Here is a 72,089-nt window from a genome sequence, read left to right on the forward strand (position 1 = left end):
TGTAAATTCAATGTAATTTAATATTATATAAAAATATATAATGATCATATTACATTAATTCTACATAAATATAAATTTGTTCTTAAATTAATATTTAAATTTAATCATAAATTGATATAAAGTTAAGAATACAACCATAATCAGTAATATTAGATTAATCAATTTTCAAACACATTAATAGAAGAAAATTTTGGTTTTCAATGCAATATTTTAAAACTATAATTGATATAAAGTTAAGAATACAACCGTAATAAGTAATATTAGATCAATCGATTTTCAAGCACATTATTAGAAGAAGATTTTGCATTTTGTATTAATCGTTAACGATAAATAAAAAAGCAGATAACATCTCCAAAAAAACAACATGATGATATAAAAATTTTATATTTTTTATATACTTAAAATTGATAAATAATATTTTTTGTGAATGTCTTAAACTTTAATTATATGTTTGATTGATACTTCATGATTCATTGAGTCCCACAAATCATGATTGTTGTTGTTCATAATAAATAGAGTCATAATTCAAAATGCAAAATTCTTGGAAAACGAAAAGGTTTCCATTTATTGTTTATATTTTTTGACATTTATATGGCATAAGTGTTGATTGATAAAGTTTATTCAATAAGTTACATTAAAATTTAAGAAGATTTTTGAAACCTGTATAAAGCTTTCTTCAAAAGGTAGATAGATTTTTAAAATATTTTCCATTTAAAATTTTAATACAATAAATTCATATATAACATTGCAATGAGAAACACAAAAAGTTGTTGGTTTCTAATATTTAATGTTATTTAATGACGAAGACATTCATCTTTGAGAAGTTGTAAAAATATATCTTGGAAGTAGGGTTGGAAGAATGTGAAAAGTTCTTTGAGAGGTTGAAAAAATATACCTTGAAAGTAGTGTTGGAAAAATTGGAAAATTGTTTTAATTCTTCTTAATATCTTTATTTTTTTGGAAGATGAAAAGTAGATTTTGAAAAGTACATTGTCAATAAAAAATATATCTTTATTTTTTCAATTGATATTCGAATCACTTTTCGTCGGAAAGGATTCTAAAAGTTTGTGCATGCCCATAGGAAATAGGAGTTGGTATCACTTCACACATTCATAATCTCCTTTTTCTTCTTATAGCCCAAACAAGTATGAGTTTGCGGTGGCTATCGCCTGTTTGTGAAAATGCTTGGGAGAACCATTGGAGCACAATGGCCATGAATTTGCAAAGAAGAACGGGATATGGTGATGCTTATTACAAAATGTATGAAGTGAACTTTTCGTGCCTGAATATTGAGGGATATGCCACTCTTTATTAAGAGCTTTCTATTTGAGTTAACTTGCCCTGTTGGTATTGTAAATACGTTATCATGGCATAACCTGTGAGTTTAAGGCTCTTTTGTTCTCATCACAATTTTTTCCTTCTCTGTTTTTAGGAACAAATAATGAGCTATGTTCATTACTGACAGATATTTTGGTTTCCACTTCTTACTTGAACATATGTGGATATTTTCTTTTATTCCAAGATTACTATTTATGAAGTGCACATCAGCTTGCACCTTAAAAGAGTACACTATTGATGATGGAACTGTGACATAGGGTGTAGGTGTGCATGCTGGCCAGCAAAAGTTTGGCAGGTTATGACTGGTGTAGGTGTGGTGGTGGTGTTGGTGCTGACGACTTGTGAGTTGACACGCGATATCCCATGAGGAGAATAAATCAAATAAAATACAGAAATGTTCATTATCTCGGTATAGTAACAGAGGTTGTTACATCATTAATGGAAAGATTCTTGGAACTGTTTGATGTAGAGAGTTCCACTAAGGTAATTCTTCCAATCGAAAGGGGAGGGTGCTTGGGTTTTGGAAGGATCATTCCCTCACTTGCCAACATCACAACAACATCAGACATGCTTGATCTATCTTTTGCATCTTCTTGAACACACAACAAACCAATCTGTATGCATCTCTCAACTTCACTCCCTACGAAGGAATTTTCCATCGTTGGATCCATCATTTCCAAACATTTTCCTTCACACCATATTCTCCAAGCCTGCAAGTATTGTTAATATTGTGAAGCATTAACTAGAATTCTTGAACAGTTTCTTGGCCATATATAACTGAGGAGACTTACATACAACAGAAGAGTCTGACCATGCTCTGACAGATAGAATCCACTATTCTTTCTCCCACAAATGATTTCTAGGACGAGAACTCCGAAACTGAAAACATCAGATTTCACTGAAAACAATCCTTCCATAGCATACTCGGGAGCCATGTATCCACTAATGCAAATAAATAGAGCTTTATTATTTTTCATGTTGAGGTGTATGAAAACAAAGAATTTCTTTTTTCTAAATTACATGCTTAATAATTCCTCCATAAACCTTATTGTTTAAGAATGTTTAGTATGAGTAAAACTCACTAAGTGCCTATTACTCGTTTTGTATTTGCCTGGTTCTGTCCTTTTTCAAATGCTCTTGCCAATCCAAAATCTGATATTTTGGGATTCATTTCAGGGTCTAATAGAACATTGCTAGCTTTGAGATCTCTGTGAATTACTTTCAGTCGAGAGTCCTCATGAAGGTATAAAACACCTCTTGCTATTCCATTTATAATGCTTAATCTTAATTTCCAATCAAAATGCTTTTTTCTCTCATCATCTGACAACAACAAAAACAGAGAAGAAATTGAGCAACAAGACAGCATTTGAAGATCTATGACATGATTATTCATTGCATGATATAACTTGAATTTAGTTTCAGGTTATGAAAGGAGAAGACAACGCTTCTATGGGTATTATTATCCTGTCTTGCTGTTCCTATTCTTAAAATCAAGAGTACCCCATATACATAAAGTACTTTAAAGCACCATAGACAAAATGTAAAGAAACAATTGCAGAGCAAGCATTTGTACTTTTAATTGAAGCGTCGAAGCTGTGTAAGAACATACCAAAGAGGTGAAAGTCGAGGCTTTTATTAGGCAAATATTCATAAACCAGTATCTTTTCATTTTCCTCCAAGCAACATGCAAGAAGTCTCACAAGGTTGCGATGTTGCAGCTTAGCTATAAGCATTACTTCATTATCGAACTCCTCTGAGCCTTGACCAGAAAATTGTGACAACCTTTTAACTGCAATTTGTCTTCCATCAGGCAGAACTCCCTGACACACATAGTGATCAATCAATAAAAGCATTTTGAAAGATGCTAAAAATAAAGAATGCAAATCCAAAATTCCAAATCACTTTAACCTTGTACACTGGGCCAAATCCACCTTCGCCCAGTTTTGATACTTCAGAGAAGTTAGCAGTACTTTGTAGAATTGTGATTAATGGGATAGTAGGAAGGTCTGGATTCAGTGTGTCCTCAGTTTGAATATTGTGATATGATGATAGACGAATGGCACGAGGTATCAGCCCATCTACATAGTCAAATTTTCGTGTTCTTGTATGAACTAAATAACCATATTTGAGTATGGGATGACAAATAAGCCATAAAAAAAATAGTCATGTATTGTTCAAGGAAATTACCTTTTCTAGTTCTACACCACCACCAATATACACTCAAACATAGTACAGTTATCGACCCCGTCACACTGAAGCTAATAATCAAGATTTTTGACCTGTTATTGCCTCCATGTTTAGCTGTAACAGTATTAAAGAAGAATAACTAATTTTCCATATAAATCAACGTCAATAAATAAACAAACATGTCTTACCTGTGTCACAGAAAGTCACTACTATCCCAATTTACAATACAACAAATGAAAAACGTGTTACTGTAAGATCAATGAATCACCTAATTTCGGATTAGGCTCAGCAACTGAAGATGTTTGGTAGAACATATGATCATCATACTTTATTGCACAACTTCCAGTCCAAATCACCCATCCTAATTTCTGTTCACAACATTTGGCAATTTTGGCTAATATAGTCTCCAAACACTGTCTGCACCCTTCATTTGTGAGATCTCTAGAACATTGCACCAAGCCATATCTTCTCTCAGTGGAACTCAAATTAAAGACATCCATATAAAACAACTGGTTAGTTTCCTTTGTTGCTTTTCTGATCAAACCTCTCACAAAATCATCACCTTCCTGAATATCTTCAATGTTTGATATATTTTTCTCTCCAAGAGCATGCCATGATATGTTTGTTAAAACAGTCCCATAAAAGCTCTCATTGGAGTATCTTAGAACGCAAAAGTCATACCAAACCATAGCAGAGACCCTGTTGGGGCAGCGCTGAGGGGCTTCTTTGGCAGCAGTAGAGACACAGAACTGACAAAAGTATCCAACAACATCACCACGACAATCATAGAGGCCATACACAGGACTCTTGTTTCCTATGCTTTTGTAGTTATAACCTTTGCTTGTGGCTGCGTCTGAAGATGCCCATCTCAGCATTTCCTCAAGATTTGTTTGGTATACACTGTTGAGAGGTTGCTGGGTTGTGTTTTGGCAGTTACTTCCCACAAAAATGGGTGTTTGTGCCTTCGTAACTTGTGGTCTGAAACTCAGCAATAAGAAGAAACCATAGCATATTGATCTCAGGTGTAGTTTTTTTCCCAACATAACTATGCAGTTACCTTATTTACTTGCTCCGAAAATGATTATACCAAACATCAAAACATTATACCAAGTAATGAATTTGGTTATACTTGTATATTCTGATCAAATAGTGTACTATTTCCATCGTAAGTCAACATATACCTCTGTAAGTCCTATCTTCAATTATGTGAAAATTTTCTCTGAAGGAACACCGTTTTAAATGTTTTTCAAACGGTTAACTATTTGTAATATGGTTTACTTTTCTTGGTCAAAATTTGAATTTTGACCTTCACGTTGTAAGAATATGTCAAAACTATAAAATCAACGTCAGAATTGGGTTTCCTTACCAAATTCTGGATTATTTTTTTAAATTTTTAAATTTTGAAAAAACCGAAAATTATGAAATGTTTTGAAATTAAAATTAAAATAATAAAAATAATAAAAATAATAAAAATAAATAATGTTTTACAGCATTAATATTTGAAATTATTTTTGAATAATTTTAATTAATTGTTAAATTTAGTAAATATTCATATTTTGTTAAAAAATATTAAATTACTTATACTTAAAAATTAAAATATTAATTTAAACTAAGGATTTGAGTGTATTTATAATTAAATGTATATTTTAGTCATTAAAAAAATTAAAATTATAATAATAAAAATAAATAGTGTAACCATAGCAAATGGACTGTTGTCCACTTTTATTATATCTCATATATCACAACCTTTATCACTTGACATTTCACCTTTTTGTCTAATTGTATTGTACTTTATTTATATAAATTTTTAAGATATTCACTGTTTGAGATTTTTCATGTTGTAAATAAACATCTTTATAACACGAAAAATAATCAATAAAGGTGATGAACTTAACTTTATTGAAGGAATTTACATCAAACGAATCACATATATCGGTGTATACAATTTCAAGTGTTGGTATCGTGCAGCGGAATGTTTTAGCGTTTGGACAAAAATCAAGAGGGGGTGAATTGGGTTCTTAATAAAAATTGTGCTTTTAATATTTTCCCTTCTAATATCAAAGATCAATTAAAATTTTTCCTTTATTTTCTAATAAACACAATAAAATAAAGAGAGTAGAGAAGAGAAAATTGCACAAAGTATTTATACTGGCTCGGATCAAAAGACCCTACGTCCAGTTGTTAATCTTTCAAAAACGAGATTAACTAAATCACTAAAATAAACCAAACTTACAATCAATGATAAGAAAGATTAGGGTTTAGAAAACACCTCTCTTGAATCACACAAGAGATGAAGACACCTCCCTTGAAATCCACAAGGGATGAAAACACCTTCCTTGAATCACACAAGGAATGAACACCTCTTTTGAATCCCACAAAGGATGATCGGCTTCTCCTAGCAACAGCAGCAACACTCAATCACTCAAGATCCCACTTGATGAAAGTTATCGCTCTACCCACACTAGGTTTTTCAAAGTCTTCCCACAGAGAGTTCTCAAGTACTCAGACTTCTCTAACTTCTGTATTTTAATAATGAAAGTCCACCACTCTATTTATAGAAGCCTATTTAGAAATTAGGTTAAGAATATGAAAAGTTAAGTCGCAACTGCCATAGATAATCGATTATCATAAGTGATAATCGATTACCACAAAAACTTTTATGAAAATATTTTTCTTGTTGTGATAATCTATTATCAGTCAGGATAATCTATTATCAGCAAGTGATAATCGATTATCAGCAGTGATAATCGATTATTCCAGAGGCTTTTCTCAAAAATCAGTTTTAATTGAGATAATCGATTATCACTAAGAATAATCGATTATTCCAGTGAGTTTTGCAAATAAATAAAATTCTCTTAGTGCTCTACTACATGGGTTTTGCCTTTTGACTCTTGACATACTAATTTAACTATTTCAAATAACATACACATATTACAAAACCTAAATAACTAAACCCATAAGTCTTCAATGTATCTCTTGAATCGAAGCATTCTTTTAAGTCTTCAACATTGTTCCATGCATCATCATCAAGTCTTCCATACTTCTTCATAAGTCATCATCATCATCAAAACTCCTTATTGGAGGAAGATGTTCATCTTCTTCTTTTTGTCAACATCAAGAAGTTGAGTGTTTCTTGTGGCTCCTTTCTTTGTGTGTTTTATTGGTTTGCGTTTATTAATCTTTGCATTCTTTCTTTGAAAATGTGTCCCAAATGCTTATGCCATAAGTAAGAAGGTCGTTCATCCACTAAACTATATTTAGTTCCAACATTGTGATCCAAGGTCATAAAAGTTTCGGTATATAAATTATCTAAATTCATTTGGTATAAACCATCATAAAGTGTATCTATTCAATCATACAAGTACGCTTAAACAAACTGAAACAATTTTAAGAAAGAGTACAAAGAAACATCAACATTAGACAAAGAAATTAAATCTCTAGTGATACTAGGTACATAAAAAGTATCCATGAGGAACTTCAGTTAAGTTTGATTTAAAACATACATAGGTGTTGCCCACTTTTCTTATCGAACCAAGCACTATGCTTTATGCAATCATTCTAGAAATGTCCTGATTTCTAGTAGAAATGACATTTACAATTTTTTTTTCTAGATTTTGGTGGATGATTCATCAATCTTTAACAATCCTTTACCTTTCCATCCTTCTTAAAAACTTTCTTTCCAGCTCCTTGATTCCTCACACAATGAATGGAGTGACTTCCTAAGTTCTTGAGTCTAGTCTCCTCTTGAATTAGCATATTGTGCAATTCACGCACATTCCATTTGTCTTTCATAGTGTTCTAGTTCATATGGAACGAATCATACTCAAACGGTAACAAGTTCAAAATGAACTGCACGAGAAAACTTTCATCCACTGTCATTCCCAAAGACTTGAGTCTTGTTGTGATGTTTGTCATCTCGATCAAATGTTTGTACATAGTACATGAATCATCAAACTTCATGGTGGTCAAGGTACTCATTAATGTCACAACAAGGAACTTGTCAACCGTTTAGGAGTGCTCTTCCAAAAATTTCATAATTTTTTTCGCATTATCAGTTTTGGAAATAGTAGACTTAATGTTGCTTGCTATGCTCATTCACATAAACCCTAGCGAGGGAAATTCAACCCATTGAAGATTGGAACATACATAACGAGCAAATGTAAAGATATTGAAATAGAGACTTCCATTAACACATGCCTAATATTAATGTTGAGTCACAAAAACTAAACATAAATACAGATTAAGATATAAATAATCATTCTATGCATACTAATATTTTCCTTTGGACGGTACATTAGTACAAAAACATAATGATGTTAATTATTTTATAACATTAATGATAATTGAAATATGCATACACTAGAATCATTTACTATCTTTGAGTATATAAATAAAACTAATGACACATACAAAATTATGTATAATCGTGTTCATTAATTATAAAAACAAAACAATTAATCAACCTTATGATGATACAAAAATGTTTTATAATAATGAATTTCAAATAACTCATAAATCAATTATACATAATTTAACACCCATAACATGAGTAATTGAAATAAAAAAAACTAATAATTTAATATCAAATAATTTTAAAATTTTAAAATTTATCATTTTTGATTTAATATATATATATATATATATATATATATATATATATATTATTGCTACTAATCATATATAACATTTTTTCTCATTAATTTTAAATTTTAATTTAACAATAGAGAGAAATTAAAAACACACCATCCGTATAATAAAATGAACATTAATTTATATTGAAAATATAATCAATAACATCCATTATAGTAATTGCATCCCATTACTGCTATTGGTACGCGAACTGTACCATTCGATTATTTTATATGCCGTGACACTCAATTCTCCAAAAACCATGACACAAGTCCTTTTGAATTCTCCAATTGAATCCATTAGCGTAAGGAAAACGTCTTTCCAATTCCAAGACTTTCAATTTTTAATGATTTTCATTCAGGTGACAATTTTTAATGATTTAACAATTGAAATCTTCTAATTAATTCCTATTGAAATTGAACCACACAGTACAATCATAATAAACCCCTCACACATACATAGGGTCATTCATTAATCTTCACTATCAATAAATCAATGATGATAGGCACCGGAGGAAGAACGTAAGCATTTGTTTATGATTTCAATTTGAAGAAATCAATTACAGGCGAAGAATAAAAAAACCTATATTTCATAATTTAGGGTTTTGATTTGAAAAATATTATCATAGAAAAAAATTATATATCTAACAACATATATTCCGTTACCGCAGTTTTCTCACTTTCCGAATCCATTCATACTTTTTATCTATTTTGTTTGAAATTATTTATAAATTTATAAAAAATTGGTACCACTCTTTTTGTAAAATATTTATATAAAATATTTTTTACAATAAATTTTGTAAAAAATGTTTATAAATTTTATAATTTTATAAAAAATAATTATTCACGATAAATAATTGTCAAATAAGATTTTTAAAAGAAAAAAGTTTTCTTTTTAAATTTTCAATCTCATATAATGTGAGAATTGTCGGTGATAACTAACTTCCATAAAGTTAGTTTCTGTTTTAATTTTATTTTTGTTATAACTTTCTATAATAATTAACACGTCTTTATATTTTATTAAATTACGTTACTATTGAATTTCTCGTTTTGTTTTTTATTAATAAAATATAATATATTTCATTTTCATACAATTTCTTTCTTGAAAACAAAAAATAAAAAATAAAAAACAATGTAACGTTTTGTAGGTAATCACTGCCTAACATTTTACTATACGAAAGATGTTTCTATCATGTTTATTTCATCTTAATTTAGAAAAACTACTATCATTGTAATATTTAGGAGTTTTTTTAAAATTATTATTCTGTTGAAAAGAGAAAAGGTTGATTTACTAAAAATAAATAATTACGCATAGCTACTTCATAAACGAAAAGGAGAATGAAACATCAATTTTGAACTTTCCAGCATTTCACGTACAAAGGAAAATATATTTTAGTGCTTCTTTTATAGAAAATCATTTATCAAAATAATAATAAATTTTTACTTTTTCATATTTACAATTATATCAAAAAAGACTTATTAAATAATTATTATTTTAGAAAAATAAATGTCAATGTATCAAATCCAGCAACAACAAAGTCCAAAAAGTAAAAGTAATATCATCTGTGACTTATTAACACCACAATGACCATAACAAAACTTTGCCAACACGCCATCAAAATACAAAAGAACTCCAAAGAATATGCAACTTAATTAAAACCCAAGATTTCTAATTACTGTAACACCCACCAAAACAATGACATTTTCTTTATGTACAAAAAATTACAATAAGTTGACACTAAATTTAATATTTTAAAAACAAAAAAAAAAATTGTCCTGAAGTATGAAATTTTCTCCATTAATCGATCAAATATTTCCAATGAAAAGTTATATATTTTAATGAATAGAGACATCTTTTCGTTAGTAGTTATACCTGTTTATGAAGATTATAGAGTACTTATGTAATTTTTTGTGAAGGAATGATTTCTTTTACCCTATAAATATGAAAATTATTTCATTTCATTCTATTTAATTGAGAATTCTCTTTGAGAGAAAGAGAAACAAATAATTGAGGGAGTTTTTGTAAACAAAAAGAAAAGTTCTATTTTGACCATAATTGATGAGTAGGGAAAGATAATTTTAGTTTTGCTTCTGCAGGTACCTACTTTACATTCATAAATAAGGAGAAGAACTCCAAAGCTGAAAATATCAGATTTGACATTTATAAATAAAATTAACAAATATCATCTTTAAAACTATTATAATTCTTAAATTATTTTTTAGATCTTTATACAAAGACGTGACTTACTAAAAATAAATAATCACGCATACTTACGTGATAAATCAAAAGGCGAATGAAATACCAATGTTCAACTTTCAACCATTTCACATAGCAAAATTTAATACCTTTTTTAAAGAAAATCGTTTATTAAAATAATAGTAAATATTTTTTTTAATTTTTTTAAAGTTATTAGTGTATAAAAAAATAATTATTAAATAATTAGTATTTTAAAAGGTAAATGTCAATGTATCAAATCCAGCAAACAACAAAGTCCAAAAAAAGTAAAATTATTATCTTTGACTTATTATCACCACAATGACCATAACAAAGCTTTGCTAACACGGCATGAAAATAAAGAGAACTTTAAAGAATATGCAACTTATGAATTAAAACTCCAGAAGATCTTTAATAACTGTAACATAACATCAACTAAAACAAGAACCTTTTCTTTGTGTACACATTATTACAATGGGTTGATAATAATAAATTTAATATTTTAAAAAAACAATAAATTTATCAATAAGTACAATCAATCACATATTTCCCAAGAAAAGTTATATATTTGACATATTTTCGTAAATATTATGTCTGTTTATGAAGAATATAGAGTATTTATGTATTTGTTTATGAACGAAGGCTTTTTTACCCTATAAATATGAAAATTATTTCCTTATATTCTATTTAATTTGAAAATTCTCTTTGAGAGTAAGAAAAACAAATAATTGGGAGAGTTTTTGTAAAGAAAAAGAGAAGTTATATTTCGACCATAATGATGAGAACGGAAAGGGGCTTTTCCCTGCACCCAAACCTGCTTTTGCGTAGGCCTTTGCACCCCCAAAGAATCTTGTTGACCTAAACTATTTCATGAGTAAGGGTGGATAAAAAATCCAATTTTTATGATCTAATCCATTTTTTCTATGATCCAATCCATTTAATATCCATTCTATTAAAAATTCAATCCATTTAAAATGTATTTTATTGGATCTGGATATCAATCTAATTTACATTTTATATATTTTATGGATTGGATAGACATTCTCGAAATCTAGATTTTCAAAATGGATAACCCAAAATGTCCAATCCAAATTTTCACTTTATATTTTTTATTAGGTTAGGCTAAAGGTTGAGACAGACTAGCCCAAATTTAGTCGTATTTGATTGAGTTGGCGTGACCCTGTACAAAATTTGGCCGAATTAGGCCTAATTCTGTCAAGTCGGTCCCGATCGAGATTTGACCCAGTTGGTCCTAGACAAAATTTGGAAGTATTCGGCCAAATCTGTCAAATTCTTTAGTGTTAGCCCTATGGACACAAATTTGGATCTACATCCATTATTTGGATCCAAAATGGATATGGATTAGATTTTCGATAGGGCTGACACCATAGAATTTGGCAGATTTTTTATCGAGGCCAAATTTCAGTATGGGATGAACTTGGATGACTTTCGAACGAATTTCGGTCGGGGACGACGTGACCAAATTTGGGCTAAGGTCGACTCGACAAAATTTCAGTCGAGATAGACTTGACTGGATTCGACTGAATTTCGGCCAGGACCGATTTTGCCTAATACGACCAAATTTTGGCCAGAGCCGACTTGGCCAAATATGGCCACATTTGGGTCAGGTCCTGATCACTCAAATTTCGGTCAGGGTTGACTCCACTAAATTCGTCACCCGAGACCGACTTAACTGAACATGGCCAATTTTCGATAACAGTCGACTAAGTTGAATATAGTCAAATTTTGTTCAGGACTTACTCGACCGAATACAGCTAAATTTGGGCTAGTGCCGACTAGACCAAGTTTTGGTCATGACCAACTTGACTGAATTTGTCCAAATTTAGGTCAGGACCTACTCGCCTAAATATGACCAAATTTCGGTCGCGATCGACTCTACCGAATACGACCAAATTTAGGTCAGGACCAACTCGGTCAAATTTTGGTCGAGGCCAACACGACCGAATTTTGAGCGGAGCCGACTTGACTGAATTCGGCCGAATTTCGATCGTGGCCGACTCAGTTGAATACGGCCAAATTTCGACCGTGACTGACTCATTTGAATACGGCCAAATTTCACCCTAGGCCATCTCAGCCAAATACGACCAAATTTGGGTCAGGGCCGACTCGGCCAAATCTTAATCGGGACCAACTCGATTGAATTCGACCAAATTATGACTGGAGCCAACTAGGCTAAATACAACCAAGTTTTGGTCGTGGTTGTCTCGGCCGAATACGGTCAAATTTTGTCTAGGTCGACTCAGGCCAATGCAGTCAAATTTGGGTCGGGATGAACTCAACCAAATACTTCCAAATTTAATCCAAGACCAGTTGGGCCAAATTTCGATCAAGACCGACTTGACAGAATTCAGCCAAATTTTGTATAGGATCACGCCAATTCAATCAAATACGACTAAATTTGGACTAGTCGGTCTCAACTTTTAGCCTAACCTAACCAAAAATATAAACTTAAAATTTGAGACTTGAGATGTGAGACGTGAAACATGAGACGTGGGACGTGAGACGTGAGACGTGTGATGTGGGACGTGAGATGACGTGGGACGTGGGACGTGGGACGTGGGACGTGAGAAGTAAGACGTGAGATGTGAGACGTGGGACGTGAGACATGACATGTGGAACGTGAGACGACGTGGATCGTGAGACGTAAGACGTGACACGAGAGACATGAGATGTGAGATGTGAGAAGGGGGAAATGGGACGAGCTACGTGAGAAGTGAAACGAGAGATGTGAGACAAGAGACGTGAGATGTGAGACGTGGAACGTGAAACGTGAGACGTGGGACGTGAAATGTGGGACGTAGGACGTGGGACGTGAAACGTGAAACGACGGGAGACATGGACCGTGGGACGTGAAACGACGTGAGACGTGAAACGTGACACGTAGAACGTGGAACGTTGAACTCATTTTAAATTTTACTTTTTTATTTAATTTATTTCTTAATTAATTATATAAAAGAAAAATTATAAAACAAATTAAATTAAAAATACTTTAACTGTAAATTAAAAAATTATTCAATGTATTATAACTATTTTTAATTTATTTAAAGTATATGTTTTTTAAATTTTAAATGGTTTTTTATTATTTATTATTTTTTGTTTTATTTTATTGTTTTCATATTTTTTAATATATATCTAAAAATAAAATTATATATATAATTTAATTTATAAATAACTTTTTGAAAAATAAATGTAATCATAAAAGTAAATTAAACTAAATGATAAAAAACATGAAAATTTATGAAACAGATTTTGGAATCCGTTTCATACTTTTCTGAAACGGATTACGAATTCCGTTTCGGGAAAAAAGTTTAAAATTTGTGAAATGAAATTCGTGATCCGTTTCAGAAAATTATGAAATGGATCCCAAAAGCCGTTTCATAAAAAAAACATGGAAACTTCTGAAACGGATTTCAAGAATTTCGTTTTATACTTTTCTGAAACGAATCATGAATTTCGTTTCTGAAAAAAAATAAAAAAATACCAAACGGATTTTGAAATTCATTTCGCTTTTTTCTTGAAACGGATCACGAAATCCGTTTCACAGAATAAAAAGGAAAAAAAAATACAATGAGAGAATGAAGGGACCACCGTGACTGAACACGAACCTTGGACCAGGGACCACCTTCAAGGAGAGAATGAAGCACAGAAAAGAGAATTAAAATGAAGGAACCACTGAGAAATGAAAGGGACCACACTCAGAAAGCACAAAGGACTTGAGAAGAAACGGAGAGGAAAAAGAAGCTGGGGGTGCAGCTCAGACAAAATACGTTGCCGCAGTAAATGATATTTACTGCTCTTCCACCCGTTTTCACTTACCGGCAACTACAAATTAATTAGGGGTAAAATGGTAAATTTGGAGGGTACTGAAGAAGACTTGGAGGTGCAAGGAGAAGGCGCCGAACGGAAAAGTAGTCATATGGGATTTTTTTTTTGGAGACTAAAGAAGTTTTCTGTTGCGTTAAACATGAAGCTACAAATTTTAAGATAGTACATTGTATTTATTACACATTCAATACTATATGAACATTTTCGTTCTTTTCAGATAAAATAAAACTTTGAGTATCTCATTCATTCTATGTAAAAATCAGTCCTCTAACCTTGTTTTATAATAGAAAAAGAACAAGAACAACAAAATAATAAAAAAAAAAAGATAAATATCTAATTTAATTTTTAAATATATTGTTGGAAATCTAAGTGTGCGTCTAAATAGGCGTGACAACATGAGCTTGGTCTGGTGGGCCGATCCGTCAGAAAAACGCAGGGCGGACCAATATAATGAATCTGCTGGCCCGCAAAAACCAACAGGCCGCACCCTGGGCGGGCCGGCTGACCAGCATAAATAAAAAATTTGCATGTGTGTATCAGTTACTTTTAGTCTGAACTTCTGCATGAACGTTCCAAATTCTTATATTATTGGAAAAGTCAAGTATTATTTATTTTTATTATTTTAATTTTAATTTTCAAAACATTTCAGAATTTGGTAAGGAAACCGAATTTATACGTTGATTTTTTTCTTTTGTTTTTGACATATTCTTAACACGTGAAGGTTAAAATTCAAATTTTGACTTGGAATAGTAAATCATATTAAAAATAGTAAACCAGTTTGAAAAAAATTGAAAAGGGTGTTCCTTCGGAGAAATTTCCACATAATTGAAGATAGATAGGACTTTGAGAGATAACTATGTTGACTTAAGATGGAAATAATATACTGTTTGATCAGGATATACATGTATAATCAAATGGATCACTCGGTACTATAATGTTTTTGATTTTTCGTATAATCATTTTCTGAGCAACTGCAGAGTTATGTCGGGAAAAAAACCACACCTGAGATCAATATGCTATGGTTTCTTCTTATTGCTGAGTTTCAGACCACAAGTTACGAAGGCACAAACACCCATTTTTGTGGGAAGTAACTGTCAAAACACAACACAACAACCTCTCAGCAGTGTATACCAAACAAATCTTGAGGAAATGCTCAGATGGGCATCTTCAGACGCAGCCACAAGCAAAGGTTATAACCACAAAAACATAGACAACAACAGTCCTGTGTATGGCCTCTATGATTGTCGTGGTGATGTTGTCGGATACTTTTGTCAATTCTGTGTCTCTACTGCTGCCCAGGAAGCACCTCAGCGCTGCCCCAACAGGGTCTCTGCTATGGTTTGGTATGAATTCTGCATTCTAAGGTACTCCGACGAGAACTTTTATGGGACAGTTTTCACAAACCCAACATGGCATTCTCTTGGAGAGAAAAATGTATCCAAAACTGAACATATTCAGAAAGGTTATGATTTTGTGAGAAGTTTGATCAGAAAAGCAACTAAAGAGACTAACCAGTTGTTTTATATGGATTCCTTTAATTTGAGTTCCACTGAGAGAAGGTATGGCTCGGTGCAATGCACTAGAGATCTCACAAATGAAGGGTGCAGACAGTGTCTGGAGACCATATTAGCCCAAGTTGCCGAATGTTGTGAACAGAAATTAGGATGGGCGATTTGGACTGAAAGTTGTGCCATAAAGTATGATGATCATATGTTCTATCAAACATCTTCGGTTGCTGAGCCTAATCCGAAATTAGGTGATTCATTGATCTTACAGTAACAGGTTTTTCATTTGTTGTATTGTAAATTGGGATAGTAGTGACTTTCTGTGACACAGGTAATACTTGTTTGTTTATTTATTGAAGTTGATTTCTTTGGAAAAATAATTATTCTTCTTTTATACTGTTACAGCTAAACAAGGGGGCAATAACAGGTCAAAAATCTTGATTATTAGCTTCAGTGTGACGGGGTCGATAACTGTACTGTGTTTGAGTGTATATTGGTGGTGGTGTAGAACTAGAAAAGGTAAGTTTCCTTGAACAATACATGACAATTTTTTTTATGGCTTATTTGTCATCCCATTCTCAAATATGGTTATTTAGTTCATACAAGAACACGGAAATTTGACTATGTAGATGGGTTGATACCTCGTGCCATTCGTCTATCATCATATCACAATATTCAAACTGAGGACAAACTGAATCCAGACCTTCCTACTATCCCATTAATCACAATTCTACAAAGTACTGCTAACTTCTCTGAAGTATCAAAACTGGGCGAAGGTGGATTTGGCCCAGTGTACAAGGTTTTAGTGATTTGGAATTTTGGATTTGCATTCTTTATTTTTATCATCTTTCAATGTGCTTTTATTGATTGATCGCTATGTATGTCAGGGAATTCTGCCTGATGGAAGACAAATTGCAGTTAAAAGGTTGTCACAATTTTCTGGTCAAGGCTCAGAGGAGTTCGATAATGAAGTAATGCTTATAGCTAAGCTGCAACATCGCAACCTTGTGAGACTTCTTGCATGTTGCTTGGAGGAAAATGAAAAGATACTAATTTATGAGTATTTGCCTAATAAAAGCCTCGACTTTCACCTCTTTGGTATGTTCTTACACAGCTTCGACGCTTCAATTAGAAGTACAAATGCTTGCTCTGCAATTGTTTCTTTACATTTTGTCTATGGTGTTTTAAAGTACTTTATGCATATGGGGTACTCTTGATTTTAAGAATAGGAACAGCAAGACAGGATAATAATACCCATAGAAGCGTTCTCTTCTCCTTTCATAACCTGAAACTAAATTCAAGTTATGTCATGCAATGAATAATCATGTCATAGATCTTCAAATGCTGTCTTGTTGCTCAATTTCTTCTCTGTTTTTGTGTTGTCAGATGACGAGAGAAAAAAGCATTTTGATTGGAAATTAAGATTAAGTATTATCAATGGAATAGCAAGAGGTGTTTTATACCTTCATGAGGACTCTCGACTGAAAGTAATTCACAGAGATCTCAAAGCTAGCAATGTTCTATTAGACCCTGAAATGAATCCCAAAATATCAGATTTTGGATTGGCAAGAGCATTTGAAAAAGGACAGAACCAGGCAAATACAAAACGAGTAATAGGCACTTAGTGAGTTCTACTCATACTAAACATTCTTAAACAATAAGGTTTATGCAGGAATTATTAAGCATGTAATTTAGAAAAAAGAAATTCTTTGTTTTCATACACCTTAACATGACAGATAATAAAGCTGTATTTATTTGCATTAGTGGATACATGGCTCCCGAGTATGCTATGGAAGGATTGTTTTCAGTGAAATCTGATGTTTTCAGCTTCGGAGTTCTCGTCCTAGAAATCATTTGTGGGAGAAAGAATAGCGGATTCTATCTGTCAGAGCATGGTCAGACTCTTCTGTTGTATGTAAGTCTCCTCATGTTATATATGGCGAAGAACTATTCAAGAATTCTAGTTGATGCTTGACAATATTAACAATACTTGCAGGCTTGGAGAATATGGTGTGAAGGAAAATGTTTGGAAATGATGGATCCAACGCTGGAAAATTCCTTCGTAGGCAGTGAAGTTGAGAGATGCATACAGATTGGCTTGTTGTGTGTTCAAGAAGATGCAAAAGATAGATCAAGCATGTCTGATGTTGTTGTGATGTTGGCAAGTGAGGGAATGGTCCTTCCAAAACCCAAGCACCCTCCGTTTTCGATAGGAAGAATTACCTTAGTGGAATTATCTACATCAAACAGTTCCAAGAATCTTTCCATTAATGATGTAACAACCTCTGTTACTATACCGAGGTAATGAACAATTTTGTATTTGATTTCATTAATTCTCCTCATGGGACATTGCGTGTCACCTCACAAATCTTCAGCATCGATACACCACCACCGGACCAGTCATAACCTGCCAAACTTTTGCCAGCCAGCATGCACATCTACACCCTAGTCACTGTTCCATTATCAATAACGTACTCTTTTAAGGTTCAACCTGATGTACACTTTATAAACAGCAATCTTGGAGAAAAATAAAAAAACAAATATACATGTATGCTCAAGTAGGAAGTGGAAACCAAAATATCTGTCAGTAATGAACATAGCTCAATATTTGCTCCTAAAAACAGGAAAGGAAAAATTTGCGATGAGAACAAAATAGCCTCAAACTCACAGGATATGCCATGATAACGGATTAACAAGAAAATATTTACAATACCAACAGGTCAACTTAACTCGAATATGAAGCTCTTAATAAAGAGTGGCGTATCCCCCAATTTTCAGGCACGAAAAACTCACTTCATCGATTTTGTAATAAGCATCACCATATCCTGTTTTTCTTTGCAAACCCATGGGCATTGTGCTCCACTCCATGGCTCTCCCAAGCATTTTCACAAACAGGCGACAGCCACCACCAACTCATACTTGTTTGGGTTATAAGAAAAAAAGTAGATTATGAATATGTGAAGTTGTTTTAATAAAAAAATAGACTCCTATTTCCTATGGGCATGCACAAACTTTTAGATTCCTTCCGGAAGAAACGTGATACCAATATCATTTGAAAAGTGAGCCAAAAAATTGAAAAAATCAACTAGCATTGAGAGAACCAATATGTAGAAAAACAAAGGAATTTGAAAGGCGGTGATTCAATTGCAAGGAGAGACAGATAGAATATGAATCAATGTTCAGTTCGGAGGAGTTATCTAATCACTACTTCTCAAGAATTGCCACAAATCATTGAAAGCTTATTTTGTCACATAATAGTTCGCCAGTAGAAAGTTGTATAAACTGAAATCAGTAACAAAGAGAATTAAAAGGATCTTGTACATGGTATAGTAACATAGTTAAAAGAACATTACTGAACCATATATAAGGATAAACACGCTCACCAAGCATATATTGAGAGCATTTATTGGAACACGCATTGAACCTACTGAACACATACAAATTATCAGAATTTTGAGAAGAGATGTACATCACGCACCAGTTGATGTGACTGCGCGTCGTATTGTTCAAAGAATAAAAGTGTCCTACCACGAAAATATCCCATAGTATTCATATATATACATATATATATATATATATATATATATATATATATATATATATAATAAAAGATGCTGAATGATTGTAGAATATTCTTATTTGTCGAAGTGTTATATGTCTAAATAAATATCTACATGAATAAATCTCAGTCATTGATAACAATGATCCGTGTGATACTTCTTACATTTATATTTCTGATAAATACAACTTTAGTATGTCACTTTTGAGGAGAGACAAATCCTTTTCGTAATTATACATTACCTTGGTAAAGTAATAGAGATTGTTACATTAGTATTAAGAAGATTCTTGGATCTTTTTGATTTTGGTTCATCCCCTAAGAACTTTCTTCCAACAGAAAATGCTGGGTGCTTGGGTTTTGGAAGGTTTAATTTGTCAATCCCTAGCATTACAACAACATCTGACATGGTTGGTCTGTATGTTGCATTTTCTTGAACACACAACAACGCAATGTGTATGCACTTCTCAACTTCACTGGCTTTGAAGGATTTTTCCAGCATTGGGTCCATCAATTCCAAACATTTTCCTTCACACCATATTCTCCAAGCCTGCAATTATTTGTAGTTAATTTGAGAATGATACTGTTATACTTCTGCTAGCAAGTATTGATGATAGGGATTACTCACGTATAAAAGAAGAGTCTCATCATGTTCCGACAGATAGAATCCATTGTTTTTTCTTCCACAAATGGTTTCTAGAACTAGAACTCCAAAGCTGAAAACATCAGATTTCACTGAAAACAATCCTTGCATAGCGTACTCAGGAGCCATGTATCCACTGATGCAAGTCAATAAAGCTTTGTTAATTTCTCTTGTTTCAAGTTTATAACAAGGAATTTCATCTTTTTTTCAATAATTAAACTCTGAAATAAGCATTCACAAGTCCTACTTTTAAGTTATGTTTGGTATAAGTAGAACTCACTAAGTGCCCATTATTCGCTTTGTATTTGCTTGGTTCTGTCCAATTTCAAATGCCTTTGCCAATCCAAAGTCTGATATTTTGGGATTCATGTCATGGTCTAATAGAACATTGCTAGTTTTGAGATCTCTATGAATTACTCTGAGTCGAGAGTCCTCATGAAGGTATAGAAGACCTCTTGCTATTCCATTGATAATGCTTAATCTTACTTTCCAGTCAAGTTGTTTTCTTTTCTCATCATCTGTCAACTCAAGAAGACAGAAGGGATTTAAACAACACTAGCCATTTAGCAAAACAGCAAATGCTAAATATTTTCCTTAACACGGAAAAAAAAAATACCAAAGGATATTATAGCATTTCCCACTGTTCCCTCTGAAAGAACCCAACAATTTAAAACCCGTAGTAACACCACCTGACATATTAACTGATACCAATTTTTGTGAAAAGCAATCTGAAAACATACCAAACAGGTGAAAGTAGAGACTTGAGTTTGGCATATACTCGTATACAAGTATCTTTTCTTTTTCCTCCAAGCAGCATCCATAGAGTCTTACAAGGTTGCGATGTTGCAATTTAGCTATGAACATTACTTCATTGTTGAACTCCTCTGAACCTTGACCAGAAAATTCTGACAGCCTTTTCACTGCTATTTGTCTTCCATCTGGTAGAATTCCCTGATAAAAGTTTGGGATAAAAAAATCATAGAAATAGATGGAAGCAATAAAGAATATATTTCACAAATTCAAATAATGAAAACCTTGTAAACAGAGCCAAATCCACCTTCCCCCAATTTAGCTGCTTCTGAAAAGGTATCAGTGCTACGTAGAATTGTGATTAATGGGATTATAGGCAGGTCAGTATTCAACATTTCCTCGGTTTGAATTTTATGAAATGATGATCGCCGAATTCCATCTACAAAGACAAGTGTCTGAGTCTCTTATTTTGAACAAATAGCCATATTTTGAGTAGGAGAAATAAGCTATAACACAAATTATGGCATGTGTAATTGCAGGAAATTATCTTTTCTACCTCTTCTTCTGTACAAGAATAAATATACACCCAAACATAGTAGGGTTGTTGACCCCATCACATAGAAGCTGATGATCAAGATTTTTGACCTCTTGTTACCTCCATGTTTATCTGCAACAAAATAAAAAAACCTATTTTTTAAACAAAACAAAAAAAAATTCCAAAAGTACTGTTATCATATTCAGATTCACCTGTTTCCGGATTTGACACAGGAATTGAAGAAGTTTGGTCGTTAGGAATGTAGAACATATAGTCATCATACTTTATCATACAAGTTCCAGACCAAATGAACCATCCTAACTTTTGTGTGCAAAATTTGGGAACCTCTGCTAACATTGCCTCCAAACACTCTCTGCATCCATCATTTGTGAGATCTTTAGTGCATTGCACCAAGCCATACCTTGATTGAGTGAAACTCAAGTTGAAGCCATCCACGTAGTACAACATGCTGGTTTCCATTGTTGCTTTTCTGATTAAGCTTCTCATAAAATCCTCAGCTTTCTTAGTCTCTTCCTTGTTTGAAATGTTTTTGTTTCCAACAGCATGCCATGTCGGGTGTGTAAGAACTTTTCCAAAGAAGTTTTCATTTGAGTACCTCAGAATGCAGAAATCATACCACACCATAGCAGACACTCTATTGGGGCAGTGCTGAGGAATTTCTAGGGCAGCATTAGAGACACAGAATTGACAAAAGTATCCAACCACGTCACGACGGCAATCGTAGAGGCCATACACAGTGTTGTTGTTTCCTATGGTGGTGTAGTTATACCCTTTGCTTGTGGCTGCATCTGAGATCATCAATGAGAGGATTCTCTCAACATTGGTTTTGTATGCAGTGGTGAGAGGTTGTTGGGTGGTGTTTTCACAGTAACTTCCCTGGTAAATGAGCGAACTGAAACTCAAAGATAACAAGAAACCAAAGCATATTGATCTCACGCTTAGTTGTGTTCCCAACATGGTGCATCCATATATGAAGTTTCTTCTGTTATTCTATCAGAAGATTAACTAAAACCTTTGCATTTTTATATTACATGTTTTATAATCTAACGAAAATGTCATTGTCTTATGTGAACATGATCTCAAATTCTAAAGTTATAGAACTATCTTAGTTGAATTGCAATTATGTCCTTAATACATGTTATTATTAAATAATGGGTTAAATATGCTTTTCTCCCTTAATTTTCGTTGAAAATTAAAATTACCTCATCTCTGAAACTTTGAACCAATTTTGTTGTTATTTTAAAAATGCGCGGATTTAGTCATTTTAATAAGATTTTGTTAAGTTTATTTGACGTTTCAATTGCGTTTCTCACAACTAACATTAAAGTGAAAATGTGTCAAAAAGTGTAAATAACTCGAATATTATTATGAAACGCGTTTGTAAACAAATAAATCTCACCAAATCTGATTAAAAGGATTGAATCCACACATGTCTAAAGTTTGAAGGCTAAATTTTACAAAATTTTGAAACTAAACTAATTTTAATTTTCACTAAAACTTAAACTATCAAAAATATATTTAACCATTTAATAATTTATATCACTTGTTACATTATCATGCAACGCAAAACATATAAGATTTTATGATAAACAAAATATTGAGGGGCTAAAAATATTAAAAACATTTCAACAACATAAACCAAAATAAATATTTTATCTAGAAACTTAAATAAAAATAGTTAATTTACTCTACAGAAAAAAAAAGACAATTACCTACAGTAAAAATGCAGAAGTGATAGGGTTTAGAAGGAAGAAAAAAAAAGTAAGAGAGAAAAAAAAAATATATCCCGTTTTTCTTTGCAATCCATGGCTCTCCCAAGCATTTTCACAAACAGGCGACACGCCACCACCAACTCATACTTGTTTGGACTCTAAGAAGAAAAAAGAGATTATGAATGCGTGAAGTTGTTTTATTCAAAAAATGAGACTCCTATTTCATATGGGCATGCACAAAAAAGGATGTAACACATGGATGTTGCAAATCTGTGATGAATAAAACAAAACCCAGTGGTCCTATACAGCCATGACGTGATAACGTGCCCACCGAATCATGAAAACATGAAAAGAGAGAACTCAACAATCACGCTTGTGGGACTCAAGTGTAAATGTAGATTAGAAATGGGAGACTCTTGTGAATAGAAGGAGATTACTGGAATAAAAATATCCTAATATCTCTACTATAAAATGGATCCTGTGTTTGGTTTAGGGTTAGTTATGTTCAAATGGTCTTTTATTTTTTATTTTTTATTTTTGTTCTTTTCTGCCACATGTCTCGATGGAAGTAACTTGCGTTTTTATCCTTAATTTACATTTTGGTATTAATTTTTTTTCTATAATTATTGGATCATTTAATTTTTAATTATTTGATTATTTAATATATTTTATATTAATTTCATAAAATAATACTATTTAAATAAATTAATTATTTTATATCTATTATAATATAAGAAAATAATATAAAAGAAATATACTATGGAAATTTTGTATTCATGTTTATTTTGTTGACAATTGTTTCAATTATTAGTTTTTTAGTTATTTGATATTTTTATTTTGCTTTTCAAAGTTTTGATTGTCACATGTTTCTAGAGAAGTAATTGACATTTTTGTTCATAATTTATAAATAATTTTTATAAGATTAAATTACGTATTTAATCTTTATATTCCTTCAGTTTTTCATTCAGTTCTAATAATTTTTTTTTTTCGATCAGGTCCTAATATTTTTAAATTTTGTTTAATTTAGTTTTTTTTTTCTATCTCTGTTAATTAAGAATGACGACTCTCACATATGTTACTTCATACTTTTTTAAAATTTTTTGAAAATACTGTCAAAATCTAAAAACAATCATTCATAAAAATAAATTGATAAAATAATTATTTTAATTTAAAAACTTCTATTTAAAAGATAAAATTGAAAAACAAATGTTAAACAAAAATAATTCACCTTTATGTATACACTCAATTAAGTAGTTTACTCTAAGATTTAATTTTTTAAGTATAAGTAATTTAATATTTTTTAACGAAATATGAATATTTACTAAATTTAACAGTTAATTTAAATTATTCAAAAATAAATTTAAAAAAGATTATTAATGCCGTAAAATATTATTTGTTTTATTATTTTAAACATTCCATAATTTTCGGTTTTTTTAAAATTTGTGGAGTATACCAAACAAATCTTGATGAAATGCTCAGATGGGCATCTTCAGATGCAGCCACAAGCAAAGATTATAAGTACAAAAGCATAGGCAGCAAGAGTCCTGTGTATGGCCTCTATGATCGTCGTGGTGATGTTGTTGGATACTTTTGCCAATTCTGTGTCTCTACTACTATGGTTTGTATGAATTATGTATTCTAAGATACTCCCATATGTTGTCCAGATACGGAAACGGGTACGGATACGACACTGACACGGATACAAAAAGATACGACTAAATTAGAAAAATATAGGACACAACATGTATAGATATGTTAAGTTTGAAACTATCAACTAATACATTGTCAACTAACACAAAAATGAAGCTAATCTATCTATCTAATATCTAATATGCAAAAAATAGTGATAATATAAGATTTGTTTCATATTTTAATTGTCAAAATCTTATGAAAGATAAAAAAGTATCTTTCAAATTGGGCATAGTGTGTCCTACAAGTATCGTACGTGTCGGTGTCCGATACGTAACGGACACGGGACACACCATTTATGAGGCGTGTCGGAGTATCATAATGAGAGCTTTTATGGGACTATTTTAACAAACATATCATCTTATAGTCTTGGAGGCATAAATATATCTAACATGGAAGATATTCAGAGAGGAGATGATTTTGTGAGAGGATTGATCAGAAAAGCAACAAAGGAAACTAACAAGTTGTTTTATATGGATGTCTTTTGTTTGAGTTCCACTGAGAGAAGATATGGCTTGATACAATGCTCTAGAGATCTCACAAATGAAGGGTGCAGACAGTGTTTGGAAACCGCATTAGCCCAAGTTGACAAATATCGGGAACACAAAATTGACAAAAGTATCCAACCACGTCACCACGGCAATTGTAGAGGCCATAAGAACTCTGATGGTGGTATTGTTAATTATATGGTGTTGAGAAAGATGATGTTCCCTTATCTAAAAATCCTACCGCGGCTCAAATGAAAGCGCATAAAGAAAAGAAAACAAGAAAGGCAAAGGCAAAATCATGCTTGTTTGCAGGTGTTTCACAAATGATTATGACCAGAATCATGATTTTAAAGTCTCCCAAAGAAATATGGGAATACTTGAAAGCAGAATATGAAGGGAACGAGAAGATTCGAGGCATGAAAGTTTTGAATTTGATAAGGGAGTTCGAGATGCAAAGAATGAAAGAATCAGAGACAATTAAAGAATACTCAAACAAATTGTTGGGTATTGCCAACAAGATAAAATTGTTGGGAAAGGAGTTTTCATATTCCAGACTCGTTGAGAAAATTCTGGTGACGGTGCCGAAAAGATATGAGGCATCTATTGATTTCTTAGAAAACATGAAAGATTTGTCTACACATATTGATTCTGGTGACGGTGACTAGGGGTGGCAATGCGGGCCGGCCCGCCCCATTTAGGCCCGTCCCGCATAAGGCCCGCACACCGCGGGCCGGCCCGCCCCGCCCCGCACATTTTATGCGGGCTGCATACTCTGGCCCGCCCCGCATATACGTTGGCCCGCGGGCCCGCGGGCCGGCCCGTTTTTTTTTTTTTTTTTTTTTATGATAAAACTTTTAATGTTTAAAAATTGGGAAACTTTAAGAAGTTCACAAAATTAAGTAAAGACTTTGGGGAATTAGATGATAAATTGATAATTCAACATTTTCATCATATTCATACTATGACATACACAATGTATTCTTTAAATTTTAGCACATTAAAAATTACATAATACTTGTCTTTTCCAGTTATACAAGAATTTGAAATGTTAATGTAAGAGTCCATAAAAGAAGTAATTAATATACACAAGTGCAAGTTTTTTTTTTTTAATTTTATGCGGGCTTGCGGGCCGGGCCGCGGGCTAGCCCGTGCGGGCCGGGCCCTAATTGCCATCCCTAACTGTGACGGAAGATAATGCTCTCTGATGGGTTATATTTTTTTCATATATATGGGTTATGGTTATAGGCATGGTCATTGTTATGGTCATTGAGAGATTGTGGTTCTATATGGTTATGGTTATGCGGTCAGTCAATCCGAACCATCGGCTCTGATACCACTGATGGGTTATATATATAATATTTTCATATATGCATTTATAGTCATAGTTATTGGCATGGTTATGGATATTGAGAGATTATGGTTCTATATGGTTATATGACATTAGTCTTACACATATAAGACCTTAGACACCAATTTAACCCCAAAACCTTAAGGCAATGTTGTTATGGGTCTTTATTCTTATATAGTGTTTAACTTTGTCTTTTCTATCCAATGTGGGACTTTGACTCACACTTGAACTATTCCCAACACTCTCATAGTCAAGAAAAATAGGAGCAAATACAACAACACACAGGTTTTTCCATCTTGTCCCCATTGCAAGAGAAAAGGTCATCAACCCAATTGGTGTTGGTGGAGGCCAGATGTCAAATGTCACAAATGCGGTCAATTGAGACATGTGGAAAAGGTATGCAAATCTCAAGATTCTCAAGAAGATGTTCAGATTGTGGAGAATAAATCATATGAGGATAAATCAGAGGAGGATCTACTTCTTACAACATCATGTGTCACAACCAACAAATATTCAAAGGATTGGATTATAGATAGTGGTTGCACAAACCACATGACTCATGATAGAGAAATTTTCAAGGAGCTCAATAAATCAAATATTTCCAAGGTAAAAATTGGAAATGGAGAACAACTTGATGTTAAAGGTACAAGAACAGTTTCAATTAAAACTCATTCAGGTATCAAATTAATTTTTGATGTCTTATATGTTCCTGAGATTACCCATAATCTATTAAGTGTTGCTCAATTGTTAGAGAAAGGTTATAAGGTCTCCTTTGAAAATAAAGTATGTGTGGTCAAAAATGCTAACAACATAGAGGTATTTAAAGTCCACATGAAAGACGAAAGATTTGCGCTGGATTTTATGAAGGAGGAATTTGCTACAAATAAAGTGAGTATAAAAGAAAGATCAAAATCAGAAGATAAATATCTTTGAAAGAAAGTAGATGTCCAAGTGAAGAAAGTAGATGGAGGTTCACATTCTAATATTCATAAAAGGTCCAATGTCACTCCAATGAAATCCACACCGAACAAAGAAAAAGAAGATGATGCTGATATAAGAAGAAATATGAAGGATGATGCCAAATTGAAGAAAGATGTGATGCCATGGAAGAAGGAGAAAAGCAAATATTGCAAGCACAAAAAGAGGAGAAAATCAAGCATCCAAAAATGGTGAATCAAATATTAAGATATAAAATTTAAATAATCAGATATTAAGCAAGGAGGAATATTGAGAATATTACTTAATATATTTTTTTTTATTTAAATTATTTTTTAGGAAATATTTCAGTTTTAGGAAATTCGTTATTATTTTAGATTAGGAGTGAGATATTCTAAATATTATATACTTGATATTTGTTATATTTTGTTCTATATATAGAGTATATCAATAAAATACAAAAACATGTTCCTCCGTATAATATATCACATATATCTCTCATATATCTCATATCTCTCATATTTTCAAAAGCCCAAAAAATCTCAACATATGGGTATCTGAGAATAAAAACATTTCAATGAAAGTATAAGAATTTCAGTTGATATAACATTATTATATTTATATTGAATTTAACTCATCTAAACTTTAAGATTGTACAAGATAGGAAGGATTTAAAACTTGCAACCATCACAAAGTAATTATAATGGTGCTTTTGGGTCGATTATAAAAACAACGTCCATAATGTTGTTATAAAATTAGATGTACATTGTTTACATTTCATCAAATGAAAATCCATTATGGTCATCAATTTGGATGCACTCATTGTCGGGAGTTTTTGCCTCAAAACTTCTGAGAATACTGTGAGTTGCAGCAGATGTGGACAGAATTTTATATCTACAAAGAGATGGTTATGGAATCATCTCCAAAGTCCAAAGCAATTTTAAAATGTTGTATCAGCACAGCTCCTGATTGGCGACTCTTTCAATCTATTTCCATAGAAACATACACTTCAATTATTAGATCACAATATTTAAGATTTTAAGAATCTACTGAGAAAACAAAAGATAATATGCTGCTCCATTTACTTTATGATCAAGATACAGATGGCGTAAATAAACAAAACAACTTGTAAGTACATTATTTAGAAGTTGGCCATTACTCTCTTTTCAGATATCCATGTCATATATCAATTATGTAGTTTTAAAATCTATATACTGTTTTACAATCCAAGAACTAATTTCTGAATAGCAAAATCTGATGATTTTGCATTATGTATGTGAATAAAATGTGAAGAATGCAAACCAGAAACTTGGCAGTAATTCGCATGTATTATCAGAATATAGTGTTCTAGAATTCATGAAACATTTAAAGCATTTTAATACATATGACATTAAAACAAAGACAGATTGAATCCAAAATTCTTTCAAGAAAAAGAATCATGTAAAGTAAGTATAAACAGAGAAGGAGGACACAGAGTGGGTGAGAGAGCAATTTAACAACTGAATGGATGAAAGGTGACCACTCCCAAATACAGAATACAAAATTTGTGCCAGAACTTTGACGCTTTCCCCCTTCATCATTTTCCATAAATAGAAGATAATAAGACATTAAAAGGACGAAAAGTTGATGCTTGAACTAGATATTAAAATATTTGCTCTAAATAAGATTGTATTTGGAATGCTTCAAAGATAGCGTGGAGAATTGGCACCTGATGAAAATGCAGGCATATAAGAATTTCTGCATTACTAATTTTCAACTTGCAGTTCGTCATCTACCCATATGGTTTTAATGTGAGCAATCTTTTCCCAGTCTTCACCTTCTTGTTTCCTGCAGCACTGTTTGAGCAACGGACAATGGCTAATTCTGAGTTCTAAAATGGATTTGGGCAGACCCTCCTCTGGCAAGCATTGGAGGCTGGGACAATTACTAAGATCCAATTTCTGAAGAGAGGAGAGGTGACAGAGACCCATGTAGTCCAGTTTCTTAAGATTTGGACAACAATATATCCCTAGAGTACTAAGAGAGAGTGGAAGCAAACCTTCACCCGGAAAAAACTCCACATCCATTTCAGCAATATGCAAGCATTCTAGGGAAGGGTTGGTTCCCCAAGCCCCCTTTAGGGAGGCAACAAGTTTGGAGCAATTCCAGAGATTCATTTCTTTTAGATTTGATGGCAAACACCCCTCGGACAACTCCACCCCCGGACAGTCGTTTATGTTCACGTGATTAAGAGATGGAAGGAGGGTAGACATGCGTTTAGGCATTGATTTCAATTTCTCCAATCCTTCAATAAAAAGTATCTTCAATTCTGGTGCAAATAATCCTTCATTGGGAAAGGATTGAAATTGAGAGCATTTTTCAATTTTCAAACTCTTCAAATTATTATGAGGGTGACCTTGTGATATCATTTGTAGGTTACGACACACGTCTAATTCAAGGTTGCAGAGTTTTGGGAATAGGTCTAGAGGGAAGGTCGTGAGAGAGTCACAACCATGAATGATCTCCAATTCCTTAAGGGAATGGTAGCAATGGTTTATGGGAATATTCATGCCCGGACAAAAAACAATACGCAAGAGTTCAAGAGGAATATCAGATAGGAGGGGCCCTGTCATATCAAATGAAGATGGTTGCATGTTCACATTATGAATTTCTATTGCCGCCCTGGGAATCGAAGCCACAAGTTGTTCACAGCTTTCAATAGTTAGTTCCTTCAAACAAGAAAGTTGTTCTGGCAAGTGCCCTTTCAGCTTGGGACAATACCTCACATAAAGACTCTGAAGATTTGGAAAAGCCCCTGTCATGCATTGCCATTCTTCCAATTCTTTCATATTAGAGATGTCCAACATTTTCAAGGATGCAAATGAAGAAGAGCTATTCCCGTAAAAATCAGCATTAATCTTCACTATATGATGAAGGCCGTCAATTGTCAAGTGCTTGAGAAATGTCAAAATTCCAAGGGAAGGCAACGATTGACAATATTTACAGTTACTCAAGCTTAAGGACACCACATTTGATAGAGAGTTGTCAGATAACCAACGAGGAAACCCTGTACCACCATAGCCAACGATTGACAAGTGCTCCAAATGTCTGGAAGGTTGCAGATTCTCAAGTATTTCTCTTTCTTTCCTTGAATCATCGATATTTTGCTTGAAATCCCATTCTAAACATAGCCTAATAAGATGTGTTTTATCCTTCAAATTCACTGCCAATGCATCACTAGGGTTCACAATATTTTCAAGATGACTAATGGACAGTCGCCCATGAAGATTAAGTTCTCCTAGTTGTTGAATACTGGACTCGTTACTTTTGCCAACCTCAAACTCACCCATCCATACTTGAAGATTCTTCAATTTTCCTAAAAGCAGTGGAGCCTTTCTTAAAGGAGTTCCCTCAAATTCAAAGCGGCGTAAATTGGTGAGTTCGTGCAAAGTCGATGGCAGCTCCTGCAAATTGAAGCAATGGTTTAGCTTCAACAGTTGCAAGTTACACAGTGAACATGTTGAGTCGGGAAGTCTCTCTATTTTGGTACCTGAAAGGTTTAATGAACGGAGATGTATAAGATTGCCTATAGTGTTAGGCACCTCTTCTATGTTAAAACACCTCTCCAAAGATAAGACTCGTAAGAACTTAAAGTTGGAGATCAACTCCTGTATTGAAATCCCACAATTCCCATTTATAGAAAGAAATGTCCGTAGCCTTTTAGCATCACATAAACTCCTACACTCACTATATTTAAGAAGATTAAACACAGATGAAAAGTGACGGGTTGTCTTTGGTACTTTTTCTGCTCTATCAACTCCCAACCTGAAACACATCTCACCAGAGACATATTTGGCCAAATCATTGAGAAGGTCGTGCATGATAAAAAGTTTTTTGTTGAGTTTGATAAAATGTGTTTCGTAGGACATTTCGTTGTCTAATTGTTGGAAGAATGACCTCGATAATAGATCATTAAAGTATTGTTCACCTACTTCTTCTGGAGACTTACTCCATTGAGAGCATTGTAGAAAATTTTGAGCCATCCATAAGAGAATTATACTCTCCTTGTCAAACATACGGTCTTTGGGTAATAATGCACAAAAAGCGAAACATCTTTTGAGATTAGAAGGAAGATGGTAATAGCTCAACAACAAAGCGGGGATGATTTTACTATCTTCTATCGCTAAGTCCCATGTCTCGCTTTTCAATACACCTTCCCACTCTGAGACAGATGACTTTGTGTGTAAAAGACATCCCAACGTTTCAAGTGCCAGAGGCAATCCTTTGCACTTTTCAACTATCTTCATGCCAATCTCCTCCAACTCAGAATTCAACATAGAGTTTTCATCTTGGAATGCATGTTTGGCGAAAACGTGCCAGCTGTGATCTTCCTGCAATTGCTTTAGTTGGTGTATGTAACCTGACTGAATGATAGAAGCAACTTTGTTACTGCGTGTTGTGACTAGAATTTTACTTCCCTTAGCTCCACACCTAAGAGGAGTTTGTAATGCTTTCCATTGGTTTCGGTCTTCATTCCAAACATCATCCAGAACCAGAAGAAACTTCTTACCTGTTAACTTTTCTTTCATTTTTCCATGAACCATTTCTATGGTTTCACTATCATCTTTTGATTTAGTGAAAGCCCCAATAATTGCTTTAGATGCTTTCAAAACATCAAATTCATCAGAAATACAAACCCAAGCTTTTTCATGAAATCTAGCTTCTTTAATCTTTGGGTCATTGTATACATGTTGGGCAAGTGTGGTCTTACCCATCCCACCCATACCCACAATAGAAAGTATTGACAGCTGGTTATGATTGTTACTGTCTGATGTCAGCCAATTAAGGATAATTTCTTTGTCATCATCTCTGCCATAAAAAACATCGTCAGCCACCAACGATGAGGATTCATTTTTTCTCTCTAACACTTTATTACCCAATTCGGATCTAACACTAGCAGCTTTTTTCAGACCTAGATCATCCTTTTGGTTTAAAAGAGATTCAAGGTCATCAAGAACTTCTTTGAGCTTGGATTCAAAACTGCATACCTTGCTAGCACTGCTCTGGTATTCAAGTTGTGATGCACTTTTGGAGAATTCATAGTCTATTTCCTCCAGCAGATCCTCTGCGTCAAACAACACGTCTCTGACCTCATCAAGCCACGCTTTAACATATGCATCAGTGAACTGCTTTAATTCTGCATCATCAACCACAGCATTGATGGACACCAACTTCCTCCTTAAATTTTTCAGCAGCTTCTCATCGAGCTTTCTCCCACGAAAGTAGTCCAGAACTTGATGGGAATCCAGCTTGTCAAACAGCACTTGAAGAACAGCACCAAAAAGAGCACCACCAAGTGTTTCGAGGACCGGCATGGTTGGAAAGGGAGTGGCCAAATCAAAGAGAAAATATGATTCTGAAAATTTGGGTTTTTTTTCCCTTCTAGGCAAATCACTCTGTATTATTACGGAACTAGGCAGTTTTTTAAAAAATTACGGAAATGGGCAAATCGTTTGGGGGGTGGACGTTTTCGAATGAAGAAATCGTGTAGCCCCCCAACGTTTTCATGGTCAACTGAGTCAAAGGGCAAAATCGTGTGGAGAGTGAACGTTTTTGGTGCAGTAATCGATTACCGCATGCTGTAATCGATTACTGCATGCTGTAATCGTGCAGGGGGTAACATTTTTGACGTAGTAATCGATTACCATATGGTGTAATCGATTACTGCACGCGTTGCAGTTTTCTGGGTGCACGCTGAAGCGGGAGAATCAAAAGGTGTAAGAAGAAAACGTCATGGGGGTGCACGTTTTTTAAATTGAAAGTGTGTGGGGGGTGCACGTTTTCTATTAGAAAACGTGTGGGGGGTACACGTTTTCTTTAAAAAAGTTTTTTTTTTCCTTTTCGCACCCCCAACTCACTCCTTTCGCACTCCAGCCCACTCCTTTCGATTCTGCAATCTAGATTCGACCCAAATTGCTTCCATTGTTTTTCATTTGGTCTGCACAAATCCTAGCATTCACATCAAAAGCTTGGTCGCTGACATCAAAACTCGTTACAAATACACGGTGACATATAGAAGAGCATGGATTGCGAAGGAGAAAGCAATTACAATGGAGTATGGTGATTGGGACCAATCTTATAATGAAGTTCCCAGATGGTTACTAGCTGCCCAACAAACCAATCCTGGAACAATTTTTCAACTTTCCGGTCCTCCAGTTAATGTTGATGTTGAGGATGGGAGTTCCACATACATTATGGAACGTTGCTTCTGGGCATTTGGACCATGCATTGAAGGTTTTGATGTCAGCGACCAAGCTTTTGATGCGAATGCTAGAATTTGTGCGGACCAAATGAAAAACAATGGAAGCAATTTGGGTCGAATCCAGACTACAGAATCGAAAGGAGTGGGTTGGAGTGCGAAATGAGTAGGTTGGGGGTGCGAAAAGGAAAAAAAAACTTTTTTAAAGAAAACGTGTACCCCCCACACGTTTTCTAATAGAAAACGTGCACCCTCCACACGTTTTCTAATAGAAAACGTGCACCCCCCACACACTTTCAATTTAAAAAACGTGCACCCCCATGACGTTTTCTTCTTACACCTTTTGATTTTCCCGCTTTAGCGTGCACCCAGAACAACGCATGCAGTAATCGATTACACCATATGGTAATCGATTACTGTGTCAAAAATGTTACCCCCTGGACGATTACAGCATGCAGTAATCGATTACAGCATGCGGTAATCGATTACTTCACCAAAAACGTTCACCCCCCACACGATTTCGCCCATTGACTCAGTTGAAAATGAAAACGTTGGGGGGCTACACGATTTCTTCATTCGAAAACGTCCACCCCCCAAACGATTTGCCCATTTCCGTAATTTTTTAAAAAATTGTCTAGTTCCGTAATAATGCAAAGTGATTTGCCTAGAAGGGAAAAAAAACCGAAAATTTGAAATGCGATGAAGGTTTGACAAAAGGTAATGAGTGAGTATTTTGTTTGAGATGGATTTGATTCAATGAAGGACAGATGGCCAAGACCCAGTAGCTGTCTAATTTTACAAAACTGTAGAATTGAATTTAAAATTACAATCTTACAGAGATGAAAATTATATATTTTCAAAACTATGAAATGTGATAGCATAATTTCAGTCATGACATGACAACGCGTGCTCACCTAATCCGAAGAAAAAAAAGATTATGTTACTTCAACAAACTTTTTTTTATAAAGTTTGACATAATTAATTTTTTAGTATACAATAAAACTTTTTTTTCTCTTTCCAAAACACATCATATCTTTCTTTATCTATTGAGACACTGCCAAATATACATTATCAAAAATTTGCCAAACAATTGTTAAAAAATAATTTTCCGAAGAAAAAATAAGAAAAATCAATAAAGCACTGCAAACTCTGATCACACATTAACTTTTACATATTAGATTTTACTAATTCACTTTGCACGTTCTTTCTGTGTTTTAGTTTTGCTAATTTTATTTAGCACGTACTTTTATATCGGTACATTTATCAGGCCTGGATCAATCCTATTTGGATACTAATTGTTCAATCGGTTCATTATTCTTTCTGCACATTTTATATTTGCATGCTCATAATTGATCCATTAGGGTTTTAGTAATTCTTTTACCCATTTATTCATGACCACCAATTTGATTTATTTCAATTCAAAACTCTATAGAAAAAATCCCATAACGGTATAACGAAAAAAATATTAAGCAACTTGAGTGTGTAGTCAAATTCGATGACAAACTTATAAAAAAAATGAACCCAAGGAACCTAAAATATTGCTTATTTGTTAGCAATAATAACGTGCAAAGTGACTCAACCATGAAATGACGAGGATAAAGTAAAAAGATGGCATAATCAAATAAAAAGATTCAAAGTTGTTTGACGTTTTGCCTCCTCGCTTTGTTCGGTTGAATACACATTTAAGCAAAATCGGTGGTTTTAGTCAATTTTGGTGGTAAAGTTATGAGTAAACAATGGCATGGAATCTAACATTGCACATTTATATGTGTTAACTGACATAGCTATGTGTTAAAAGTTTACAGAGGAAGTTTCACTAAGGAGCATAAAGACCAATGAGACATGCGTCCAACACATAAAACATTGACATCATTTTTAATCCAAAACTTTAAAGTAATAAATTTATGAGTATTTATTCTTATATAGTGTTCTACTTTCTCATTTTCAATCAATGTAAAATTTAGACTCACACTTAATTTCTAACAATCTTATTCTCAAGTGTAAGTCTTTGAATTTCTAACACCATGAAAGCAACAAATGAGACTACTCAACAAGAATGGTTGGTTGGCTAATACAAAATATTCCTATATTAAAAACTTGGCCTGATTAATATCCGATTGCAATTGGGGACACAAAGGAAAATGGAATCATTTTGGAGGTAAAAACGGAGGGAGAAGTGAGAACAAGAAAGGGGAGAGACCGGATAAAGGAAAAGAAAGACAAATAGAATTAAATTTGAAAATCCATAAAATTATTTATGATTCTACACATATTTTAGGATGCAGGAAAAAATTACCAACTCCAATTTACATGTGAAATTTCTATTTAGCCATTGCGTTTTTAAATCGAACATTTTGGCTATAAAAGTTGAGAATTAAACTAAGATATGCCCAAGGTCTCCATTCATCCTGATAGGTTTATATATATATATTTCATATTTTTCACATATACACTTGTAACCCCAAAACCTTAAGACAATGTTGATATGGGCCTTTATTCTTATGTTTAACTTTGTCTATTTTTTCCTTTTTCATATGATATATTTTCCCTTCATGATATATGGGTTATAGTTATGGTTATAGGACATTAGTCTTACACATATAAGACCTTAGACACCACTTGTAACCCCAAAACCTTAAGACAATGTTGTTATGGGTCTTTATTCTTATATAGTGTTTAACTTTGTCTATTCTATCCAATGTGGGACTTTGACTCACACTTGGACTATTCCCAACACATCCATAGTGACAAAATTGAAGCATCCGAAAGGGACAGTTTCTTCATGCACCACCTCCATAAATTTTTAAATAAGTGTTAAAATGGATGCGTAAAATAGGTAAAATGAACACTTATCAATTATTATTTAGACAAACTACAACAACTAATTTCACAGAATTTTGTATATTGAATTAGATATAAAAGATTATGCACCTCTCATAAGGACCTCTAAAATATTTTTATTTATATTTTATAATTATATTTATATATTACTTATATAAAATTTTTAAATTTTTTCTTTAAATCTCATGTATAGTTCATTCTCTTCTTTCTTTTTTCCTCTTCCAGACCTCCATTTCTTTTTCATCTCTCTCTTTCTTTCTCAATTTTCATCCTCAATCTCTTTTCCTTTTCAAAATAAAATTACTCTACAGTAAAATTGATGAGCTAAGGAATATTTTAAACTGATCAATTTATTCTTTTAAATAAATTTAATTTACCTTTTTTTTAAGGGTTTTCTTTTTGTGTGTGATAAATTTGTTTAGTGTGCACCATTGGATAGTGATAAATTTATCTTTCTCTAAATAGGTGAGAGGTGATAAATTTATATTAGAAAATTATAATAAAAAGTAAAAGAATAAAACAAAATTTAAGAAGAAAACTCGAGATGAAGATAAAAAAAATACATTTATGTCAATTAAACTTTAAAAAAATTGAAAAACTCTAATTTGGCACCCCTGAATTTTTTGTCAAAGTTCTGCTAGTAATAAGGACCCCAATAGACTTTGCCTTATTATATCATGGCTCTACCCAGCCTTTTACATGACAAAATTAGCTTACTATGACATGCTCGAAAGGTTCTATTTCAAACTAATTCCTTGTCATATCAACATCCATCGACTTTAACTAACTAAATATCTTTCTCTATGTGAGTTAGAATACCTATTAGAGTCTCGATAATCTCCTACCTAGTCCTTACTCAATATACCTAACTAGATATGGCAAATAAACTCGTCCCCATGGAGAATCCTCGACTTTTTCGATTGGGTATGGTGATGTACATATCCTCGTCACAATACCCGTCCCACCCATACCTCCATCCCCATTTAAATTACTAAAATATCCATAATTAATTAATTAACTACATATATATATATATATATATATACTTTATATTTTTTATTTCTTCTAATTATTTGATTTTTCATGTATGTCAATTAAATTTTTTTTTATGTCTCACATTTGAATATTTCTATTATTTTTTAATATTTTTATTTATTGTATATTTTCCTTTCACATGAGAATGTTTAATACTCTCAATTTAAGTGTTTAATAGCATAAACCTTTCATTTACTAGGTAATATAAAAAAAATACTTATTATTATTCATCTTTGTTTCATTTGAAGAACTCTTTTGTTTTGCTAAAACAATTTTAGTTATTTCTCAACTATTGAGTAGATATGTTGATATTTGAAAAAGTTTTCTTAGATCTCTAAAGTATTTTTCATCTTATCATACCCTTAATTATACATTTATTTTTCTTTGTGCGATTTCTTTCAATAGTCTTCAAATTGTTTCTAAGAAATATTCGTTAATTTTTTAATATTTTTATTAGTTGTTTTTCATCACGTAGAATATTGTTTCAATATATTTTATCTAGTTATTTTTTATTTTCTAACTCATTATCAATCATACTGTAATTTGTTCACTATAATTGTATAAATAACTTTTATTTACTACAATATAAAAATTTAATGTAATTGCCATGAATGTTTTTCTATCACCATCCAACATATGTTGAAGTTCAAAATATATAAGATCTATGTCAAAATTTTATTATTATGTTTATCATTTGTTTTTTGCGTCATTTTTATCAAGTGATGTATTATAACTTTTATTAGTGTATGAAAAAGAGATTCATTAGAATTTAAAAAATTGAAGTAAACAAACATTTAAAATATATTTTAATTTGAATATATTTTTTTCTTTTATACTTTTTTTAAAATATTTTTAAATTTTATCAACTAGGTTTTATTAATGTTTGCAAATTTAATAAATGTTTTGCCTCTCATGAAATTTTATTTGGTATTCTAATCTAAAATGTAGACAATTATAATTTGTTTCAAAGTATTTGATATCGAAAAACAATCATCCTCCTAATATTGAATATTTGATAACATTATGTTTCCTTTACCGTAATTTTTTATTATTTTATAAAAATTAATTAAAACTAATATTGAAGTAGTAAGAAAACAGGTACGGGTATGGTACGAGATTATACCCGTTATCCGGTGGGGATGGGGATGAGACAAAAGTTTGATACTCGTTGGATTTGGGTATGGAGATGTGGATGAATTTTTTTCTACGGGAATAGGTATGGGATAGCGAAACTCGTCCTCGCCCCGTTGTCATCCCTACACCTAACTAGAAGTGAAATGCTTTCTCTGTTGAAAGCCATTCCTCATTCATCACATCACAATCGCATATTATCAACTCATTTATAATTAAACTATCATATATATTCATCAAAGCATTTCAAATTCCATACAATTATCATTGGGAATGGTCCAAAGTGTGAGTTAAAGTTTCACATTGGATAGAATAGATAAAGTTAAACACTATATAAGAATAAAGACTCATAACACCATTGTCTTATATGTGTAAGACTAATGTCATAAATATAGAACGACAATCTCTCAATGACTATAATCCATATTATGAAAAATATAAACCCATCAATTATCATGCCATAATTGAGGCTTTTCTCGCTTGGTGACGTTATGACTCGCCTAGCGAGTGAATACTAGAAGAAAATCCAACAATATTCCTTAAGCAAGTGTCTCACTCGCCTACCTCTCTAACTTTGCAAATATGGTTGAATTTGTTTCATGTCCCTTGTTTTTTTTTTTTTCCTTTTTCATATGGTATATTTCCCTTCAGGTGTATGAGTGACCCCTTTGGTTATGGTTATGCGGTCAGTCACTCTGAACCATCGGCTTTGATACCACTGATAGGTTATATATTTTTTCATATATGGTTATGATTATAGTCAGTCATTGAGAGATTGTGGTTCTATATGGTTATATGACATTAGTCTTACACATATAAGACCTTAGACACCACTTTTACACCAAAACCTTAAGGCAATGTTGTTATGGGTCTTTATTCTTATATAGTGTTTAACTTTGTCTTTTATATCCAATGTGGGACTTTGACTCACACTTGGACTATTCCCAACAATTTACACATTAAAATTTACCACAATCATCAATTCCAACACCAAATCACTTTCTCAAACAACTAATTCACCTTATATATCAATTTCAACTAGTCCAACTCAGATTTTTACCACAATTCCATATCATAAAGCATATCAAAATAACTAACTTCCCACACAGTCTCCTTGTTCTCTAAGCACCCCTAATCATAAAGAAAGGCAATATCTACACAAGATGGACTCAGATCAATAATCTATTCATACCCTAACAACCCTATAATTAAACATAGATTCTTCAAGAATTTTAAGACTAAGCATGCAACTCTAAAAAACCTTACATGGAAACCCCAACACCAAATACTCTAAAAGGAGAAAAAAAGGAACTCAATTTGTTCAACAAAGTAATTGAATAGAAAGATAGGCTTTAGCGTCAAAAGTCCTACAATATGCTTCAATCTTCAAAAAAACATATAGTGTTAGAAACTCTAACAAAAAGTAGAGAAGAAGAAGGTCCTACTTTTTATAGAGATAATAACTTTTATAAAATGAAATAACTTTAATGTTGTGTTTGGATTAGAGTGTGGATTTAAGGGAGTGGATTTGCGTTGATTTGAGTTTATTTGTAGGTAAAAATGGAGTTGTTTGGATTAAAGGAAAGATTGTATGATTTAAGTAGATATGAATGAAAAGTTTATGAAAGTTTATGTATGATGTGATTGATAAAATTTAATAAATTATAATTTTTAATAGAGTAAATTGTATGATTACCATTTTACCCTTCAACATAAATAGAAGAAATGATATTAAAATAAAATTAAAAATGTTATTTAAAATTAGAAAAATATAATTTATTGATATCATTAATAACTTAAAATAAATTATTATTATTCTCAATGATAACTTAAAAAAATTATAATATAGACTATTTAATTTATATCCCCATATTTATTTAAATTTATTTTATTTTATATAATTAATTCATTTACAAAAGATATTTATTTGAATAATAATATTAATTATTATTATTATATAATACTAATTATTATAATAATTAAAATTAAAATTATATATATAATAATATACAATATTATCAATATCCATATAATTATTATATATTATTATATAATACTAATTATTATATGCATGTAACATGTAGGAACCTATGGAGGATGTGCAGTTAGGAATCTTTCCTACATACATTCGCGGGAAAACAAAGAAACTAATAAATATGATAAATATAAGTAAATTAAATTGTAAAAGAGATAGACAATAAAGTAATTTTAATATAATCACTACAAGAAAATGTCTTATTAGTAACCAATTTGAGTGACTAAAAGTTGTTAGTCACTATAAAGACCAATTTAGATATCAATTTACAAAATTAAAATTTATTGGTTACTAAAATAGTCACTAATATAAATAAAAAAATATAATTGGTCACTAAATTTGTCACTAATTAATTAGAGAGCAATTTAGTAACTAAGTAATTTTGGTAGTCAAAACTTAGGTAGCTAATTTTTAGTGACCAATTATAATTTTTTATTCATAATAGTAACTATTTTAGCACTACAAAAAAAATTGAAATTACCGACGGAATTTTACCGACGGATATACTTTTGTCGGTAAATTTAAATTACCGACGGATTTTACCGACGGATTCTCAAATTTTAATTACCGACGGAAAAATCCGTCGGTAAAAGAAATTTCATTTACCGACAGAAAAATCTGTCGGTAAAATCCGTCGATAATTCAAATTTTTTTTACCGACAAAATCACCGACGGATTTTTCCGTCTGTAAAAGAAGCGGGAAATTTCCCGCCCAAATTTGAATTACCGACGGATTTACCGACGGAAATATCCGTCGATAAAAGAAGCGGGAAATTTCTCGCCGAAATTTGAATTACCGACGGATTTTTCCGTCGATAAATCCATCGATACTTACATAACTCAAAATCCGTCGGTAAAATCCGTCGATAATTTAATTTTTTTTTATCAACGAAATTACCGACGGATTTATCCGTCGGTAAAAGAAGCGGGAATTTTCCCGCCCAAATCTGACCTTATAAGAAGACGAGGAGAAGAAGAAAAGAAGAAAAAGAAGGAGAAGAAGAAGAAGAAGAAGAGAAGAAGAAGAAGAAGAGAAGAAGGAGAAGAAGAAGAAAAAGAAGGAGAAAGAGAAGAAGAAGGAGAAGAAAAGAAGGAGAAGAAGAAAAAGAAGAGAGGAAGAAGGAGAAAAAGAAGAGGAAGAAGGAGAAGATGAAGGAGAAGAAGGAGAAGAAGAAGAAGAAAGAGGAAGAAGAAGACAACGGCGGCGGCGACGATGGTGGCAGTGGCGACGGCGATGGCGACGGCGACGACGACGGCGACATTGACGGCGACGGGGACGGCGACCACGGAAAAAAAAACGAAAAAAAAAAATTGAAAGAGGGAGGAGGAAGAAGATGAATAGTGTAACAAATTTACCGACGGATTTTTGGTAATTACCGACGGATATTTCGGTCGGTAATTAAGGACGGATTTTTCCGTCGGTAATTACCGACGGATTTTATCGACGGATTTTTCCGTCGGTAATTACCGACAGATTTACCGACGGATTTTTTTGTCGATAATTACCGACAAATTTATCGACGGATTTATCCGTCGGTAATTACCGACGGAACATGATTTCCGTCGGTAAAATTTTACAGACAAGCATTTTACTGACGAATTTTTGACCGTCGATGATCCGTCGGTAATGTAGTGAATGATTTGCCTTTCTCTGCACATATCTTTATTTTAGAGAGTGTCAAACTTTACAACTCACCTGCAAATCCACACTCACAAATCAGCGAAAACAAGCATATCCAAATGTGTTTTCAAATCACTTTTCATCCGCATGAACAGTACTCATGTGGATCCAAACACAGCATAACTGATTTTTATTTATACTAAAGCTTTTTAATAGTGAACCAACCAAGTTTCCATTATCAAAACTTTATCTCACTTAAACTATTTTCTCGACTCATACAATAATTGTTTAATTCACTATTTAAAATTAGAGTCATCTTGTTAACCATATCTTAAAATGTTTTTTAATGAATTAAAATGATTTTTTTTATTAAAATACCTATGAGAACATCTGATTACTTTTCTTTATAATAAAAATTAATAATTATATTATAAAAATAAATAAATACATTTTAGAATTTTATTAGAGATATTTTTTTTGTTTATTATGCAGATAACTGTTTTATTTTAAATAATTATTTTAGTTTAAAAAGTAAAACAGTCATATTTAAAAAAAATAAATAATAAAATTAATAAAATATTGTTTTAGTTTTAAAATGACGGTTATTTGCCAAGAATTTATGTAAAAAAAAAGAAATGTATAAACATAGGTCAATTATCTCTCTATAATGGTAAGATATGGTAACGATTTTGAAATATTTTCTTTAAATGAATTTAATTGAGTGACATATTTTTTAAGAACGTTTATTAAAATTTGAAATTTAAAAAAAATTGTTTTCTTAACTTTTTATTTTGCGTTATGTCATTTTTAAATGGACAAGATTAAAAACGTTGATGGTCTATATATTTGTTGAATTTTGATTAAACGATATGTCTTTTTTTAAGTTATTTAATTATTAACTTCCTTGTTATTTAGAATGCCAATGTTTTATTAGGATCTTAATTAAGTTCAGATAGAAGATGAGTAAATTATTATTTGTCACATTGTCAACGTAAGTAAATAATTTAACCTCAGTAATTAAAAATGATATCAAAATTTTTCATTGAAAGATTAAAAGAAATAGTACTCTAGATTCAAAGAATTAAAAATATATTTAAATGGAATGGGTATTACTGGATTTAGTTTTCTTTTCTCAAGTTCATGATACTTCTTACAACAATTTAGATTACACTAACAGAGCAAGGATAAAACGTATATTACGAATAATAAAATATAGTACTTACCCATAATAATATTAATTATCTTAATTATTCCTAAGAAATTAAAATCTGTTATACTTTATAAAATAAAATTTTCAAAATAAAACCGTGCCTCTATTGATTGAGATCTAGTTCTAATAATTTCACTTACTTTTACATGTATCACAAGATTGGACCCTCTAAAGGTATCTTGATGTCTCTTTCATCCACCTATAATAATCACATGAATCACTGCATTTTTCACTCTCTTGATTTCGTATAAACCAAATTATCTACTTTCCATAGTTATTTGGAAAAGACTTTTTCTATAAATTTGTAAGAGAACAAAAATTAATAAATTAAAATTAGGTTATATATAAATTAGAGAAAATATACATGTATGTGCTTGCTTACTTTTTATCGTAAATAAATATTTTTAGTTTAAAATGACGACTAAATTTTTATAAATAATTATTTAAAAGATAAAATAATATAATAATTTTTAATTTAAATAAATAATCACTTAAAATTAAAAATGATAAAATTTATGTACACTAATACAAAATCTCTTTACTAAAAAAATTATTAGAAAATTCTTTTTATTTCTTTTCTCTCGTTTAAACACTTTTTTTCGGAAATGTTTATATAAACATGTCTTTACATACATAATACATAGAAAAATGTCTCATTAAAATTAAAATGTCCATTTATATATAGAAAAAAAAATAAGGATAATAATATTTCTGACTTATTTTCTTAATCTATTTTTAATTCATCACTTTCATCACTTTTCAATTATTTATTTTGATATTTGTTAGTGATGTGATGAGATAATTTAAAGATTATTGGTATGATAGATTAAAAATAGATAAAAAAAAATTGATCAAAATATTATTATAAAAATAATAATAAATTGATATAATTAATGTAATAAAAGAAAAACAAAGTGTTTACCGACTATCTCCTAGAAATAGATATTTTATATATAAAGATTATATATTTATTATCACTTGGCACCAAAGCAAAATTCACACAGTTCTTCTGCATGGGCATGGGAAAACCAAAAACAGAACTCAATGTGAGATCACTATATTTCTTTGTTTTCATGTTCTTGCTAAGCTTCAAATCTCTAGTTACCAAAGCACAACCACCCTTTTATTTGGGAGATGACTGTGATTTCACTCCTCAAAAGCCTCTCAGCAATGCATACAAAACCAACATTAACAACATGCTCTCATGGCTATCTTCAGATGCAGCCACAAGCAAAGGCTATAACTACAAAACCATAGGCAACAGCACCCCTCTGTATGGCCTCTATGATTGTCGTGGTGATGTTGTCGGCTACTTCTGCCAATTCTGTGTCTCCGCTGCTTCCAGAAGAGTCCTTCAGCACTGCCCTAACAGGGTCTCTGCTGTCATGTACTACAACTTCTGCATTCTGAGGTACTCCAATCAGAACTTCATTGGGAATGTCACGATAAACCATCCGAGACATCATGTTGGGAACAAAAGTGTGTCTGATGCAGAAGAGATTCAAAAGGGTGAGGATTTCATGAGAAGTTTGATCAGAAAAGCAACTGTGGAGACCAACATGTTGTACTACATGGATGGCTTCAATTTGAGCTCCACTCAGAGAAGGTATGGTCTGGTGCAGTGCACCAGAGACCTCACCAGTGAGAGATGCAGACAGTGCTTGGAGGCCATGCTGGCACAGGTTCCAAAATGTTGTGAACAGAAGCTGGGGTGGCTCGTGGGAACTGCTAGTTGTCACATAAAGTACGATGATTATATGTTCTACCTTTTCGACAACCAATCATATATTGTGCCTGGTTTAACAGGTACAACACTTCAGTTACCTTTTTCTTGTTTTGTAATCATATAAAATTGGATTGAATATATTTTGTAAAGTGAAAATTGGAATTAATTTCTCTTCGAAATTTTGGACCATTTAGTCTTCTGTTTTCAGAAATGTCTGGATTTAATTTTTTTAACCAAATTTTTTTAAGTTTATTTGATTTTTTAAACACGTTTCTCAACTAACATTGAAATGAAAATATGTCAAAGGGTGTAAACAATTCAAATGTTATCATGAAATACGTTTGAAATGTCAAATAAATTTAACAAAATTTTGTAAAAATGACTAAATTCAAACATTTCTAAAGTTTAGAGACTAAATTGGACCAAAGTTTTAAAGATAGACTAATTTTAATTTTCACTGAAAGTTTACGAGTAAAAATATATTTAACCCTACAAAATTTCATTTCATGATTGTTTAGTTTGTTTACTGAATTTGAACAATTTGTCAAAAATTTAATGTACTTGTTTTATATTGTTACAGCTAAACAAGGGGATGGTAGTAAGTCAAGAAACTTGATCATTGGATTGAGTGTGGTGGGGTTAGTAGCTCTGTGTTTGAGTATATATTGCTTATGCTACTGGAATAGAGTAAGAAAAGGTAATAATTTCTAGCAATAACAATGCTAATGCTAGAATTCATATATTATTTCTACTTGAACATGGCCATTCTATTCTTATATACATAACTCAGAACTTGTCTTTGTAGATGGGCTGATAACTGATACTATTCCTCTGTCTGCGTATACAAATTTGCCTATAATCCCATTAATCACAATTCTTGAGAGTACTGATAACTTCTCAGAAACGTCTAAATTAGGTGAAGGTGGATTTGGCCCAGTTTACAAGGTATTTAATAATTGATATTTGGATGTAAATTTTTATAAATTTTTTCATTATTTGACTAACACACATTTAGCTGTGTAAATTGTATTTTATTTTTATTTTGTATAACAATCTCATTCTTCTCTCTTGATAGTTACATTTTAATGTAAAGAAGATTGCTAGTGGTAGTGAGTAACTGTGAACAAAACCTCTATATTTCTTTTCTCTTCAACGTCTGATACTAGCTTAGGTTAGAGAAACCATCCTACGATATATTTGCAGAAAAAAACTTTCAAAATATAGAAAAGACTTTATTATTTTACTGCAATATTTTATTAGGGAATTCTACCAGATGGAAGACAAGTTGCAGTCAAAAGGCTATCAAAAGCTTCTAGTCAAGGCTCAGAGGAGTTTAAGAATGAAGTAACATTCATAGCTAAATTGCAGCATTGCAACCTTGTAAGACTTGTGGCATGCTGCTTGGACGAAAATGAAAAGATACTGGTTTATGAGTATTTGTCAAATGCAAGTCTTGACTTTCACCTATTTGGTATGATTTTAGATATCTTCATTAGTTGTTCATGGTTATCTTTAGTGTCTTTCCATGCTATGACCAATACTTTTATATATTGAGAAATCTTCTATCTCCTTATGGTGTCAGATGATGAAAAAAGGAAGCAACTTGATTGGAAACTAAGGTCAAGCATAATCAATGGAATAGCAAGAGGTCTTTTATACCTTCATGAGGATTCTAGACTCAAGGTAATTCACAGAGATCTCAAAGCTAGTAATGTTCTGTTAGATGATGAAATGAATCCGAAGATATCAGATTTTGGATTAGCAAGAGCATTTGAAAATGGTCAGAACCAGGCAAATACAAACCGAGTAATGGGCACTTAGTAAGACTTGTTCTTTCCTAATGTAGTTTTGAAACATGTTCTTTCATGTGAGAGATTAGAAAGTTACATCAATTTTGATCATGCAGTGGATACATGGCTCCGGAATATGCTATGGAAGGATTGTTTTCAATGAAATCTGATGTTTTCAGCTTTGGAGTACTTGTTCTAGAAATCATTTGTGGGAAAAAGAACAGTGGATTTTTTCTATCAGAACATGGTCAGAGTCTTCTTTTATATGTGAGTTTTTCCTCTTAACTGATACATAAATTTCACCAACAGCATCATCTAGAGTTGTAACAAAGTTCTCAAATCAAAATTTGGTGTAGAGTTGGAGAATGTGGTGTGCAGGAAAATGCTTGGAATTGATGGATCCAGTGTTAGAAAATTCCTACATATCCAATGAAGTTGAGAAGTTTATACAGATTGGTTTATTGTGTGTTCAAGAAGCAGCAACAACTAGACCAACCATGTCCACTATCATGGTATTGTTGGCAAGTGATGTGATGAACATTCCAAAACCCAACAAACCTGCATTCTCAGTTGGAAGAATGACCTCAGTGGAAACTTCTGCTACTGAGAGTTCCAAAAATATTTCCATTAATGATGCATCTATCTCTAGCATTGCACCAAGGTAATCAAACTTGCTTAAATAGTTTGATTATGAGAAAGCAATGATATATTTTTCTTTTACTTTTTTGTTTGCATAAGAACATCATTTATTTGTTTTTCCAACCTTTTTTTTTTTGTTTGTCCTTCTTTGATTATTTAACTTTTATTTTTACAAAACAAGAAATTAAATAAGCTAGAGTATCATCTTTATTTATGGGTAAAGGCGACCTTTGTTGTAGATCATTTGAAAGAAAAATACTAATATGAAGTCAAGTACTTTATCTAAGAATCAAGATGGTGAAAGAAATGTATTGTGATATTAAGTACAAGGCTAAGGTATTATTGTTCTTTGCATGAAAATACCAAACGATAATGAAGTAGTTTGTGAACACTTTTAATGAGTGAAATCAAGAGAAAGCCTATGTCGCAACCTCTATTTACATAAGATTAAAATTTACAAATATATATACATTCGAAATCAACACATTCTACAATATCTTTGTTGGATGAGATTATTAAAGTAACTCAACACGATTTGCCAACTCTTATGTTTTTTTATGCAAAATTATTTATTAAATTATTGTAGTTAATTTTATTTAATTTTATATTTTTTTATGTAAAATTATCTATTAAATTATTGTAATTAATTTTATTTAACTTTCTTTAGTTTCAACTCTTGTTCATTTTGCAATTCAATCTAAAACAAATTTCAATTATTCGTCAAAACATATGTAAAATAATTCTTAAAACTTATAAATCAAATAATACCGAAAAACAAATCGGACAAAAGAAATATAATTCAATCCAAAAAAAAATCAGTTCTTGGTCAAAATATATGTAAAATAATTTTAAAAACTCATAAATCGAATAGTATCGAAAAATAAAAAATCGGACAAAAGAAATAAATTTCTAATCCTAATATAAATTCAACTAATAGAATAAGAACAATAGCAACATAAATAGAAAGAATATATTTATCAGAGATAAGAATAAACAGATTGATACAATATAAATAACATGAGATTCAATGAATAAAATATCTATCAAAACCCCTCAAAAGAAGAACTATGAAATATAAGAAAGCAATGAGAGTAAAGGAGTGGAATCAAAATTGATTATACGAGAAGAAAGATAAGTAATCATCGTCTTTCTTTTAAGCAAAAATTATAATTTATTGAAAAAATGTTTTAATTCATTAAATATCATTTTTAATATCAATAAAAATTAATAGATACCAGTAATAATTTAATTAAACTTTATTTTCAAAGATAAGGTTATAATTAATATAATAGATGTATATTAATACTAAAAAAATTTTGAGATTTTTTTTAAAACATAATTTTATAATCAATTTAACAAAAATATATTAATATTAAAAAATTGAATTTTTTTAGACATAATTCTATAATTAATTTAATAGAAAATATTTGTATTAAAAGAAATTAAGACTTTTAGCCTTAAGCAAATATTGTACTTGCTTCACACCAACCTTAAAGTATGATCTAATCAGTATCAAATTAGATACTAAAGTGACACATGAATCTTATGCAAAAGACTTAAAAGTTCAACCTTATACCTTGAATACTCCAATGACTAAAGCCAAATATTCAAAGAGATGGTTGAAAAGGAAAAAATATCACAACCTAACATTATTACGCTCCAACAAAGTTATAATGTTATTTTATTTAATTTCAAATAGTATACTATTTTGTTTTAATCCGTAAAGAGTGAGCACTCTAATTTTTGTTAACGGTTTGAAATAGACGATTTGAGTTTGTAAATGGGCATTTTGAATTTAATAAAACAAACATAACCATTTCAATTTGATCGTTCGTTTACTATTTAAAATATTAATTAAATAATTTCTTTACAAAATATATATATATATATATATATATATATATATATATATAATTATCAAGTATGCAATGTTAAAAGGATACATATTTTTTTCTTTAATACCGAATATAAAGAAAAAAAATTATAATTATGCAAATATCAAATAAAAATAATAATTGGATAAAAATTAAATTTATAAAAAGAGTAAATATAATAAAATGTGTGCCTTGTAAATAAGTTAATAAATCAAAAATCAAAGAATAATTAATATAAGATTTTTAGATTGTCTAAAAAGTAAAGATATTTTAGAAATTTAAAACAAAAATGAACATGAGGACGGCGACGAGTATTGAAACATCGATGGGGTCAATATATATATACACATCCTTCCGAGTAACAAGGAGAAGGAAAAAATAAACCACTCCTATAATAAAGATAAAGTTGAAATGTTTTTTTTTCTTAATTTTCGTCAAGTTTTGTTAATTAAGTCCTAATTTTGGTTTTGTATTTAAATATATTCCAATTTTTTTCAATTTTGTTCAATTGGGTCTTTTTTTTGCTAACACCGTTTAAATCATTAACGGTCATGAACAGTGATTGTCACGTGTCACTTCGTGGTTTTTTTGGATTTTTTTTTAATTTCTTTTAATTTTTTTTAAGTTTTTTTTTTAAATGTCCCCGTATCAACGAAGTAGCGTGTCACGTGTTAAAGTCAATGTTCTATATTCAATTTGTCCCTATATTTGTTATTTTTGTTCAATTTAGTCCCAATTTTGTTTAAAATTTGACCAATTTTGTCTCTATTGAAGACGCGACCAAATTTAATTTTTATATCAAAGTTATAATGATGTGAATTTTAATATATTATATAAAAATATTTAATAAAAATTGTGAATTTTAATATAAAAATTAAATTTGGTTTCAATTTGGAGAAGAACCAAATTGGTTCATGTTAACAAAAATTGGGACTAAATTGAACAAAAATAACAAATATAGGGACCAAATTAAATATAGAACATTGAATTTGACACGTGACACGCTGCTGGATTGACACGTGGACATTTAAAAAAATTCAAAAAATAAAAAAAATTCAAAAAAAAACACAAAGTGACACGTGGCAGTCATTGTTCATGGTTGTTAATGATTTAAATGGTGTTAGCAAAAAGGGACCCAATTGAACAAAATTAACAAAAATTGGGACCTATTTGAACACAAAACTAAAATTATGACTTATTTGACAAATTTTGACGAAAATTAGGAATAAAAAGGTATTTTAACCTAAAGATAACGGTAAAAGCACGAGGCATGAGAAGGAAAATGTTTTATTTAAAAATTTGAGTGACAAAAGAGGGGATAGGAAAAAATATATAGTTAATGAGTACGAGTAATTTTTTATATCCTTATCTTATCTGACCACGTAAAGGATATCACAATATATGTGTTTGTGGATACATGTATCCGCTAAACTCTAATTTAAATAAAAAAAAAACATGATTAAAATATTAACACATTGATTTTGAAGGAATTTTTTTATCAATTGGTTTTAAAATACAATCTCCCTTTATTTGTAAAGTGTCATTCAACACTATTTGAATTAGTTATTTGAACTTTGTTTGAAATTTATGATACTGATATATATTGTATTTTTATTTGAATTTTATGCTTCAAATATATTGTTAAATATTTAGATTTTTTTTATAAAGATTTGTGGGTACCCTAGATATCTGCGGATATTAAAAATTATACGGGTACCTACATAACGGATACCTGCCTACATAATGGATACCTGCATAGATATGGAAATAGGTATGGAACATATATTTTCTAGTGGTAGGTACAAGGAAACTACTACTCATACCATATCCATCATGTTGATACTCTTCATCTCCATTAAAAGAAGTCATTCATTATTCTAAGATAAGTGAGATTAAAATAATATTCGGTTATTAATTGCTAAAAACTTTATTTTAGATAGCTAAATTGTTTTCTTTATAAACATTAAGAGTAATTCATATCATATTGAACTTTAAACATGATAAATAAATAATAATAAAAATATTTTAGAAATATATCAATAGAACGTTACAGAAATTATATAATTTTTTCTTGGACCATTTCATAGAAGATATTATATAATATCTTGCAATATTAATTATTTCACATATTCTCCAAAAAATGGTTAGTTAGATAATTAAAAAATCAAAGTAAACTTACATGAATTAACTAATGAATGCAGCAAAGCATACATGACTTTTATAAACTCAATATAAATAACAATTTTTATTCCTAAAAAAATTGAAAAATTATCCATGTATTCACCTGGGCTTTCTCTAGAAATATTAACACATGAAGTCAAATCAAGATAACCTCTGGTTACACCATCAATATCTTGAACTATTTAGCAGATGAAACTTGTCATATTACGACCACAAATGAAATCACTATACTCTCCCTAGTTTAAATATTGAAAATTTTCAGCACAAAAAAATCACATATAATATTACTCATATGCTTCGTAAATTTACTCTCAATCATATGCATTAACACCTTAATTTGAAAAATAGAAGAAGAAAACGCAATTAGATCCAAAAATCTACTAGGATTTCTCATCCTCCAAATCATTCAAATAATTACAGTAATGACAGCCACTTTAAGTAAATGACTACAAGGAAATATCGTAAACTAACCAACCAAATCCAACAAAAAAATTGCAAATCATGAAAAACTTCCTTTGAACATGATAGGAAGTGGACTTTAAGCCTAATTATGGCTCACAAAACAAGCTTGTGAGATAAGGTTTGCACCGTACTTTACTTATATATATTATGAAATTGTCTTATATTTCTAATCGACGTGGGACTTCTAACACATCATAACTTTATTTGGAATTAACCAATTAATGCAAATAATAAAGTGACCGGTTTATCAAGAAAAATGGGTTAATAAACTTTACAATAAATTTATTACTAGATAGAAAATAATATTTTAAAAAGATATATTTATTATTTTTTTCTTTTCAATTAATGTTGTATTTAATATTTTTGTTACACTAAAAATTAAGTCTTTTTAACCGAGTTTTAAAGCCACCTTCCTCTTCTCTTCTTTGTTGAGGTTAAAAATGGCAGCTCGTCAAGCAAGCGATGATAGAAGATTTGGGTATTCATATAAATTTTATTTTTCTTTTGTATTACTTTCATTACATGTTCTTTGAACTTAACTTCAATTTTTTTTTAGAATTAAATACTTTCGTCGTCGTCACCATCGTCAATCGACATCACCAACTCCACCAGGGACACCTGAGATTGTTTCGAACAAGGTGATTCTTTCTTCTTTTGTAAAATTATTTTAACTTCATTTTCAATTCATATAAATTTAATTAGGTTGATATTGAGATTTGAACAAGATGGGCCTTTTTCATATAATTTCAATGTATAGAGTTTTCTATTTTTTGTGTTGTTTTGGTTTTTATTTGAATTTATGCATATTTGAATGTGAGGTCAACATTATTAAAATGAGTAGAATTTGGAGTATAAACATGCATGAGATGTAAATTAAGATGGGCAAAAAAGTTTTAAGGTTATTTTCTAACACACTCTAACTCAGAAGAGAAACTCCCCTAAGATCTTTCTTATCTATGGAAAAAAGAAAAGAAAAATTACTGAAATAAATAACAAAAAAAAAAAGGAATCATGCATAGTTGAGTTAGTATTTGCTTAAAAGGTAACATATGGTTGCATCCATGAAATTTGGGTATGAATGTATAACCTTACTATGTCACCATCCAATCTAGTTTAGAGATCTAATTTATGAGTTACAATTGTAACTTTGTAATAAGAATTTTATGGGTTTACTCTATATAAAGCAATTTCTATTTAAAAATTTAAAATAATATTATAATTTTTTGTTTTGTTCTAAACACTTCTTCTTTTTATCAAAGTTATGGTATGTCCTTGAATACAAAACACTTCTTTACAACGTTGTATCTTGTACATAAATGTCTCCTTTGATCTTTTGATGGTCAATCATTTTCAAATGAAGTTAAACTCATGTCTATTTTTTGTTTTGTTTAAAGGATAGTTATTAATTTTAAAATGAGATAAAAAAAAACAACTTGAGAAACTATTATTAGATATTAAAGTTTGTTTCAATAGAGAATAGGAACCTCTGATACTATATATGAAGCAAATACTATTGAGCCAACTCAAGGACACGTTTAACTATTTTCCATATTTCTTGTATAGAAATGTTTAACAAAAGAATAGTTCAAAATGATAAGTTATTATACTTATTAACAAAAAGAAAAGAAAAATAAAATGAAACAGAGTTTTAAGTACCTTAATTTATAAGACTTTCTAAACCCATTATAAAAATTCATAATTTCAATTTGTGGAAAGAACTAATTTAGAAAACTAATTAATAACTTCTTTTATTTACATTATATTGTACTTATATTTTTTTTCTAGTGTAACAACCCAATTTTTAACATTAAAGCATCAATCAGCTTCCATCATTAAGTTATCAAAACATATCATCGTTGAAAGGATACAAGACATATTATATATTGTCTTCCACCTTAGAAGTTTTAGAAAAACAATATTCCAAAATATAAGGAGATCTAAAACTAGTACAAAATATCTTTCTCTATACATATCCTTGTAACTATGTCAATTATCATATGTCTCTTGGCAACATCGGTGTTGCTCCCTATTAACTCTTGCATCATCCTCTGCTCACGTGAATTACACGATCATAGCAGAAAGGTAATAATACCAAAATAGACACAAAAATAGTAAGGTAAGTTGAAGCCATTAAAGGGATACTAATAGTTCTCCATTATGGTCATAATAAAATATCATACATAGTATTGCATTCACACATCAATTTATAGTACAAAGCAAAAATCATTACAATCATAAAGGCTCTCATGGCACTTTCACACTCTTTTACACTCATCATACATTAGACACGACGTCTTAGAGGACTTAGTGTATTGATTAGAATATGATACCTTACATTTATTAAACTCACCATTCTCCTTCAAAGGTCCTCGTCATCATGGCCACATCTCATACCAAAAGTGAAACAGGGTAAATCACCCAGTTGTAGATTTAACCCTCAATGCCAAATCTACCGATGAGGACCTCATTCAGCTCTCACCTTAAGCATCTTCCTCTATTTTAGTCCAATACTTAGTAGAGTCAAAATAGTCTCACCGCATAACTCTTACATCAACCAAACACAATATCATCTCCCCTTGGAAATTAGTACCTTCTCATTCCACCATATGCAAACATATCAAATCACAACAATTTCTTCAACAAAAAAAATCATGTTTACATTCCTTTAAAACACTAATCACTCAAAAAACATAGTAATTTCTCAAAAGTCATTTCATTCATATTCATCTTAATTCATAGTAACCATTACCAAGTTGATAGACAAAGTCCCAAGAAAAATAAACAAAGAATGTTGGGTTATATTTGTTTCATATCACACTCATTCATTACATTCTCATATAATCTTAAATCCTCACACCATGTCATACACATCTATTTTACCTAAATCCAAACTCATCTCATAACACAAATCACCTATTATTTATTTCAAATTACCTATTATTTATTTCAAATTACATGCTAATAATTCATCATTTATTTTCTATTGCATTACCATAACATTCAATTACAATATTTCCATTTATTATACCAAAATGGAAAAATTCATTTCTCAAACGAGAAAACTTCAATCAAAGATTTCAATAGTCAAAGTAAAGAATCGTATGTGTAGGATCCAAGTGTCAAAATTTTAGCCTGATCTAATGGTTAACAAAGCAGGAATCTCAATTTTCCTGAGATGACTCACAATAAGAAACACGAACTCCCTCAACATCTTCTAATATCATTTTCATCATTCAACCCAATTTCACATAATCAACCAAGTTCTCACTCAACTCAATAAAGATCAACAATAATTACATACTAACGGTCATCAATCCAAAGAGTACAAATCAACCAAATTAAATCTGCACAATTACTGTTAAGTTCTTTAAAACTTTGAATAAAAGAACTCCTTGAAGAATTAAATTGGGATATTTAGAATTTAAAGGGATTTGCTTATTTGTTTCTCACAAACACTTGAGTTCTTGTATCGAGGCTTCAATGTTAACTCTAATACGAAAGTTAGTAACATTTTTTTGTAAATGTTGATAATGATTAACGAGACACATTGTAATTTTTAATCCAATTTTTATTTCTTTAAGCCATCCGTATAATTATTTATTTTGTATATTTTTTATAAAATTTAAATTTCCAACAAAGGTATCATGTATTTATATAATATTTCATTAACATATTCTCCCCTAGCACCAAGTAATTAAGTACACCTTTTAAGTTTGTATAAGTTAATATTCCATATTTTTGTGCCACAATATTACAAGTGAATATCATTTGAATATTTTGTAAGTTTTTCTATATGTTTTATTTGGAGTAGCTTGAAATGATTGATGATGATAGTGAAGAAGACATAGAGAGAGAAGAGAAGGTTCATTTACAAGAAAAAAAGGTTGATAAGCAAGAAAAGAAGATTCACGAGAATATAAAGGTATTTTTTCACCAACTTTATTTTTTCAAAAAAAATTATTGTTGGGAAATGTATAAATTAATGAGATGATATTTACCTTCTCTTTTTTACAATGTTAGATATTTGTAAGGATTAACATATGATATTTCTTTTTTATTGATATAATAAAGGTATAATTGAGATTATGTTTTTTATCAAAATTATCAACTTCATTATCCTTGTTAAACTTCTTTTTTGATTATAGCATATGTAATGACTTGTGTTTCTCTGTATAAAACTCTTTTAGTATATTTTTCTTGTATATCGCATATAAGACTTCTAATAAAGATATTGTTAAGGAAACAAAAAACACGCCTTTAATTGTAACTACCGATTCAATAATGTGTTTTTTTTCTTTCAAAAATATCCTTAAAGCATATTATTCCCTTATAATGAGCACGCTATACATCACCAATCATAACTCGGTAAAGTTGTGCAACCTGCAACAATCTTCCCTTTAACAGTTGTCCATCAGAAATCAAACTTGTGACCTTGATTCTAATACCACTTATTAGGCAATGAGTTTATGGGTCTTTATCCTTATATAGTATTTTTACTTTTTCATTTTTAACCAAATGTAAGACTTAGATTTCTAACACTCTCGTGTAGGATTGGGTCTCACATTAGGTTTGTAATTGTTGGGATTTTTAGGGCTTTTGATAATATGAGAGATATAAGAGATATATGTGATATGTTATACGGAGAAACATGTTTTTGTATTTTATTGATATACTCTATATATAGAGCAAAATATAACAAATATCAAGTATAAAATATTTAGAATATCTCACTCCTAATCTAAAATAATAACAAATTTCTAAAACTGACAATTATCTCTAAAACTGAAATATTTTCTAAAAACTAATTTAAATAAAAAAGATATTAAGTAATATTCTCAACATTCCTCCTTGCTTAATATCTGTTTATTTTATTTCTTCATATTTGATTCTCCATCTTTTGATGCTTGATTTTCTCCTCTTTTTGTGCTTGCAATATTTGTTTTTCACCTTCTTCCATGACATCACATCTTTCTTCAATTTGGCATCATCCTTCATATTTCTTCTTCAATTTTTCTTTGTTCGGTGTGAATTTCATTGGAGTGGCATTGGACATTTTGTGAATATTAAAATGTGAACCTCCATCTACTTTCTTCACTTGGACATCTACTTTCTTCCAAATATATTTATCTTCTAATTTTGATCCTTCTTTCATGCTCACTTTATTTGTAGCAAATTCCTCCTTCATAAAATCCAGCGCAATCTTTTGTCTTTCATGTGGACTTTGAATACCTCTATGTTGTTAGTATTTTTGATCACACATACTTTATTTTCAAAGGAGACCTTATAACCTTTCTCTAACAATTGAGCAACACTTAACAAATTCTGGGTAATATCAGGAACATATAAGACATCAAAAATTAATTTGATACCTGAATGAGTTTTAATTGAAACTGTTCCTGTACCTTTCACAGCAAGTTGTTCTCCATTCCCAATTCTTACCTTGGAAATATTTGATTTATTCAGCTCCTTGAAAATTTCTCTATCATGAGTCATATGGTTTGTGCAACCACTATCTATAATCCAATCTTTTGAAGATTGGTTGGTTGTGACACATGATGTTGTAAAAAGTAGATCTTCCTCTGATTTATCCTCATCTGATTTATTCTCCACAATCTGAACATCTTCTTCAGAATCTTTAGATTTGCATACCTTTTCCACATGTCCCAATTGACCACATTTGTGACATTTGACATCTGGCCTCCACCAACACCAATTGGGTTGATGACCTTTTCTCTTGCAATGGGGACAAGATGGAAAAACATGTGTGTTGTTGTATTTGCTCCTTCTATTTTTCTTGACTATGAGAGCATTATCTTCCGTGTAATTTAAATTACCTTCAACCGCCTCATGATCTTCTCTCATCAATCTTCGTTGTTCTTGTGCTTGCAAGGCATGTATCACCTCTGTAAAGGTGATTGTAGACAAATCTTTTGTATTTTCTAAGGAAGCAATAGATGCCTCATATCTTTTCAGCACTGTCACCAGAATTTTCTCAACGAGTCTGGAATATAAAAACTCCTTTCCCAACAATTTGTTTGAGTATTCTTTAATCGTCTCTGACTCTTTCATTCTTTGCATCTCGAACTCCCTTATCAAGTTCAAAACTTTCATGCCTCGAATCTTCTCGTTCCCTTCATATTCTGCTTTCAAGTATTCCCAGATTTCTTTGGGAGACTTTAGAGTCATGATCCTGGTCATAATCATTTGTGAAACACCTGCGAACAAGCATGATTTTGCCTTTGCCTTTCTCATTTTCTTTTCTTTGTGCGCTTTCATTTGAGCCATGGTGAGATTTTCAGATAAGGGAACATCATCTTCCTCCACAACTTCCCATAGATCTAGCCCCTCTAGATATGTTTGCATCCTTACCGCCCATAGATCATAGCTTTCACCATCAAAGAGTGGAATAGCGACGTGTGACATATTTCCTTCCATTCTATTGGCAATAAGAACAATGGCTCTTGATACCAGTTGTTGGGATTTTTAGGGCTTTTGATAATATGAGAGATATAAGAGATATATGTGATATGTTATACGGAGAAACATGTTTTTGTATTTTATTGATATACTCTATATATAAAGCAAAATATAACAAATATCAAGTATAAAATATTTAGAATATCTCACTCCTAATCTAAAATAATAACAAATTTCTACAACTGACACATATCTCTAAAACTGAAATATTTTCTAAATACTAATTTAAATAAAAAAGATATTAAGTAATATTCTCAACAGTAATCAAATGTTGACATTTGGGTATAGCCTTCTCTTTCTTAAAATTTATTTTGGTTCTAAATGATAATACAATGAATTTGTCAATCCTTTAATTTCCTTCATCTAAATGATAACCCTTCTTTGATTCTTATATCTCTACTTTTGAATGAATGTAAATTAACATCCATGGACTTGTACTATGAGACTTATTTTGTTTTCAAAGACCAAAATTATATTCATTGACAAAAGTTTACTCCACCATTGAATTCATTTTTTGCTTATGGAAGTATGGAAGCATTGTAATAATATGGTTCTTTCATGGATCCATCACTCAATATCATAGTCAATCTTTAAATCAATTATTTAGATTGATTGAGCCTCAAATGTTTAAAAATATCTTCCAGATATAGGTTTTTAGAAAGAAACATCCTTAGAATCCATAACTTGGAGAAGATTTGTATTAGTCCAATCAAGGATCTCTTGTAGTTTTTGGATATTTGAGTAAGGTTAACACAATTTAGTATGAACTTGAGAATTTAAGACTCATTCCTCAATTTAAGTGTTCCAAAACTTGATCTTGTGATGTTATACCGTCAATGAGAACTTTCAAAGATTAACAAATATATAATTATTTTCCTCGAAGGTTTGAATGATCAATATTCTCATTTAAGATCTCAAATAATGTTGAATGATCTCATTCTATATGTGCTATCGACAATATAACCTTTAATCTAATGAATCTCACCAATTACATGTTTATCTCCTTTGTTCATTTTACTTTAGCTAATGGTTTTCAAGTCCCTACCTCTATATCAAGAACTATTATAGTATCTCACACCTTGTCCTTACACAATGTTCTTTATCTGCTTAATTTTATTGTAAATTTCATTTTTTAACTATATTGATTCATCTTTTAATTTTTTTGTAAATTGTGTCATTCTAGGAAAAATCACAAAGTGTTGGGAATAGTCAAAGTGTGAGTCAAAAAGTCCCACATTGGATAGAAAATACAAAGTTAAACACTATATAAGAATAAAAACACATAACACTATTGCTTTAAAGTTTTGGTGTAAAAGTGGTGTCAAAGGTCTTATATGTGTAAGACTAATGTCATATAACCATATGCAACCACAATCTCTCATTAACTATAATCATAACCCATATATAACCAAAAACATATGAAAGAATATATATATATATATATATATATATATATATATATATATATATATATATATATATATATATATATATATATATATACATATATATATATATCCAACACAAAGAAGGTAATTGATTTAATTAAATTGCAAGACGAATTATTTGTGTCATATCTAACAAATTCAAAATAAAAATCAACTTTACCTCTTCTTATCATATTGCTTTTAATTAGTTTGAAACTTTTTCATTTTAACATAATTTTGATGGCACTATTGAAAGGTACAAATTATTAGAAAGAGCTACACATATAGAAGAAGTGAATTGTTTTGATACTTTCTTACTTGTTGCAATGCTTGCCACCATCATGAGAGTTTTACTTGATTTAGTTGTTGGAACATCTGTGAATATTTCTTTTCTTTGTGAAGATTTATATGAAGATGTATACATGGTTGTTTTGGTCTTAAAGTTCAACGTTTTTCTAAGGTTTGTAAGCTTCCCAAGTTTCTTTGTGGCCTAAACACAACCTATACTAGATAATGGTATTCCAAATTTACCTACTACTCTTCCCTCTCAATTATGAACAATTCAATGATGATCATTCACCGTTTGCTAAATCCACTTCAACATTATTAGTTTATATTAATGATATAATATTGAAAGGAGCTGATATGCAAGAAATCACTAGTGTTAAGAAGTTCCTAGATAGTTTTAGAAATAAATATTTAGGTACTTTTAAGATATTTTATTAGTCTTAATCTTATTAAATCCAAAGAAAAAAAAATCTAAATAAAGAAAAACACAATGGTGTTGTTGAAGGATGATGGAAAAAACACATCATCAATTAAGAACTACCCTCACAACATTTTACTATTCTACTACTAGAGCAGAATAAGAAAAATCAAACACTAGTTCAAAATGTCTTTGAATTGAGTAAGGAACATTATAGACTTAGAGTCTATTATATAGTCACTAATACCTACTTCTTAGCTTATTTGAGATTATGTGAGATTTTTCAAGACATGTTATTTTCATTAGTAGAACAAAAGACTGTGTTTTAATGGTTGTCAAACCAACTTTGATACCTTTTGCACCCTCCACCAAATAACAATTGAACTACTTCATCTTTCTTTTTTAAAATTTTCCCAAACCCCTAATTATTTTTGGGAACAGCTAATTTGATCAAGTCAAGTATTAATAAAAGATGGATCACCAAAAACCCTATGCCACAAGTTGAAAAAAGAAAAATGGGAATCATTTACGATTAAGACTATGAAATGGATAATTGTTCATTTATTCACTTATATATCTATTGTTGGCTTTTATGGTTTGTTGTAGTTGAAAGTGCTCATAATTTTTTTTTTTGATCCTGTTATTATTATTTGAAATTTTTAATTTTCATTATCATCTTATTTGACTTTCAGCCAATAGAAGAAACAAATAGCCCAAGTAGCAGTGGTAATGGAGTGCATTGGGATGAAAGTCTCAAGGGTAAACATGTTTAACAATATTCATGTAACCTCCATCATGTTATGTTTAAATGTGACTGTTAGAAATTTTATGAAAACTTTTTTTACAGAAACTTTTATGATATATGTAACAAATATGGTTTAACATTATGCTTATAATTGTCATAGCTACATTTTAATTTGTTTTTCTAAACTTCAAAATTTTCATTTAGATCTATATTTTTCCCTGCCCAATTCTATTAATCATTAAGCACTTCTACGTGTAACTTTGCAAAGCATAACATGTTTTACGCTACAACCTCGTAAATAAGGTATTGAAACGTTTTTCTTGTAAGAAGTATCTATGAAACGTTTTACAAAATTACTTTTTGCAATAAATATCTACAAAATTTTTGTGTAAAATTATTTTGCAAAAAAAAAAAATATTAATACTTTTTTCTACGCATTATTAGAAAAATATTTATTATCTATAAAATTTTCTATAAAAGTTATATATATTTTTTTTGCAAAATATTTAATCCAGAAAATATCTATATATTATTTACAAGAAACAATTTTTAGTATTTGCAGATTTTTTTTATTCATCAATGATAATTATATGTTTTTTTAAATAAAAATCTGCAACTATATTTTAGAGATTTTGTTATAAATATAAATATCTACAACTATATAAAGAGGACTCCCTCTTTTGTGTTCACGATCATTATTTCTATTTTACTCTTTATAATATAATTATATAATTATTTATTAAATTTTAAAAAAAAATTGTATATCTATAACTATATATATGAAGAAGATTTAGTTTTTTTTTCATATTTTATAATTTCAATTTTATCCTTTAAAATTAATTATTTGTTAAATTTTTAAAAATTAACAATTACTTCTACATTTTTCTATAAAACTATTTATTTTTTTCCTTATTTTTTTCCTATTGATCAACGCTTATTTTTTCCATTAATTTTATTTTATTTTTAATAAATATAAATTTATTTTGTATATTAATTTTAAAAATGCGTACGCAAAACACAATAGCGTCTTTGTTCACGTTACTAACATTAGAATATCATCGTCACCTACTAACAACTAATAAGGGTGAATAATAATAATAATAATAATAATAATAATAATAATAATAATAATAATAATAATAATAATAATAATAATAATAGGATCGAGGAAGCCATGATCCCGTCTTTAACTTTTATTGTATGTAATATAGCTTAGGAATTTATGAGAATTAATTATATAGTTAATTATATATTTGTAAAGTAATATATTTAATGCTAATAAATAATAAAACATAAAATTAAATAAAATAAATAATAATAAAATTATTAAGATATTTATTATTTTGTTTCTTATACTTATTTTCCATGGTCACATATTTTCTTTTGAGTTTTTGTTCTTATTTCTTGTGTATTCTTCCATTGTTAGAAAAAAAAGTAACCCTCTCTCTTGTCTTAAAGTATTATTTTTAAATAGCAATATTAATGAAAAATAAAACAATAAATTCATCTTTTAAAAGCGATAAAAGAAAAATTATATGCGAAGATAAAAACAAAATAAATATAACTCTTTTACATATTTTGAAGCATGATATTAATATTAAAATTGTTCAATTAGAGAAGTTTTTTATTTAGATTAAAAAAATTACATCGATAAGTTTTCTATTAATTTTTTGAAAAAAACGTGAGTCCATAACCATCTAAGAAAATATCAATACTACATTATCTACTTTTTTTATTATATTAGTGACAATTATTAAAATTATAAATTTTGAGTATTATTTTAACATTTTCAAAACTTTTGGTCAAAATCTGCTAGTGCCTACATTATATAATACCATGTATATCTAAAATTGCCTACTCACATGTGCACCGCCGCTCGTGTTTATGCTGGTGTAAATAATAACATTCTAATAATGAAAAAAAAGAATGTGAGTTTTCCTTATTCTTGAATTTCTGTCTCACTTTTTTCTTCTTTGGACGCTCTCACATGTGTTCTCATATGCACTCTGCCTCTCTCATACACTCTTTTATGCTTGCGACTTACTATTGCTGACAACAATCTCTTTTACTCAATTGAATATGTGTTCCAATGTATTAAATAAAGTCAATATTGTTATGAATTAATGGTCGTCCACTGATTTATACAATTACTCATATGATTGATAATCATATTATTCATTACTCTTTATGTAATATTTTGTATTTACTATTTTATTTTATATCCTTTTTGGGTTACCATATTGTATCTATAAATAGGACTCGTTCTATCAGTAATAAGACACATACAAACAGAAGTTGCTCCCTACTCTCTAATTCTCTATTCTTCCTCTCCTTTGTCTCTCTCTCATTACCTTTATTTTATAATACGTTATCAGCACGAGGGTTATCCAACTGAGCATGAAGGCATATTTTTTCTCCCTAAGAACAACGCTCTACATTCCTCAATCGAGATTCTTTCTAATCTTTTTCTCATTCACAAACTTTATCTTATATTTTCTTTTGTGTAATGATAATTGTTTGATTTATTTTTTCTCTGTCATATTATTATTATTATTATTTGATTTTAATAATTTCATACTTGAAATTTGATTATATTAATATTTTATGTGCTAGTTCTAAAACATGTCAAATCTTGCAAAGCTTGAATTTGCGGCCCTTGATATTTCGGGGGAGAATTATTTATCATGGATTTTAGATGCTGAGATTCATCTAGATGCAATGGGTCTGGGTGATGCTATTAAAGAAGGAAATAAAGCATCTGAACAAGATAAAGCTAAAGCTATGATTTTCCTTCGTCGCCATCTTCATGAAGGGTTGAAAATTGAATACCTTACTGTAAAAGACTCTTCTGTATTATGGAAAAATTTAAAAGAAAGATATGACCACCAAAAAACTGTGATTTTGCCAAAAGCTCGTTATGATTGGATGCATCTACGGTTGCAAGATTTTAAAACTCTAAGTGAATATAATTATGCAATGTTTAGAATTACTTCTCAATTGACTCTATGTGGAGAAAGAATTACTGATGAGGATATTTTGGAAAAAACATTCTCAACTTTTCATGCAACTAATTTGCTTTTGCAACAACAATATCGTGAAAAAGGTTTTCACAAATATTCTGAATTGATTTCATGCCTTCTTGTGGCTGAACAAAATAATGAGCTCTTGATGAAAAATCATGAGGCCCGACCAACTGGTTCTGCTCCATTCCCAGAAGTGAATGCAGCAACATCTTATCCATATAATCATGGACGAGGTCAAGACCATAATAATAATCGTGGTCGTAATTTTGGCCGTAGTCGTAGCCATGGTCGTGGTCGTGGTCGTGCTATTAATCATGGTCGTGGACATGGTTATAAAGGAAATTTTAAAGAGAAACTTCATCAACAGAAGTGGAACAAGAATGCGAAAAAGGAAAAAGAAAAGGGTGAAAATAATGGGAAAAAGGCTGAAAATATATGTTACCGTTGTGGCAGTAAAGGTCATTGGACCCGTGCCTGTTATACACCAAAGCATCTTGTTGAACTCTACCAAGAATCACTTAAAAACAAGAATGTAGAAACACACTTTGCTTATGAAGATGGTGATTCTGATTATGGTCATATGGATACTACTCATCTTGATATTGGTGATTTCTTTTCTAAACCCGATGGAAGCATTGATCACTTTATTGGTGATGGTAGTGTTAGAAAATAGTTTTATTTTATTTTATATCGTTATTAAATTTTAAGACAATGTTTTATATTTGATTCATGTTGCTTTTATATGTATAAGTTTTTATTTTTTTATGAATAAAATCCTCTATTTTTTTTTTTATTTTTTTTTCTTCTCCTCTTATAAAGTAATCTCTAATATTGATATGTATGTTTATATGAAGAATGAATATTGGCATTAACACCAATGATAAGGATCTGTGCCTTGCTGATAGTGCAACAACTCATACAATTCTCAAGAGTAATAAATTTTTCTCTTGTTTGGTAATGCGCGAAGTCAATGTTAGTACTATTTTTGGTACTACAAATATAATTGAAGGCTCTGGAAGAGCTACAGTACTTCTACCAAGAGGTACAAGATTGCATATTAAAAATGCATTTTATTCTCCTAAGTCCAATAGAAACTTATTAAGTTTCAAGGATATTCGTCTAAATGGATATCATATTGAGACAAATAATGAAGGAGATATTGAATATCTTTATATCACTCAAATTGAGTCAAATAAAAAATGTGTATTGGAGAAATTATCAGCCTTCTCTTATGGCTTGTACTACACATATATTAATGCGATTGATACGCATGTTATTGTAAGCCAGAAGCTTACAAATAATAATGCATTTCTTGTTTGGCATGATCGGTTGGGTCATCCTGGATATATCATGATGCGAAAAATAGCTGAAAACTCATGTGGACATCCACTTAAAAGTCAAAAACTTCTTCAGTCCAATGATTTCTCATGTACTGCATGTTCGCAGGGAAAGTTGATAATAAGACCATCACCAGAAAAAATTAGAAATGAGTCAATCTCATTTTTAGAACGAATACAAGGTGATATTTGTGGTCCAATACACCCACCATGTGGATCATTTAGATATTTCATGGTATTAATTGATGCGTCCACTAGATGGTCACATATTTGTTTACTATCAACTCGAAATCAAGCATTTGCTAAGTTATTAGCACAATTGATCAAGTTAAGAGCTCACTTCCCAGATTATCCAATTAAGAAAATTCGTCTTGATAATGCTGGTGAATTTACATCTCATGCTTTTAATGAGTATTGTATGTCAATTGGAATTGAAGTTGAACATCCAGTAGCACATGTTCATACTCAAAATGGACTTGCAGAATCATTGATAAAACGTCTAAAATTGATTGCAAGACCTTTACTTATGAAAGCTAATCTTCCAATGACTACTTGGGGATATGCAATTCTGCATACTACAGTATTGATTCGCATCAGACCAACAAGTTATCACAAATACTCTCCTTTACAGTTGGTTTTTGGTCAGCAACCAAATATTTCTTATTTAAGAATTTTTTGGTGTGCTGTATATGTCCCAATTTCCCCACCAAAAAAGACTATGATGGATCCTCAAGATGTTTGGGAATATATGTTGGATATGATTCTCCATAGATAATAAAGTATATTGAACCATCAACAGGTGATTTATTTACAGCCCGATTTGCTGATAGTCATTTTGATGAATCAATTTTTCCAACGTTAGGGGGAGAAAGAAAGAAACTGGAAAAGGATATTGGTTGGAATGAATTATCATTATCTCATCTTGATCCTCGTACAAAAGAGTGTGAACTAGAAGTTCAACGGATAATTCATTTACAAAAATTGGCCAACCAATTACCAGATGCTTTTACTGACACAAAAAGGGTAACTAAGTCTCATATACCCGCTGTTAATACTCCAATCAGAATTGATATTCCTGTTGGACAATCTAATATAGCAAATGAATCTCAAACACACCTAAAGCGTGGTAGGCCTTTCGGTTCCAAAAATAAAAATCCTTGTGTGAGAAAAAGGGAAAAAAGGCAAGATGGCCTAATCGAGGGGGTAAAAGTCCCAAAAGATTCTTTTGACATAATTAATGATTCGGTTCCAGAAGAACCTCAGGTACCTGAAATTGTTGAAAATGATGAGATCTCAATAAATTATGTCATGAATCATAAAATATGGAATCGAAATAACGTCAATATTGACGAGGTTTTTGCATATAATGTAGCAAAGGATGTTATAAGTGATAATGATGATCAAGAACCAATGACAATTGAAGATTGTCGGCAAAGAAATGATTGGCCAAAATGGAAAGATGCAATCCAAGCAAAATTAGATTCGCTTGCTAAACGAAAGGTTTTTGGACCTGTAGTTCGCACACTTGAGGGTGTAAAACCTATTGGGTATAGATAGGTTTTTGTACAAAAACGAAATGAGAATGGTGAAATTGTTAGATACAAAGCATGGTTAGTTGCTCAAGGTTTTTCACAAGGACCTGGTATTGATTTTGAGGAGACATATTCTCCAGTATTGGATACAACAACATTTAGATATTTAATTAGCCTTGTTGCACAAGAAGGTTTGAATTTGCACCTCATGGATATTGTTACAGCCTATTTGTATGGCTCTTTGGAGAATGATATTTATATGAAACTACCTGAAGGATTTAATGTGCCCAACAAAGCAAATTCTAAAGAGGATTATTCAATAAAATTGAATAAGTCCCTTTATGGATTGAAACAATCAGGACGTATGTGATATAACCGTCTAAGTGAGTACTTATTAAAGGAAGGGTATAAAAATGACCATATTTGTCCTTGTATTTATATGAAAAGATCCGAGAATGAATTTGCCATAATTGTTGTTTATGTAGATGACATAAACATAGTTAGAACTCCTAATGAGCTCACAAAGGCAATTGATTGTTTAAAGAAAGAATTTGAGATGAAGGATCTTGGAAGGACAAAGTTTTGTTTGGGATTACAAATTGAGTATTTAAACAAAGGTGTTCTTGTACATCAAGAAGCTTATATAATGAAAGTGCTTAAAAAGTTCTATATGGACAAATCACATTCATTATGCACTCCAATGGTGGTGAGGTCATTAGATGTTGATAAAGACCCTTTTAGACCTTAAGAAAAAGATGAAGAACTACTTGGTCCTGAAGTACCATATCTTAGTGCTATAGGAGCACTAATGTATCTTGCTAATTATACTCGACCTGATATAGCATTTGTTGTAAATTTGTTAGCAAGATATAGTTCTTCACCTACAAGAAGACATTGGAATGGAGTAAAACAAATACTCTGTTACCTTAAAGGCACTATGAATATGGGCTTATTTTACCCAAATGATTCAAAATTAGATCTAATGGGTTATGCAGATACAGGTTATTTATTAGATCCTCATAATGGTCGATCACAAACAGGATATTTGTTCACATGTGGTGGCACAACGATTTCATGGCGATCTGTGAAACAAACAATAACAACAACATCGTCAAATCATGCAGAAATTTTAGCATTACATGAGGCAAGTCGTGAATGCGTTTGGTTAAGGTCTATAATTCAACATGTGCGACAAACTTGTGGTTTATCCTTGGGAAAAATGAAACCAACAACGATATATGAAGACAATAGTGCATGCATTGCTCAATTGAAAGAAGGATATATTAAAGGAGACATAACAAAACATATTCTTCCAAAATTCTTTTCACTTATGATCTTCAAAGAAATGGTGATGTAGAGATCCAAAAGATTCGCTCATGTGAAAATCTAGCAGATTTATTTACAAAGTCTTTGCCAAGGAGAACTTTTGAGCAATTGGTTCATAGGATTGGACTCCGTCATCTTGATGATGTAAGTTTACATGAGGGGGAGAAATAGAAGATGCAAAGAACAATATTATATAGAATGATGTACTCTTTTTCCTTCACTAGGTTTTTATCCCAAAGGGTTTTTCCTAGTAAGGTTTTAACGAGGCACATTCTTTTATCAATGGACACTCAAGGGGGAGTGTTATGAATTAATGATCGTCCATTGATTTATACAATTACTCATATGATTGATAATCATATTATTCATTACTATTTATGTAATATTTTGTATTTACTATTTGATTTTATATCCTTTCTGGGTTACCATGTTGTTTCTATAAATAAGACTCGTCCTATTAGTAATAAGACACATACAAACAGAAGTTGCTCCCTACTCTCTCATTCTCTATTCTTCCTCTCCTTTTTCTCTCTCTTATTACCTTTATTTTATAACAAATATGACTCCCTTCGTCTAAAGTCTTGTTCATCTTCTATCTTTCAAAAATATACACTTTTTAAATTTTTAATACTAAATAAAAAATAAAAAATATCTTCATATATTTTAAATTGTCCAAATCTATTTTAAAACATGGTAATTGTTTTATATACAATGTACATAAAGTAATCAATTTTAAATAATTTTTAAGAAATTCTATAATTTCATTATCAACATTTTCATCAAATTATTTTTCCTATGACTAATAAGTTTTTCAAAAAACTTATATCCATTTCAAGAAAAAATTCTTTGACAAAAATCAATGCATTTTCAAACCCATTTTATCTGTACTTTTCGATAACATCATCAATGCATATATATTTTAATTGTAAATTCTTACTACCCGAGTTAACTACAAATAAAATGTCATACAAAATATTTATGCCAAACAAATATTCAAAGTTTTCTAGCTCATAAATAATTTGCAACAAAAACAAAAAACTATCCAAATGTATACGATAAATTAACCATCTTCTTTCATGTTTCTCTCTATTAGACAATATTTGAATATAATTTGATGAATAAACTGTTAGAAATATTTTAATATAATTTAAAAAAAATAAATAATTAAAATAAAAAAATTACTGTTACTGAAGTTTTTATAGACCCTTAATTTATGGGTTAATGGTTTTTATGGCTAACGACTATATTCTTATTACTATTTATTTCTTTGTCTCCATTTTCTACCTATAAATACCACATAGGTGCATGGGGAAAGATACAACAACAAAGACAACAAACATTAGAGTTTTCTTTGAAATGTTCTTCTTTTCTTCTGTATATTATCTTTAAGACAGTGGTGTTCATAAGGTTCGGAGATCCTTCGTTACACTCGATCGATCTGACGGGTTGCTGTATCTTGGGAGAGAAACACATATGATAAGAAACACACATGATTGTGTATTGATATATTTGTTTAACCCTGTGCAGTAGGGGCGTTTTCTCTATAAGGATAGCGCTATGCGTGTCTCAACTCAGGATATTTCTACTCCTTTCCTTGTTTATCTTTTATTTATTATTGTTATTATAATTGTTGATCTCTGATTAATATTCATTGTTTTATATATATGTCTTAGTATTATTATTGTTTTAATAATTATTATTGTATCATTTTATATTTTGATTATTATTAGTATTATTTGAGTAATCATTTTCTAACATTCTTAGAGAGAAAACTTATTGTTATTTCTATTTTTAATTATTCATCTGTATTTATTTCTAAAATTAAAAACAATATAGAGCTGAAGACTGAAAACATATTTTATGAATTAATGTGTTTCTTATGGTTATAATTAAATCAGTTTCAACTAAGACTAAAAATTGATGTGTATAATTGTTTCTATTTCTGTTGGTAACAATAAATGAAATTATGGATAAATGATATTCCTGCTCATTGAATAATTTTTTGTGATGTCTATAGCTAATGTTTAGGTTGTTATATTAATTTATGCTTTAATATTGTCTATTCTTACCATTGATAAAGATGTTCTATATAATGTATATATTTTAAGTGTTTTATATGAAAATAATTATAAAATAATTTGTCATACTAAAACTACTATTGTGTTATGGAAAACACTTGAACAAAACTATGCATTTGCAAGGGAAAATGAAATTAGTTTGATATATTTGTGATGATTTGTTTGAGTTAAATACCTTTATCTTGTAATCAAATATTTACAAGTTTTCTTTGATTATCACATATGTTGAAAGTATTGATATATGACATGCTATTATTATAATTGTTGAGAAGTTGAGAAGATTGATTAAAGACCATTCAAATTATGAAATTTTGAGGTACAAAATTAATTAAATAGAGAAGTGATGATACATGTCTTTATAAATGAGTTTTTTGTGTGACACTCATGGTATTATTCATTAAGTAACATCTTCATATAGTGTATGGTGTTAATATAATGGTGCAGCGAAATAAAGAAAGAAAAAAAAATGCTTTTATTTGATATAATAAATGTTATGCTTCAAGTTCTAGCTAGTCTTTGCCTATAAAATCATATAGGGTGAAATTTTATATCTTGCTTACCATATTTTGAACACAAAAGATTGTGATAAAACTTGTTATGAGTTATGAAAGAAAAAAGAACCACATTTAAAATATTTCAAAGTGTGGGGGTGTCTTGTAAAGGTTAATATACCTTTTAATGAGGAAAAAAAAATCTTGGTTATATATATTATAAAGTGAATGAATATATACTTCATTGTTTTGCCATCTAGTGTAATATTTTGTGTTTCTTATATTATGGCAATATGTCCAATTTCTTGAGATTATTGAATGATATTTTTAATGTAAATTGGATATTGATTTTGGTGGCACAAAATCACCTATTGGTTATGGTTATGTTTTAACCTTGGATGAAAATGCCCTATCATGGAAACATGTTAAAAAGTTGTTGCCATGATCTACTATGCAAGCATAAATTATTCCTTTTTCTAATGCATCCTGACAATTAAATTGTTATATTTAAAGTTTTTAGTAAAAATGTCAATGAAATTGACATATTAGAATGAGAGACAAATGTATAATTACTCATGGTTATCTCTCTTGACTTTGTCAGGTCAAAAAGAAATATTGCAGATCTTCTTATCAAAGGGTTGATGCATCAATAACAAGAATTTAAGTCTTCGAGGGGAATGAGACTATAGCCCATAAATTAGTTGCAACAATGGACACCCATCTCCACATGAATGACGATCCCATGGAATGGAGTTCAATGGGTAACA

The 72,089-nt window shown here is 30.7% G+C and overlaps 5 protein-coding genes and 1 long non-coding RNA gene across 8 annotated transcripts; 3 read left to right on the forward strand and 3 right to left on the reverse strand.

The window, feature by feature from the left end:
* Nucleotides 1-1,537: 1,537 nt before the first annotated feature.
* LOC114169206 (cysteine-rich receptor-like protein kinase 10) lies at nucleotides 1,538-4,713 on the reverse strand. Of its 2 annotated transcripts, none has more exons than XM_028054248.1 (7): nucleotides 3,794-4,713; nucleotides 3,526-3,639; nucleotides 3,247-3,449; nucleotides 2,948-3,158; nucleotides 2,421-2,658; nucleotides 2,130-2,280; nucleotides 1,538-2,048 (listed from the first exon to the last, which is right to left on the reverse strand). In XM_028054248.1, the coding sequence occupies exons 1-7, from the start codon at nucleotides 4,566-4,568 to the stop codon at nucleotides 1,740-1,742; spliced, it is 2,001 nt and encodes a 666-aa protein (XP_027910049.1). In that variant the 5' UTR covers nucleotides 4,569-4,713; the 3' UTR covers nucleotides 1,538-1,739. The 2 variants fall into 2 exon arrangements, with proteins under 2 accessions (XP_027910049.1, XP_027910050.1); XM_028054249.1 differs by having other exon boundaries at nucleotides 1,540-2,048; nucleotides 3,247-3,416.
* Nucleotides 4,714-15,112: 10,399 nt separating this feature from the next.
* On the forward strand, nucleotides 15,113-18,061 carry LOC114169208 (cysteine-rich receptor-like protein kinase 10). The gene is made up of 7 exons (XM_028054252.1): nucleotides 15,113-15,970; nucleotides 16,125-16,238; nucleotides 16,349-16,518; nucleotides 16,607-16,817; nucleotides 17,106-17,343; nucleotides 17,484-17,634; nucleotides 17,716-18,061. Exons 1-7 carry the CDS (start codon nucleotides 15,196-15,198, stop codon nucleotides 18,022-18,024), a joined length of 1,968 nt encoding a protein of 655 aa, XP_027910053.1. The 5' UTR covers nucleotides 15,113-15,195; the 3' UTR covers nucleotides 18,025-18,061.
* A 1,334-nt stretch (nucleotides 18,062-19,395) lies between these two features.
* Nucleotides 19,396-22,181, reverse strand: LOC114170543 (cysteine-rich receptor-like protein kinase 10). The gene is made up of 7 exons (XM_028056041.1): nucleotides 21,416-22,181; nucleotides 21,225-21,335; nucleotides 20,953-21,107; nucleotides 20,659-20,869; nucleotides 20,199-20,436; nucleotides 19,904-20,054; nucleotides 19,396-19,825 (listed from the first exon to the last, which is right to left on the reverse strand). Exons 1-7 carry the CDS (start codon nucleotides 22,179-22,181, stop codon nucleotides 19,517-19,519), a joined length of 1,941 nt encoding a protein of 646 aa, XP_027911842.1. The 3' UTR covers nucleotides 19,396-19,516.
* A 5,814-nt stretch (nucleotides 22,182-27,995) lies between these two features.
* Nucleotides 27,996-32,791, reverse strand: LOC114168932 (putative disease resistance protein At3g14460). Of its 2 annotated transcripts, none has more exons than XM_028053912.1 (2): nucleotides 29,106-32,791; nucleotides 27,996-28,383 (listed from the first exon to the last, which is right to left on the reverse strand). In XM_028053912.1, exon 1 carries the CDS (start codon nucleotides 32,749-32,751, stop codon nucleotides 29,143-29,145), a length of 3,609 nt encoding a protein of 1,202 aa, XP_027909713.1. In that variant the 5' UTR covers nucleotides 32,752-32,791; the 3' UTR covers nucleotides 27,996-28,383; nucleotides 29,106-29,142. The 2 variants fall into 2 exon arrangements, with proteins under 2 accessions (XP_027909713.1, XP_027909714.1); XM_028053913.1 differs by having other exon boundaries at nucleotides 28,010-28,383; nucleotides 29,169-32,791.
* An 11,706-nt stretch (nucleotides 32,792-44,497) lies between these two features.
* Nucleotides 44,498-47,801, forward strand: LOC114169140 (putative receptor-like protein kinase At4g00960). Its single transcript, XM_028054177.1, has 7 exons — nucleotides 44,498-45,314; nucleotides 45,815-45,931; nucleotides 46,040-46,179; nucleotides 46,495-46,705; nucleotides 46,817-47,054; nucleotides 47,141-47,291; nucleotides 47,381-47,801. The coding sequence occupies exons 1-7, from the start codon at nucleotides 44,522-44,524 to the stop codon at nucleotides 47,687-47,689; spliced, it is 1,959 nt and encodes a 652-aa protein (XP_027909978.1). The 5' UTR covers nucleotides 44,498-44,521; the 3' UTR covers nucleotides 47,690-47,801.
* Nucleotides 47,802-52,737: 4,936 nt separating this feature from the next.
* Nucleotides 52,738-61,574, forward strand: LOC114170748. Its single transcript, XR_003601134.1, has 3 exons — nucleotides 52,738-52,818; nucleotides 55,992-56,102; nucleotides 61,483-61,574. It is a non-coding gene; the product is annotated as an uncharacterized LOC114170748 (long non-coding RNA).
* The last annotated feature ends 10,515 nt before the right edge of the window (nucleotides 61,575-72,089 follow it).

Source organism: Vigna unguiculata, chromosome 11 (genome assembly GCF_004118075.2).
Source record: "Vigna unguiculata cultivar IT97K-499-35 chromosome 11, ASM411807v1, whole genome shotgun sequence".
NCBI lineage: Eukaryota > Viridiplantae > Streptophyta > Magnoliopsida > Fabales > Fabaceae > Vigna > Vigna unguiculata.

Excerpts from the sequence above, each read along its gene's own strand:
- LOC114169206 (XM_028054248.1), bottom strand. The coding sequence starts at position 4,568 with ATGTTGGGAAAAAAACTACACCTGAGATCAATATGCTATGGTTTCTTC. Across the intron at positions 3,450-3,525 it reads GTGGTGTAGAACTAGAAAAG|TTCATACAAGAACACGAAAA; the intron begins GTAATTTCCTTG and ends ATGGTTATTTAG. Across the intron at positions 2,049-2,129 it reads GTCAGACTCTTCTGTTGTAT|GCTTGGAGAATATGGTGTGA; the intron begins GTAAGTCTCCTC and ends CAATACTTGCAG.
- LOC114169208 (XM_028054252.1), top strand. The coding sequence starts at position 15,196 with ATGTCGGGAAAAAAACCACACCTGAGATCAATATGCTATGGTTTCTTC. Across the intron at positions 16,519-16,606 it reads GATTTGGCCCAGTGTACAAG|GGAATTCTGCCTGATGGAAG; the intron begins GTTTTAGTGATT and ends TATGTATGTCAG. Across the intron at positions 17,344-17,483 it reads AAACGAGTAATAGGCACTTA|TGGATACATGGCTCCCGAGT; the intron begins GTGAGTTCTACT and ends TATTTGCATTAG.
- LOC114170543 (XM_028056041.1), bottom strand. The coding sequence starts at position 22,181 with ATGTTGGGAACACAACTAAGCGTGAGATCAATATGCTTTGGTTTCTTG. Across the intron at positions 21,108-21,224 it reads ATTCTTGTACAGAAGAAGAG|ATGGAATTCGGCGATCATCA; the intron begins GTAGAAAAGATA and ends TTGTCTTTGTAG. Across the intron at positions 20,437-20,658 it reads TCTCTACTTTCACCTGTTTG|ATGATGAGAAAAGAAAACAA; the intron begins GTATGTTTTCAG and ends TTGAGTTGACAG.
- LOC114168932 (XM_028053912.1), bottom strand. The coding sequence starts at position 32,751 with ATGCCGGTCCTCGAAACACTTGGTGGTGCTCTTTTTGGTGCTGTTCTT.
- LOC114169140 (XM_028054177.1), top strand. The coding sequence starts at position 44,522 with ATGGGCATGGGAAAACCAAAAACAGAACTCAATGTGAGATCACTATAT. Across the intron at positions 46,180-46,494 it reads GATTTGGCCCAGTTTACAAG|GGAATTCTACCAGATGGAAG; the intron begins GTATTTAATAAT and ends ATATTTTATTAG. Across the intron at positions 46,706-46,816 it reads TCTTGACTTTCACCTATTTG|ATGATGAAAAAAGGAAGCAA; the intron begins GTATGATTTTAG and ends TTATGGTGTCAG.